Here is a 66,373-nt window from a genome sequence, read left to right as displayed (position 1 = left end):
AAATATTATTTTCAATCTAAATATGAGGGCACTTAAGTTGGAATTGTGATATGGAATAATTTTAAAGATTAAAAGTGAGAAATTTAGTAGAAATTTGATAAAATTATAAGATATAAGATAATTTTTTTTAACAACAAAGATTAAGGTTTGACAAGGAAATCAAAATAATAAAAATATATATATTAAAAGGAAATTTAAAAAATATATTGCATAAATACTAAACAAATAACATCAGTAGATAATAATAATAATAAGTCACAATCTATTATTAACGTCGAGATATATTTGTCGCACGTTTTATATTTTCAAAGACTAAATTTTGCATTTTCATCTGACGCATTTGTCAGCGGAAGACGAAAAATAAAAAAAATATTATGAAAAATATGTCCTTATACTGGCCATCCTTGTTGACATTCATTTCAGTGACAAATTTGTCCCTTTGTGCGTAGGCTATTTTATTAAGATATATTTGTCGCACTTCTAAATTTTATATTTTCATCCTTCAGGGACACATTTATCACCGAATTACACATTGATAGACTAAAATGACTATTTAGCCTTAAGATAATTATAAATCTATTAAAAACCAAAAATTATGTTCTTCCTCATCCTGTAACCTTTTTCTGCCGAAACCAACAACCCTCATTCTCTTTCTCGACCAAACCATGCAAAAATCTAAAACCCAAAAAATGAAGAACGCTACATATTCAGATTGCCGAACACAGCCAAAACACGTCAAAAAATAAAAGGCATTGAGCAGGGAAGTGGTGGATAATAGGTGGAGTTCCAATGACAATCCAAGAATTAGTTGCTGGCATAGGACGAAAGCATCATGCTTGAATTTGCAATTTTAGATCTTGTAATGAATGCTGAGAAGAAACCAATACTCCACCAATCACACAAAACTTCTAATGTAATCAAAATTAAATTAAAAGTATCAAAATCTAATCTCAACATAAGATTATAAACCAACAATTAACAACAAAAAAGCTGAGATCCGAAAACAGTTTGAAACAAAAATCGCCCGCATACTCTCAAATAAACTCGTGGGAGCTGAGGTGCGATAGGATCGGAGGGAGGAGACTCACAGGTGACCCTCGTTGGAGAAGTTATTATTAGACATATCTAGACAGTAAGTAGAGGCGGGAAACACCGTGTAGTGATGGTCAACGGAGAATCGTTACGAGACGAACTTCAGGACATGTGTACCCATGGAAGCTATAAGGTTAGCGGAAGAGGGGTTTTGGGAAGATGAATCTGATGTGCATATCCATTAAACATTTTTAGTTTTTAATTAATTTATAATTAAGTTAATAACTTTACTAATGATAATTATTTGTTAATAAACACAATATAAGTGTGCCACCACCTAAGTAATCATCCATCCACGTTTATAAACTAACGGTTAACAAATGCAATTTGACGAAATAACCAAAACTGTAACTTTTCAAAACTAGAGAAACCGAATGTCTATTAAATTTCAAGAGAATTAATATCGTTGATTTATAAAAGTTGGAAAAACAAAATTTTAATTTAACCTTTTTTATAATATAAAGTAATTTTAAATAATTGCATAATCACCTACTTGAGTCTTTGTTTTTTTTTTTCCACAGAGTCTGATTCACCATGGGTTTAATCTGAGGAACTAGGTTATAAGTGGACCAGATTAGATTTCCAAAATAACAATTTTTCTGTCCAATCTGATTTAAATATGTGGTGGATTTGGTATGGCCATATGGGTGTAGACTTGGAATTTGGGTTATCTTGTAGTGGATTGATTATAAATTGGAAGGGTGTTACTTGGTGCACCCAGCATTTTTGCTGGGGCACCCAACACCTGTGATAAAATGATAAAATTGTCCTTCACCCTAATATTATAAAAACTCCTAGTTTTTTGTCTGTACAGCGCGATTCCCTCTCCTCCTACGGTCGCTTCTTCATCTTCCTCTTCCTTTGTCATATTTGTTCTTCGTCTTCCTCTTCCTCTGTTGGTGCTTGTTGCTTGTTCCTCTTCCTCTGTTGGTGGTTGTTCCTCTTCCTTTGTCACCGTTGGTGCTTGTTCAACTTCATCTTCCTCTATCACCATTGGTGCTTTTTCAACTTTGTCTTCCATTGCGCACCTCTTCGTCTTCCAGGTAAATGGTCCCTTCTTGTTCAATGAGATTTTTGCTTGTTCCTCTTCCGCTGTTCAATGATTTTTTTGCTATTATGCTTGTTTGTAATTGGTTTTGGGTGGTTGTTGTTGTTGGTGTTTTGTTTTTTAAGCTTTGCCGGAAAAAAATCGCATTTTGCAGAAAAAAAATCCATACAGATCAATACTTTGTATGGGTCATACAGATCAGTAATCCATATGAATCATACGGATCAGTGATCCATATGGGTCATACGAATCAGTGATCCATATGGGTCATACGGAATACCAATCCGTATGACCCATACGGATTTTTATGAGTTTTTTTTTTTTGTAAAAGTTAATTGATTTTTTTAAAAAAACTATTTTATTCACCTGATCCGTGTGGTTTTTTTTAAAAAATATTTTTTAAAAAAATTTATTTTTGTTCAAATTTATTTTTTGTCGCAATTTTGTTGTAAAAGCTGTTATATATTTTAAAAAAATTTATTTTAGTTATTTATAAAAACTTAATTAGCGATACTGCCATACGGATCAGTGATCTGTATGGTTCATACGGATTGACAATCATATGAACCATATGGTATTTTTTTGGATTTTTTTTAAAATTAAAAAAATACTGAATATTTTTTTTAAAAAAAAACTTACGGTATTTTTATTTTAAAAAAAAATTTAAAAATAAATTTTTTAATTTAATTTTGTTGCATTTTCTTGTAGTTATTTTGAAATATTTTTTATTTTAGTGATTTTGTTCAAAAAATTTAGTGTAATTATTTTTTAGTGTATTGTAATCATTTGTGAAATTTAATCATTATTGAAATTTCATTATGTATGGACCTATTTGGTTACGTTTGTTGATTATTTTTCTTTAGTCTCCATTTTTTTTATATAATTTGGCTAGTTTTTTTATTTAATTATGTTTGGTAATATATATTACATTTGATTAGATTAGATTAGATTTCCCATATGAAGAGTAAGATTAGATTACATAAGATTTCCAAAACTAAGACTATATTTAAATTAATTAAAATTTTTTAGTTATAAAAATAATTGAATTGAAAATTATAAATAATTTTTATTATAAAAAATATTGAAACAAATATTTTAATTGTATAACAAATTTGTAAGTTATAAAAAATGATTGAAATCAATTATTAAAATCTAGGCCATTGAATATAAAAAATAGGATAATTATTATGCAGATAATGGTTAGAACTAGATGTCTTGGTCGGACTTTAGGCCGAGCAATAGGAAAAGTGTTGGGGAGGAGAGACGAGAGTGACGATGATGCCCCCAGCAGCGAAGGCCTACTGCATCAGCTCGTAGATAGCGACAACAACAGGTTGTTGTTGAGGACCCTCCTACGGCTGCGGAGGAATTGATCGACGACCAGACAGAAGCACCTGTTGAAAAAGGTGTTACTGATGTTGGGGGTTTTCCAGGCGGATCCCATGACACGTCAGTTCTCAAGAATTTTGAAAATCACATTGCTTTGAGAGTGTGGAATGGAAAGGTATGTAATTTTTAAAAAACATAAAGAACATAGTTTAGTAGTTAATAATTTTTTTACATCATCAATATTATTGTTTGCAGGAATGTCCTAAGTTAAAGTTATCTTCCCATGGAAGGAAGATGACTAAGTTCGAGAGACCTGCTCCAGAGATTGAAGGTCTTGTGGCGGCCAGTGGACTAAGTCCTTTGATCGCTTGTTCCTTAGATACGGGCAATCGGGGACTAATGTCTGCTTTTATGGAACACTGGCATAAGAAAACTAAAAGTTTCCATTTGTCCGTCGGAGAGGTGACTATCACCTTGGATGATGTTGCGTCGTTGCTACATTTTCCTATTGTAGAGGCATTCCATAGCTTCAAGCTACTTCATGTCGATGACGCTGTCGAAATGTTGGTGGAATTGCTCGAGGTCAGCGCTGCAGAGGTGAGAGCTGAGACGATTCAGTGTCATGGCTCTTCTGTTTGACTATCGTGGCTGCACGACATGTATGAGCTGAAGATCGAGGCATGTGATTGGATCGTAGTAGCACGAGCATATTTGTTGCATCTGCTTGGATGCACAATCTTTGTTAACAAGAGTGCCACACACGTGCACGTGGTATTCTTGGATGCACTGTGTGACTTGACGCAGAGTGGACGTTACGCTTGGGGCACTGCTGCACTTGTGCACATGTATGATAATTTAAATGACGCGTCCAAGAGCACCGTGAGGCAGCTTGCAGGATATATCACTTTATTACAGGTTAGTTAAGATGTTACGAATTTTTTTCATTGAAGTTGATTATTATATGTTATCTTGTATTTAAATGAATATGTTTGCAAAATATATTTAGTGTTGGATCTATGAACATTTTTCGTCTTTTGGTTTCGTTGTTCCTGCCGAGAATTATGATGAGAGGAGATCACGTGCATGTCGATGGACCTCTGGCAAGGCACTGCCCCCTGACACCTGATGCGGTGTGCTAGATTCCGTACGGTGACCGTTGTTCATTCAGAGAATTTGAGGTCATCTCATTATTTTCCGGCCATCTTAGATGGGGTCCCTTGACGGTTATTCACCGACCGGAAAGGGTTGTACGACAGTTCAACTACATCCAGACTATTCCACCACATCCTGCTGCGTCTTCGCTCTCTGTTGCAGAAATTGATGATAAATGGATGCAGTTTGGTGAGTACATTGCACCTGTAGGGCAATTATGTGCAGTGACTGACCACTGTTCGCCAAATTACATAGATTGGTTTTACATGATCTCGCACCCATTCATGAGTCTGGCACAGCCAGGGAATCCTCTTAGAGTTCCACCGGTTCAACAATATGAAGAATTTGTTGAACCAGATATCAACAACCAATGCCGACAGCAGTACCTAATGAGGTAGACGTTGATGTGCATAATCTTCAACATGCAGTGGTAATATTTTTTTTTGGTTTTTTTGTTTGTTGCTTTCTTTAGTATTTGATTGCTAACAATTGTTATGTTTGTTTTATTTCACTTGCTAGGATAACTTTGTAGCAATTTCTAATAAGTTGGACAGGTGACTGAACCTGAGGATCTTGACCGAAGGAACAAAAACCTATACTGTTGTTGAAGAATGTGTGGGCATCGCAAGACGCTACATTGGCCAACCAACTGTAGGTCACAGATTGAGGTGTTGGCAGCGTACGAACGATCATTGAAGTTGTTTTATTTTTGCATTGTATATTTTTGGTTTATAATTTTTGGATACTTTATTTATTTGGTATATTTATTTATGGACAGTGACAATTGCTTATTTATTTGGAATAATTTTAATTTTGTGGATAATTTATTTATTTGGTTCATTTGGTTAATTTTTAATTTTAATCATTATGTGATATAAATTGTTGTGATTCGTTTATCCTTAATTAGCCGTTAATGTTGCATTAAGAAATAAATTAATTGGTGCAACTAAAATAAATTACGCATGTATGATACATCGTTGTCAGACTTGACAACACATTGTGAAATACATGCATATTTTTAAAAGCAATACATGTCTAATGCAAGATAAAGTGTGACACGACATTGTTGTAGTTGACAACACAAACACAAATCTGCACGAGTCTCTATTTTTTTAAAAAAATTGAAGCAGTGTTAGTGATAACCATCTATATATATCACACATGCCAACAATCTAAAAAATCACACATTCTCTCCTAAACCAACTTGACAAACACATTATGTCCCAAACCAACTTGACAAACCAATTTTTACAACAAAGTATGACTTTTTTGGGAGAAACAAGCAGTCAGACGATTGTGAATTCCTGATTGGCTTTTATTTTTCCAAATGGATCAATTATTCACAACGAAACTGGTGTTTATTTCCAAAGTTCCACTCCAATACCCATTCGAGTACCTAACGCTTGTGATTTTGAAACGCTAAAAATCAGATTGCACAATAGCCTTCAGCTAACCGACAAACAATATTTGGATGAAATTTACTACCGGTAGACATTCACAGATACAGGTAACCAATTTCGCTTTCAATGTATGCAATTGAAAAATGATGATGTTAAGACAATGTTAATGTGTAATCATCAATTTTTGTGTGTTGGCCGATTGAGTTATTATGCACCATTGGTAGAACACTAGATGATATATTAAACTTACTTCAAACCAATATGACCCCTACTCATGATGCCCTACTATATTACAACAGGAGGTGGAACATGCCACGCCAACACGACTTTGTCAGTTACTCATTCACAGGAAAAAATCCAAAAAAGTTTGACATTCCTTCCGGATGTATCATCGATGAACTGAAGGATTTGATCAAACAAGTTGCACCTCAAGGGATTCCCCTTTATGGTATTCATGAATCACAAATGGTAAGATGATTATTTTTTCGACAACCAAGTCACTATGAGTATTCAGACAAAGTTATCAAATTTGAAATTATTGAGCTGAAAACTAATGATGAGGTGTTAAAGGTCTTAGTACAGTCTAACTACTGGAAACAATTTGGGCCAATAGAAATTTTAGCTGTTTTTAGAAAACAAGTAATGGAAATGGAAGACGACTTGTCTCAGTCACAACATGATTCAATGCAAAATTAGTATTACTTAATTGTACTTTTTCATGCAATTTTTATTTGTTTCCACTATGTTGAAGTTAATGTAATGTTTGAATTTGTGTCCATTAGCGAATGAAACCGTATGATTATTATTTTCAAAGCTTTTAATTATTTTCTAGCTTTTAAAAATGATGACTGAAAGCAAAATTCTGAATGTCAACAAAATAATAATTTACACAAACGTCAATGGTAATAACATTTTATGTTCATGGTTCACCTAAATCAACAAATTCGGTTTTCAGCCTAGAAAAACTTGTGTAACGCTGCATTCTAGCTATGTAAGGAGTGGGCTTTGCCTGAGAATGATAATGTGTACTCCACAGCAACGCTACTAGTGGTAAAGGACATTGGTCTCGTAACAAAACTTGTTACATAACGACAAACAAATTGAACGTTAGATACCCAACTACAGTGTTAGCAGTTTTACTAACGTCATGATATGCAATTACCTGTACAAAATGATTTCCATACACATGACCAATGCATATTACACGATGCACAGAAGAATCTGGCGGCGGCTGACTTCTAAGAGGAAAAAATATCATGCTTTGTTTTTGTGAAAGAGAAACAATGATGACGTTGTATCGTGAAGCAATGACGTATCCCATATCCGTAATATTCACCCACTTGTCCATGGTAACCTACATGTAACAGACAACAAATAGTGGCTACTTAAAATGTTATTTTAACAAAAAATGACATAATAACAAAATTACGCACCTTAGATAAGTCGTCAACAAGTAGAGAACGCTTCAATTCCTCAAATCTCTCTATGCCACCAATCAGGTTGATGTACTCTTCGGACCAGCTAGTCAGTTCTTTATGCAGATGGTTCCGCACCAATGATCACGATTCTTCACCCATACCCAATAACGCAACTATTGCATGATAACCACAATTACCATTTGCTTTGACATCAATAATGTTTTCAATAGAATCCTGTATGCAAGGATGAAATTGATTCAACATTGAAATATTTTGTCTTTGTATTGGGTCCTCAAATGATGATGCACGAGGTTTCACTAACGAATTACTATTTTTCATAGAGTGTAACGCATCAACATGCTCCTAATAGGACGAATCGTGTTTTGTATACTTTTGTTGTTTGGTTAGCGGTTTTTTTAGAGCACCTTTGGTCTTCACCTTTTCTGGATGAGGACACATGAAGTTCATATCAGGATAAGCAATTTCTCGCAGCTTTGACTTCAAATGTATTTTACCACAAACATCGAGCTGCTCAAAGCATTTTGATATAGTTTCCATCTCCTCAGTTATGGTCACATGTGTCTCACATAACCCTTGATCTGAAAAACTAAGTTTTCGTCAAAAAATGTGGATTGTCTCCAGTGGTATGGAGCTAACAACATATTTAAACAACTCACATGCACATGGAAGACCGTGGGTACTCCTCATGACACATCCACATCGTGAAGGGTTTTTGCCTGCATAAGGTACACACTCATACTCAATAATAATTTCATTTAAAGCGTACCCTGATACCATACCAAGTAGGTTTTTGTACAAGGTTACTTTAAACACATGCCCAACCACGTGTGTGCTTGTCTCAAAAGATGCTTTAATCTGGGTGTGTTGAAGTGTCATCATATTATTCATTGCTTCCCAAACACTGCATATGTCACCAACAGAGTTTTGTAGAAGTCTCTTTAGTGACCAATGAACACTCTCAACCCTACAGATGAAATATACAAAAACATGTAAACAATCACATTATTTTCATTTAAGTCAACACTTCAACAAATGAACACAAACAAAAAACCATATTGATACCTGTTAGTGGTTGTGTTTCCTAGATGCATCACTTTGTTGGTCCATGCTTTCACAAATCTTTCTTTGTGTGAAATCACCTATGTTTGACACACATAGTCTACAAACATAGGCCGCGAAGAGCAAGCCATTTCAAAGTTTTTAAGGTACTCATCAAAAGAACTCTCATTGGGATAATCAACCAAACTCTCCCAAGCCTCCATCACATAATCCCATGCATTCTTTTGAGCAATCAGGGTTTTGCACTTTGTCTTCATATTCTTGTCAATGTGGAACCGACACAGCAAGTTCGTAGCATCTGGGAATACAGTTTTCAATGCATTCATCAAAGACAAATCCCTGTCAGTGAGAATAACCCTGGGGAGTGCATCAACTCTCATGAAAAGACCCTGAAATCGCTCTAGAGCCCAAACAATATTATTAAGATGTTTTCCTTCCAAGTAAGCAAAATTGGTGGAGAATGTCATTCCTGTTGGTGTAACACCAACAATATCACGCAACGACAGTTTTTACCTATTTGTTTTGTAGGTATTGTCGATCAAAAAACTAAATTACAATAATTGGTTAACTTTACTGCATCAGGATGACTCCAGAATAAGTCACGTACAACTTTATCATCCTTCAGCCTATGCCACTGAATATATTGATCTCGATCAAGCAACATCATCAGTTGTTGCATTTCAGTGTTACTCCTTCTTATGGAAGAATGGTAAGCATGTCTCGCATTGTAAATTTGTTTGATTGTTGTATAACTGTTGTCATTGTGCTCCTTAAATGTCAACAAAATATTTCTTGGCTTCACCATAGACTTCGTCATATCAGCAACAACAATCTTCTCATCCTTTGTCAGTCGACCCGTATATGGATGCCCAACGAATGACTTTGCCATTTCGTGATTGTGAACCCCAAAAATTAACTTCACCATCCATCTGTCTCCTCTCGAAACTGGCTTCGCACGCAACTTAAACGAACATTTTCTACTGCGAGTGCATGTTCTTACCAAATTATGTTTCTTAGGCATATACTCCCCACTCCTTTCACAAGCTATCAACAGAAATGAGGTTCTTCCTCGAACACCAATATTGGTGTCTGACCTCATTATAATGGCAACAAATCCAATGTCATGGCCCAATGATCGAGCCCATTGTAAAACTTCATCACGGCTACCAAACAACTAGAACACAATTCAAATCAGGTTTGACATGAGTAAACATATATGTAATATAATTATTGCACCAACAACAACAAATTACACAAATACCTGAGAAGAATTAAAGACATAAGAGCAATCAACTTTAACGTCAACATCTTCCTCATTTTCAACATTCATTTCAACTTCTTCAGACATCATACTATCATACATCCATTGGTCTTCATCCATCTTAATAAAACATTTAACAAATTCAATTCAATAACCAAATTATACAATCACCTCATTTGTTATTCACACAATTATAGTCATTTAGAAAAAAAATATATTTTACTGGACTATTTCATTAAAATGTCATATAAATCTAGTAAATACATCCTTCAATAAAATACATAATTCAGTTAAACATGTAAATACATAATCATTTTCATATAAATTTGTTTAATTATTAATCATTAGTATATTAATTTTTAAGCAACATAATATTACTAAAACTAGTAAAAAAATTAACAAAATTATTAATAATGAAATTAACAATTATAATATAATAAATACAAAAAAAAATAATTCCGTATGACTAATACGGATCAGCAATCCGTATGTATTTTGCGTACCTCTTCTTCTCTGGCAACGAAAATCGACCAAAATTCACCGTATACTCCTCACAAACACACGTACACCACCGAAGACCAAATACGCTTCCAAACCGCCCTTAATGGAAGCAACTTACACTAAGTGATGGAAATTTTGCGAAAAAAATGATGCTGCAAAAATAAAAAAATCCTGCTGCTATTTATAACCAAAAATTTCATAAGGATATTTTCGGTATTTTAGAAAATTGTTGGGTGCCCTAGCAAAAATGCTGGGTACCTCAAACAATTCCCAAATTCGAATGTAGGTTAATCTATTCTTATAAATTACAATGCATAATTTGAAGAGTGATTTTTTTAAAATCAAATAAGAAACTAAAATAAATCAAATTTATTACTTAATTTAACATTAATTTTAATTGAAATCAAAGTTATGTATTTTAAATCTTTTTTATAAGTTTGAATTTAATGCAAACTGTGTCAAAGTTAATTTTTATCATAATTAATTTTCTATCTTTTATTTTACACTATTGATTATTTATAAGAAAAATAAAATAGAATTTATCATAAATATTTTATACTAATAATAAATTATTCTGATACATTTTTATTACTATTAATGAAAATATAGTAACAGTGTATAATTGAGTTATTATTACAAGTACTATTAATAATAAAATAAAAATAATCACAAATAATGAATAATTAGTCGCATAATGTAATTTCAAGACTATCAATAATAAAATTAGTTTTTTTTTATTATTATTGTAGATCAAGCATGTTGCTATGTCGGTTTTGTAGAATGCTACTACTGTATATTAGCTAGCAGTTTATGCTAGGGAGATGAATATGATTATGATTTTTTGTGTAAGGTCCGATTTGAGAGCTGCCTTTAGTTTTGTTGTGCTAAGACTTTTCAGACATTACCAGCTCCACTGCCAACTAATCTGCAGTAGATGCATCGTATCTTGGTATTTTCTGAGTATTTTGCCCTTGTGAGCTTTAAAACAAATGGTGCAGAAACTTTTCAGTGGAAATTGCCTCTTTTTTTCTTCTTACATTTTTAATAGGCTTAATTGGAATTTTGGTTCCCTGATTTTATAAATCAGTGAATTTGGTTTTCTTGAAATTTAATTGAGACATTTGGTCTACTTAGTTTTGAAAAATTGTGATTTTGGTTACTATGCCAAATTGCATCCGTCGTTAAAGTTTTAATGTTGACCAATTAATTGTTGAGTTGGCACATTAAGTTTTGTTTATTAACTATTAACTATAATTAATGAAGTTATTAAGATAAGGGTAAATAGTCATTTTTGTCCCTCAATGTGTAATTCACTGATAAATGCGTCCTTGAAAGATGAAAATACAAAATTTAGTCTCTGAAAGTGTAAAAAGTAAGACAAATATATCTTATCGTTAACTTTTGTTCGTCATCGTTAATAAAATAGCTTACGTGGCACAGAGGGATAAATTCGTCACTAAAATGATTGTCAATGTGGATTGCTAGCATAATGACATATTTGTCATAATATTTTTTTGATTTTTCGTCTTCCTACTCCACTGACAAATATTTCTCTGAAAGATAAAAATGCGAAATTTAGTCCCTGAAAGTATGAGAAGTGGGACAAATATATCCGGATGTTAATAATGAATTGTATCGGAGAAAAGCTATGAAAAAAAGGATTAAAAAACAGTAAATACAGCTTAAGATTTAAACTCTTATACTTTGATTATTTATCTATTTATCCATCTATCAAATTGTTAATTAGTTTTTTAATTAATCAATATAACTACTTATTTTCCAAAATAAAATAAAATTCTTTAGTTTTATGATATAAAAAAATTGAGTTACCATTTGAAAAAATGAAAGTCTTTTATTTCTTGAAATTTTTTGTTTCTTGGATTAATTATTAATCTTTATTACGTACTATGTCACAGTATGTCAAATGGAATGCAAGGTCGCCGCAGTCTCTAAATCAACGAGAGATACAACTCTACGTCCCAAAGACAAAGACTATTAGTTTTTTTTTTGTTTTATTTTAAAGTTAACCTCTGTATTAGTTTTAGCATTATTGTATTTTTTTTATTTAAATTTATTTGGATTCTTTATTTGTTAGTAACTATTTTCATTTCATTCATATTATGTATAATAAGTGTTGTAGGCACATAAGGTTTGTCTAAGGGATTTTTTCATATTTGAGGTATATATATATTTTATTGATTAAGGAAAAAGACTTATAATTCCACTTTAGCTTTATCTAGTTTAAATTTTGTGAGATTTTTTTTAAAAAAAATAGTTGATTAAATTTTTTTAAAATAAATAAATAAATAAATAAATTTGGTCCCACTGCCGGTTGTGTTTTTTCTACTCAAAACTCTCGACATATTATTTTTAATCTAAATATGAGGGCACTTAAATTGGAATTGTGATATGCAATAATTTTAAAAATTAAAAGTGAGAAATTTGATAAAATTATAAGATATAAGATAAATTTTTTTTAACAACAAAGATTAAGGTTTGACAAGGAAATCAAAATAATAAAAATATATATATTAAAAGAAAATTTAAAAAATATATTGCATAAATACTAAACGAATAAGAACAATAAATTATAAACACATAATAATAATAATAATAATAATAATAATAATAATAATAATAATAATAATAATAATAATAAGTCGCAATCTATTATTAACGTTCGGTATATTCGTCGCCATTTTTATACTTTCATGGACTAAATTTTACATTTTCATCTTTCAGAAACGCATTTGTCAGCGAAGTGAAAAGACGAAAAGTCAAAAAAATATTATGACAAATATGCCCTTATGCTGGTAATCTCCTTCGCCAATCATTTCAGGACATATTTGTCACTTCTAAATTTTGTATTTCCATCGTTCAAGGACACCTTTGTTATCGAATTAAGGGACAAAAATGACTATTTAGTCTTAAGATAATTATAAATTTATTAAAAACCAAAAATTATGTTCTTCCTCATCCTGTAACCTTTTTCTGTCGAAACCAACAACCCTCATTCTCTTTCTCAACCAAACCATGCAAAAATCTAAAACCCAAAAAATGAAGAACACTACATATTCAGATTGGCGAACACCGTCAAAACACGTCAAAAAACAAAAGGCATTGAGCAGGGAAGTGGTGGATAATAGGTGGAGTTCCAATGACAATCCAAGAATTAGTTGTTGGCATAGGACGAAAGTATCATGCTTGAATTTGCAATTTTAGATCTTGTAATGAATGTTGATAAATACTCCACCAATCACACAAAACTTCTAATGTAATCTGTTAGAACAAAGGAGAATGTGGATGCTAGTTTGAAAGAAAAAAAAAGGCTTCAAGTCCCACATCGCTCAGGATAAACACTTGAATAGTGTTTCACTCCCTATATATAGAGAGCTCTTTTCTTCTTTTTTCCTTATCCCAGTTGAGAAGCATTTCCTCAACTCTTCTTTCTCCCTCCCATATTTCAGCCGATGCATTTTCGGTAAACTTCTCCCTCTTTCTTTCTGTCGCTCTAAAATTTTGGTTGGCTATGATACTGACTTTTTAAGTCATATTTTCGGTTGACTATAAGAGTGACTTTTCAAGTCATATTTTCGGTTGGCTATAATAGTGACTTTTCAAGTCATATTTTCGGTTGACTGTTAGAGTGACTTTTCAAGTCATATTTTCAGGTGGCTTTAGAGTGACTTTTCAAGTCATACAAGAGGGTGTAATTCTAGAAAGATTTCCTCAGTGCAATGGGAATCTTATACAGTGATCTGGGCTGTTTTATCCTGGGGAGTTCATGGTTGATAGTCTGCTTGCACAATTTTTGACAGTGCCACGAAACGTCTTAAAGAAAGCGACTTTGTCCGCGACTCAGCTAGTAATTTTCTCGGTTTGCCATAAACTATTGTTACAACAATTTTAAGACGTATTCGGTTCTGCTATGGCTACCGTAGATATTACTAGATCGAACAACAATGACCTCAACAAACTTTTTAGGTTTGAAGGGTATCATTTCAAACGTTGGCAACAAAAGATGATGTTTTTTATGAGAAAAGTTGCCTATGTTTTGAACACTGATATTCCAGTGATACCTGAAGATGTTGAGAAGGAAGTGAAGGATATAATGACTATGGAATTAGCTCTCTGGAATGAAAATGATTACCTATGCAAGATTTTCATTCTGAATGGGTTAGCTGATGATCTCTATGATTATTATAGCCCATATAAGTCTGCCAAATTAGTTTGGCTGGCTCTGGAAGAGAAGTATGATACTGAGGAAGCTGGGACTAAAAAGTATGTTGTTAGCCGCTACCTCAAGTATCAAATGACTAATGATAAATCAATAGAGTCTCAATCCCATGAGATACAGAAAATTGCTCAAGAGTCATACATAGTTGTGATAACTAAGATCAATATGATTGGAGGATCAGATGGATGGTGGGTAGACACTGGCGCCTCCTGCCATGTCTGCTATGATCGTGCTATGTTTAAAACATACATGAATGTTGAAAATAAGAAAGTACTGCTGGGTGATTCCCACACCACTACTGTTGCTGGAACTGGAGATGTTGAACTGAAGTTTACCTCTGGAAAGACTTTGATCCTCAAAGATGTGATACATACTCCAGAGATGAGAAAGAATATGGTTTCTGGTTTTCTTTTAAACAAGGCTGGGTTTACTCAGACCTTAGGTGCAAATTTATTTAATTTGACCAAGAATGAGGTATTTGTAGGGAAAGGGTACGCCATTGATGGCATGTTCAAATTAAATCTTGATATTAATAAAGTTTCTCCTTCTGCTTACATGCTGTGTGATTTTAATATCTGACATTCTAGACTTTGTCATATAAATAATCGTTGCATATCTAACATGAGTAACTTAGGTTTTATTCCAAAGTTATCTTCAAATCACTTTGGAAAATGTGTTTTTTGCAGTCAATCTAAAATAACTAAGAAATCACATAAATCAGTAGTTAAAGAATCTGAGCCATTGGATTTAATACATTCTGATATATGTGAATTTGATGGAACGTTGACCAGAAATGGAAAACGATATTTTATCACTTTTATTGATGATTGCTCTGACTATACATATGTATATCTTATGAAAAATAAAAGTGAAGCGTTTGACATGTTTAAGTTATTTGTAACAGAAATTGAAAATCAATTCAATAAGAAAATTAAGAAACTTCGAAGTGATAGAGGCACAGAGTATGATTCCAGTTTGTTTAATGAGTTTTATAATTTGCATGGAATCATACATGAGACGAATGCTCCATATTCACCTGAAATGAACGGTAAAGTTGAAAGAAAGAACAAAACTTTTACAGAATTAGTTGTAGCTACTATGTTGAGTTCTAGTGTAACATCTTTTTGGTGGGGCGAAATTTTATTAATTGTTTGTTATGTGCTAAATAGAATCCCCAAATCAAAAAGCAAGACATCTCCCTATGAGATATTAAAGAGAAGACAACCAAATTTGTCTTATTTGAGAACTTGGGGATGTCTGGCCTATGTAAGGATCCCAAACCCCAAGATGGTTAAACTAGTAAGTAGAGCCTATGAATGTGTGTTCATTGGTTATGCTATTAATAGCAAAGCGTATAAGTTTTATGACCTAAGCGCAAAAGTGATCATAGAGTCAAATGATGCTAATTTTTATGAAAATAAATTTCCTTTTAAATTAAGGAATATTGGGGGTACTTCATCCAGTTATCTTCCTGCTATTAGTAGTGAAAATCTTGCACAAGCAGAACCAAATATAGAGCCTCGAAGAGGTAAGAGAGCAAGAATTGCTAAAGATTATGGGCCCAATTATATGACGTATACATTAGAGGAGGATCCATCAAACCTACAAGAAGCTTTGTCTTCTTTGGATGTTGACTTGTGGCAAGAAGCCATTAATGATGAGATGGATTCTTTAGAATCTAACAAGACCTGGCATTTAGTATACTTGCCTCCTGGTTGCAAACCAATTGGTTGTAAATGGATCTTGAAAAAGAAACTAAAACCTAATGGTACTGTGGATAAATACAAGGCTTGCCTTGTAGCCAAGGGTTTTAGGCAAAGAGAGAATGTGGATTTCTTCGACACCTTTTCACCAATTACTAGAATAACATCTATTCGGGTGCTAATATCTCTTGTTGCTATTCACAGTCTAGTGGTACACCAAATGGATGTTAAAACTGCTTTTTTAAATGGTGAATTGGAAGAGGAAATCTATATGGAGCAACCTGAAGGGTTTGTGATTCATGGACAAGAAGATAAAGTTTGCAAGTTAGATAAATCTTTTTATGGTCTAAAACAAGCACCTAAGCAGTGGCATGAAAAGTTTGATAACTTAATAGTCTCGAAAGGGTTTAAGGTGAATGAAAGTGACAAATGCATTTACTACAAATTTGTAAATAATATTTGCACTATAATATGAGTATATGTCGATGACCTTCTCATATTTGGTTCAAATATTCATGTAGTGAACAATGTGAAATCATTGTTGTGTAACAACTTTGATATGAAAGACCTCGGAGAAGCAAGTGTAATCCTTGGTATTAAGATTACTAGGTCAAAAGAGGGAATTTCTCTGGATCAATCTCACTACATTGAGAAGATCTTAAAGAAATATGATTACTTTGACTGTAAACCTGCTAGTACACCATATGATCCAAGTGTAAAACTATTTAAGAACACTGGTGAAGGTATACGACAAACTGAGTACGCAAGTATCATTGGCAGCCTTAGGTATGCCACTGATTGTACTAGACCCGACATAGCCTATGCTGTGGGATTATCATGCAGGTTTACCAGTAGACCTAGTATGGAGCACTGGCACGCTATTGAAAGGGTAATGAGGTACCTTAAAAGAACCATAAACCTTGGATTACATTATAAAAGGTTTCCCGCTGTACTTGAAGGATACAGCGATGCAGATTGGAACACTCTTTCAAATGATTCCAAAGCAACCAACGGCTATATATTTAGCATAGCTGGTGGGGCTATTTCTTGGAAGTCAAAGAAACATACTATCTTAGCTCAGTCCACTGTGGAATCTGAGATGATAGCACTAGCAACTGCTAGTGAGGAAGCAAGTTGGCTGAAAAGCTTACTTGCAGAGATTCCGTTATGGGAAAGACCGATACCAGCTGCGTTGATCCATTGCGATAGTACCGCAGCTATTGCAAAAATTGAGAACTGTTATTACAATGGTAAGAAACGACAGATACGTCGTAAGCACAACACTGTTAGAGAATTACTCTCAACAGGAGCTGTTAGAGTGGATCACGTACACACTGATGATAATTTAGTAGATCCTTTGACGAAAGGATTAGCTAGAGAGAAAGTCCATAACACTTCTAAAAGAATGGGACTATTGCCCTTACTGCGATGATAATTCATGATGGTAACCTGACCTAAATGACTGGAGATCCCAAGAACTAGGTTCAATGGGTAATAACAAGTTATGAAGTGATATGAGATGAACATGCTGTTATAAGTGAAAGCAGCATGATTCCTGAAGTAACAAGAGGATGAGTTATGGAAAAAAATCGTAATGCTTAATGAGATCTATACTCTATGTTGAGTGGAGTACCTAGGCTATAGGAGTACTTTTGATAGACTCACCTATGTGAATGTTGAAGTGGGGGCCGCTTCATATGAAATTTTGGGCAAAAATTTCTAGAGCATTCACTATACCGGGATAGACGTGCATGGCCTTTAACGCACAGGCTTTATAGAATACACCTATGAAAATGTTGTGTGTGGTTTGATGTCGGAGATAGAGTTCAAGACTTCGAGTCACTCTAGTAAAATTTGAATCTTACTCACTATGCAAAGGTTCAAGTTGTATGACACCTTTGTTTATGCACAATTTTATGAAATCCTCGAAAATCTTCTTTTCAAATTTCAAGTGAGGGATTGTTAGAACAAAGGAGAATGTGGATGAATGTTTGAAAAAGAAAAAAAGAAAAAAAAAAGGCTTCAAGTCCCACATCGCTCAAGATAAACACTTGAATAGTGTTTCACTCCTTATATATAAAGAGCCCATTTCTTCTTTTTTCTTTGTCCCAGTTGAGGAGCATTTCCTCAACTTTTCTTTCTCCCTCCCATATTTCAGCCGATGCATTTCCGGCAAACTTCTCCCTCTTTCTTTCTATCGCTCTAAAATTTCGATTGACTATGATACTGACTTTTTAAGTCATATTTTCGGTTGGCTATAAGAGTGACTTTTCAAGTCATATTTTCGGTTGGCTATAATAGTGACTTTTCAAGTCATATTTTCGGGTGGCTTTAGAGTGACTTTTCAAGTCATACAAGAGGGTGTAATTCTAGAAAGGTTCCCTCAGTGCAGTGAGAATCTTATACAGTGATCTGGGCTATTTTATCCTGGGGACTTCGTGGTTGATAGTCTGCTTGCACAATTTTTGGTAGTGCCGCGAAACGTCTTAAAGAAAGCGACATTGTCCGTGACTCAGCCAGTAATTTTCTCGGTTTGCCATAAACTATTGTTACAACATAATCAAAATTAAATTAAAAGTATCAAAATCTAATCTCAACATAACATTATAAACCAGCAATTAACAACAAAAAAGCTGAGATCGGAAAATAGTTTGAAACAAAAATCGCCCGCATACTCTCAAATAAACTTGTGGGAGTCGAGGTGCGACAGGATCGGAGGGAGGAGACCCATAGGTGACCTTCGTTGGAGAAGTTATTATTGGACATATCTAGACAGCAAGTAGAGTCGGGAAACACCGTGCATTGATGGTCAACAGAGAATCGTTACGAGATGAACTTCAAGACATGTGTAGCCATGGAAGCTGTAAGGTTAGCGGAAGAGGGGTTTTGGGAAGATGAATCTGATGTGCATATCCATTAAACATTTTTAGTTTTTAATTAATTTATAATTAAGTTAATAACTTTACTAATGATAATTATTTGTTAATAAACACAATATAAGTGTACCACCACCTAAGTAATCATCCATCCACGTTTATAAACTAACGATCAACAAATGCAATTTGACGAAATAACCAAAACTGTAATTTTCAAAACTAGAGAAACCGAATGTCTTTATTAAATTTCAAGAGAATTAATATCGTTGATTTATAAAAGTTGGAAAAACAAAATTTTAATTTAACCTTTTTAATAATATAAAGTAATTTTAAATAATTGCATAATCACCTACTTGAGTCTTTGTTTTTTTTTTTTACAGACCATGGGTTTAATCTAATGAACCAGGTTGTAAGTGGACCGGATCAGATTTCCAAAATAACAAGGGTGTTACTTAGTGCACCTGCTGGGGTGCCCAGCACCTACGGTGAAATGACAAAAATGTCCTTCACCCTAATAATATAAATATGGCTATAGTTCTGTCCATACAACGTGAATCATTCGTCTTCCTCTTCCTACGACGCTTCTTCTTGCTCTTCCTCTTCCTCTCACCTTCATTCGTCTTCGTGTTTCTTCCTCTTCTGCTTATCTTTCGTCTTCCTCTGTGCTCATGTTGTGGTTGTTGTTGTTGGTGGTTGTTGGTCTTCGTAGCAGTTCTTCTTCTTCTTCGTTGGGTAATCTTCTTCGAGTTAAGTGGTCCCTTCCCTCTCAAGTTGTTTTTGTTGAAGTGTTGAATGATTATTTGCTATTATGATGTTGTTGCATGATTGTATTGTTTTATGTAATTGGTTTTTGGTGTTGGTTTTTTTTGAAGCTTTGCCAGAAAAAATGGCCTATAGCCGGAAAAAATCCATACGGATTGTCAATCTGTATGAGTATTATTTACTTTTTAAAATTATTTCAAATTTTTTTCCTTTTATTTTTGGTAAAATTTATTTAAGTTATTATTAAAAATAATTATCGTTTTTATTGTTGGTAAATTTTTGTTAATATTTTCTTGAATTTTATTTTGTGTTGAGGCCATACGAATCAATGATCCGTATGGTATTTTTTAAAATTTTTTTTTTATTAATTCAAAATAAAAAACTGAAGTTTTTTTTGCAATTTTTTTAAAAAAATTGTTGTGAGTGTGAGTTATTTTTTAAATTTTTTTAATAGCGGTTATGTATGGTAAAAAAAATTATTTGTTATTTATTAAAATTTAATTAGTGCTATTTCCTGATCCGTATGGTATTTTTTTAAGAATGTGTTTAAATTAAAAATAATAAACTCGAAATTATGTTTAAATTTTTTTGTTGCAATTTCTTAAAAAATTCGTGTGAGTTATTTTAAATTTTTTTAAATAGTTTTTATGTATGGTAAAAATTATTTTAGTTATATATTAAAATTTAATTAGTATTATTGCCATACGGATCAGTGATTTGTATGGTTCATACGGATTGTCAATCCGTATTAACCATAATGATCTATGTGGAATTTTTTTTAAATTATTAATTAAATATAATAATTTGGAAATTATGTTAAAAAAAATTTGTTGCATTTTTTTTCAAAATTCTTGTGAGTTATTTTTAAATTTTTTTAAATGTTGTTATGTATGGTAAAAAAATTTGTTGTATTTTATTAAAATTTAATTAGTGTTTTGGCCATATGGATCTATATGGTTCATACGGATTGTCAATCCCTATGAACCATACGATCTGTATGGATTTCTTTTTAAATTTTGTGTTAATTAAAAATAATAATCTTGAAGTTATGTTTAAATTTTGTTGTTGCAATTTTTTTTAAAATTCTTGTGAGTTATTTTTTAAGAATTTTAAATGTTGTTATGTACGGTAAAAAAATTAGTTGTATTTTATTAAAATTTAATTAGTGTTTTGGCCATACAGATCTGTGATCCGTATAGTTTATATGAATTATCAATCTGTATGAATCATATGGATTCATATGGTATTTTTTAAATTCTAAAGTTTTTTTTTTAAATAGTGTTATGTTTGGAAAAAAAATTGTAGTTATTTTTTTTTATTTTAGTGATTTTGTTATAAAAAAATTAGTGTAGTTATTTTTTAGTGTATTGTAATCATTTTTGAAATTTATTCATGTATTGAAAATTTATTATGTATGGACTTATTTCGTTAGTCTTGTTGATAATTTTTTTTATTTATATGTTAGTCTTCCTTTTTATATAATTTGGCTAGTTTTGTTTATTTAATTATGTATGATAATATAAGATTACATTAGATTAGATTAGATTTCACATATTAAGAGTAAGATTAGATTATATTTCACAAATTAAGACTAAGATTAGATTAGATAAGATTTCCAAAACTAAGACTATATTTAAATTAATTAAAATTTGTTAGTTATAAAAATAATTCAATTGAAAATTATAAATAATTATTATTATAAAAAACATTGAAACAAATATTTTAATTGTATAATAAATTTGTAAGTTATAAAAAATGATTGAAATCAAATATTAAAATATATTATTTTGGTAGTTTTATTACTTAAAAAATTGACTTTTAATACTTTTAAAATAATTTTAATTTTGTTAGTTACTTTAAACATTATTGAAATAAATTTGATTTTATTACTTTAATTTTTTTTTTTGAAACAACCATTGAAAATAATTTAAATTAAGTTTAAAACAATTGTTGAAAACAAAATTTAATAAATATATTTTTCATTTAAAAATGATTTAAATAAAAATGTAAAAGATTTTAAAAAGTTAGTCAAAAAAATAAAATATTGTAACATTGTTCAAACCAAAACTGAAAAATGATTGAATGAAAAATTCAAAATATTTTGACATTTTTAGTTATTAAAAAATGATTTAAGAAAATATTCAAAATAATTAAACATGTTAAAAAATGATTGAATATAAAAAACAAATAATTATTGTGCAGATAATGGTTAGAACTAGAGAGGTCTTGGTCGGACTTTAGACCGAGCAATAGGAAAAGCCATGGGGAAGAGAGACCCGAGTGACGATGATGTCCCCCCGTGGCGAAGGCCTGCTGTATCAACCTGTAGACAGTGACAACAAGAGCGTGTTGTTGAGGACCCTCCTACGACCGTAGAGGAATTGAATGAAGAGCACCTGTTGAAGAAGTTGTTACTGATGTTGAGGGTTTTCCAGGCGGACCCCATGACACATCAGTTTTTAGAGATTTTGAAAATCGTGTTGCTTTGAGAGTGTGAAATGGAGAGGTATGTAATTTTTAAAAAACATAAAGAACATAGTTTACTAGTTAATAATTTTTTTACATGATCGATATTATTGTTTGCAGGAATGTCTTTAGCTAAAGCTATCTTCCCATGGAAGGAAGATGACTAAGTTCGGGAGGCCTGCTCCGGAGATTGAAGGCTTTGTGGCGGCCAGTGGACTAAGTCCTTTGATCATCTGTTCCCTAGATACGAGCGATCGGGGATTAATGTCTGCTTTTGTGGAACACTGGCATAAGGAAACTAACAGTTTCCATTTGCCTGTCGGAGAGGTGACTATCACCTTGGATGACGTCGCGTCGTTGCTACATCTGCCTGTTGTAGGGGCGTTCCACAACTTCGAGCTACTTCATGTCGATGACGCTGTCAATATGTTGGTGGAATTACTCGAGGTCAGCGCTGCAGAGGAGAGAGCTGAGACGATTCAATGTCATGGCTCTTATGTTCGACTATCATGGTTGCGCGACGTGTATCAGATGAAGATCGAGGCATGTGACTAGACTGTAGCAGCGTGAGCGTATTTGTTGCATCTGCTTGGATGCACACTCTTTGCTAACAAGAGTGTCACACATGTGCACGTGGTATTCTTGGATGCACTGCGTGACTTGATGTAGAGTTGGGGTTACGCTTGGGGTGTTGCTGCACGTACATAATCCGTATGACTCGTACGGATTATGTAATTCGTATGAGTTAATTCGTATGACTCATACGGATCACGTAATCCGTAAGTATTTTTTTTTAATTTCTTTTCAAAAATATGTTTTTTTAATTTATTAATATATTAAATTTTTTAATAGTAAATATTTTTTATTTATAAAAAAATACGGATTAAATAATTCGTATGAGTTATATTAAAATTAATTGTCACAAAATTTATTATTTAAATTTACATGCGCATTAAATATACATTAGAAATTTTAGTGTTATATATAGAACATTATTTATCTTATAACGTAATTAATCTATTAGCTTAGTTTGTTAGAGCATTGCATTAATAACTTGAAAGTCATAAGTTCCATTTTTGTTTGGGCTATTAATTTTAAATTAATTCGTAACACATATTTTTTAAAAAAATTAAAAAAAAAACTTTCGGTTTACGAAATCACAAAATGGAAAATTTGCGAAAGGTGCGCGTAGCAGTACCAGGATTTGGGTTATCTTATAGTGGATTGATTATAAATTCATTCGAATCGGTAAGTTAATCTATTCTTATAAATTAGAATACATAATTTGAAGAGTGATTTTTTTAAAATCAAATAAGAAACTAAAATAAATCAAATTTCTTACTTAATTTAACATTAATTTTAATTGAAATCAAAGTTATGTATTTTAAATCTTTTTTTTTTCACAAACACCTATAAACGTGTTTTTTTTTTGCCACACAGAAGTCTTAATTAACATGAGTTTTCTAATAAGAAACCTCCTATAAGCTTGAATTTAATGCAAACTATGTCAAAGTCAATTTTTATCAAAATTACTTTTCTCTCTTTTATTTTACACTATTGATTATTTATAAGAAAAATAAAATAGCATTTATCATAAATATTTTATACTAATAATAAATTATTCTGATACATTTTTATTACTATTAATGAAAATATAGTAACAGTGTATAATTGAGTTATTATTACAAGTACTATTAATAATAAAATAAAAATAATCACAAATAATGAATAATTAGTCGCATAATGTAATTTCAAGACTAAATTCACGTGTTTTCTTTAGGTTATCTTTTTCCAGCACCTCTTATCCTATATAACAGTTTTATAGGTTGTGTTAGGAATTAGGGATTAAGATTTAGGATACGGTTTTTCTGTTTCTGGAACATATTTAATGAATAGGTTCCCTCTGACGCTGCACCCAAAAAATGTTCCCTCTGACGATTACATGAACCACCCTTTGGATTTTCGACAATAAACGTCAGAAGAAATGCCCTTAGGTATAATGAAATTTCCTAGCTTCAAATGTTTTCCTTGCCGTACTGTACATGATTATAATATAAGTCAAATTTATCCTTAAGTCTTGGTGGCTTAATTTCTAGACGTTGATTGGTGTTGATAATAGAATTATTCCAGATCTTGGGAAAGTTGAAATAACACAGCTCTTTCAAAAAAATAGACGATGGTAAGTAAGGTGAAAACTGAAAAAGTGTCTCTCAATGGTTTGAGTACAAATATATAATGATTGTTAGATTTATTAATTGCAATTCATATTATTATTTTCACCTGTTAAAATTATTGGTTTAAATTTATTTTTGGTTTCTGTAAGATGTATTTTTTAATTTTAATTTCTGTATTATTTTTATTTTTAGTTTATGTAAATCTATGTTTTTTTAATTTTTAATTTACGTTTTTGACTTGAATTTATGAAAATTATAAATGAAAAATTCAAATTTTAATGGAATAAAAATTAAAAGAAATACAAATTTACAAGAATTAAAAATAAAAAAATTAAAGGAAAAAATTGAAAAAATATCGACTTACAAAATTTAAAATTAGGAAAATAAAATTATAATAATAAAAAATTAAAAAATATTAACTTATCAAATTAACAACATATTTAAATCAAAATTATTTGTCACCTTGAGAAGGGATGAATGCATGTTATTGTTTAGGGAAACTTTGCCCCCTGACTTTTTGTATTTTTTTTAAATATAGATTATATTTTAATATTATAGTAATTTATTTATTTTTCATTTAAAGGGGTTTGATTTTGGAGATATTTAAGTAACTTTGACTCCTTAACTTTGCACCTTAATATGTATCAAATACATTACAGCACGCCATTCCCCATCCACCGTACATCACCTACAAGCAAAATTTCATCTCAAATTCCCCATTTCTTCATTTTCTTAAAATTTCTTTTATTCAATTTCCATTTCATTTCCATTTTCTTTTTCAAACTCCCATTTTTCAACCCATAATACAAGTCGAACTTGCTCCCTCAACCGTGATAGTCTTTGGACCCGTCCTTTGACGTCGTACATATTGACCACTAAGCAATAGAACCATCTAGACAATATCACTATTAAAGAAGGCAACATTACACCAAAATGTTGTTGTAATCCTGATCCATTTGTGGATAATTCAGTTAGTTTTTATTTATTAGAAAGTTAGTTAATTGGTTAATAGTTTGTTGCTGAAAAAACAGAAAGTAATGTGTTGAGTTGTAATTTTCAATTTTATCTTTTCAGCCTTTGACAATGATGTATAAATATAATTGATCATTCAATAAGATAGTTGAATGAGTTTATACATTTCAGAAAGGAATACACTTGCAAAATAGAAACTCTCTCTTCTACCTCATACATTTCTCTCTTTTCCTGCAAGTGTGTGTCAAGGAACTCATATGTTCTTGACACTAACAGTGGTATCTAGAGCAAGGAAGGATCAAGAAGGGATCTTTAAGCACAGCCATGGCTTCCAATGGCCCTTTTCCAGCGAATCTCCCAGTTCTCACTGGCAAGAACTTCAGCAGGTGGCAAGTTCAGATGAAAGACTTGTTTGGCTTCCAAGATTTACCTGATATTATTGAGAATGGTGTAGAAGTTCCAAGAGACAATGCTCTTGATGCACAAAAGGCAAGATTCAAAGAATTAAAGAAGCAGGATTGCAAAGCATTGGTGATTCTTCATCAGTGTGTTGATGATACCCACTTTGAGAAGATTGTAGGTGCAACTATTGCGAAAGAAGCCTGGGACATTTTGAACTGCTGCAGATGGAAGAGAATAAAGGTATTGGAGATTTTTTTGGTAGATTACAAGTTCTTACTAATTCAATGAAAGGTTGTGGTGAGAAATTCACTGATCTAATACTGATTGAAAAAGTATTAAGATCATTGAATCCAAAATTCAACCACATTGTGGTTGCTATTGAGGAATCAAAGGATTTGGAATCCATGAGCATTGATGAATTACAAGGTTCCCTCGAAGTCGATGAGCAAAGATTGCAAGAAAGGAATAATTGTAATACAAAGCCTGTTGAAATAGCTCTTCAAGCTCAACAAAACCCGAAGAACTCTGGAAATGAATCATCTAGAGGAAAGAGAGGCAGATTCAAGAACTCAAGAGGAAGAGGCAACCATGGATCAAGAGAGCACTCAGATCAGAAAAATAATGCCAACCAAAGTTCCAACAAAGGAGGACATATTGGAAATCGAGGGAGAGGAGGAAAAAAGACCTGGGACAAGAAGAATGTAGATTGTTACAACTGTGGAAAGAAGGGACATTATGATGCTGATTGCTGGTACAAGGATAAAAATCCTGCTGATGAGGCTCAACTTGCAGAAGGAGCAGATTCAATTTCTGAACCTGTCCTGTTGATGGTGACAAACAAGACAACACCTGATGACAAGGGTCAATGGTACTTAGACACAGGATGCTCTACACACATGACTGGTCACAAAGACTGGTTCGTGTGTCTAGATGAAAGGATGAAAAACAAAGTGAGATTTGCAGATGATAGCACCATGCTTGCTGAAGGAATTGGAAATGTCTTGATTCAGAGGAAAGATGGCAGAGAAACTTGCATAGAGGATGTACTTTATGTTCCAGGCATAAGCAGCAATCTTCTAAGTCTTGGTCAGTTACTTCAAAAAGGCTTTAAGATAACTATGGAGGACATGATGATGCTGATATATGACAAAACCAGAAATCTAATCATAAAAACACCATTGACCAAAAATAGAACTTTCAAAATTGGAACGAAAGCACTTGAGCACGAATGTCTTAGTGTTGTGAGCAACAAAGAAGAATGGCTTTGGCACTATAGGCTTGGACACTTGAATTTCATAGATCTTGCTCAAATGCACAAGTTGGCACGAGGAATTCCTCAACTACACAACCACAGGAGAAATGCAGAAATTGCTTGGAATGCAAGCAGACAAAGAAGCCCTTCAAGAAGTTTATCCAAGTAAAATCAACTCAGAAGCTTGAAATCATCTATTTAGATGTTTGTGGCCCTATACAGGTAGAGTCCCTTAGAGGAAATATGTACTTTATAACCTTTATAGATGATTTCACTAGAAAGACCTGGATTTATATGATCAAAAGAAAGAGTGATGTGTTTAATATCTTTAAGAAGAACAAAGCTTATATTGAAAATCAAAGTTCTAGGAAGATTAAAGTGTTGAGAATTGATGGAGGTGGTGAATACACCTCAAAATAATTCCTAGAATTTTATGATGAAGCAGGAATTGTACATGAGTTCACACCACCCTACACTCCACAACACAATGGGGCAGCAGAAAGGAAGAATAGAACAATTATGAACATGGTCAGGAGCATGCTCAAATGCAAGGATCTGCCACAAAACTTTTGGAGTGAAGCTGCTTCCACTGCTATGTATGTGCTAAATAGAAGTCCTACAAAAAGACTAAATGGTGTGGCTCCAGAAGAAGTTTGGTTAGGCATCAAACCCAATGTGAAACATTTGAGAATTTTTGGTGCTATCTGTTACAAACACATTCCTGACCAGTTGAGACAGAAACTGGATGAAAAAGGTGAATTGATGGTATTTCTTGGATACCATGAGACAGGAGGGTACAGGTTGTTTGATCCAAGGTCCAAGCAAATTGCAATTAGCAGGGATGTGGAATTTGATGAGTTTAAAAACTGGAGGCTAGAACCTGAGTCTACAAGCAGGAATGCAAGATTCTTGGTTGAAGCAGATTACAGTGGTAATAATGTTGCTGTAACAGCTGCCATACCTGACCAAGGAATTCTGAGAAAGTCAACAAGGGTGACACAAATTCCCCAGAGTTTGAGAGATTATGAAGTCTATAAAGATTATCAAATCACTGAAGGTGGTGACCTAGTGCTTTTGGCCTTATATGCTGGTGCTGAGCCAATAGATGTAGAGGAAGCATTGCAAGAACCTCAATGGATTCAAGCAATGAAGGAGGAATTGAGCTCAATTAAGAACAACACATGGGATCTTGTGAACCTCCCAAAAGGGAAAAGACCTATTACAGTTAAGTGGGTCTTTAAAGTGAAGAAGAATCCCACAGGAGAGGTGGTTAAGCACAAGGCAAGACTAGTGGCAAAGGGTTTCCTGCAAAGAGAAGGTGTGGACTATGGTGAAATTTTTGCTCTAGTAGCAAGGATTGAGACAATAAGGCTTGTAGTTGCAATTGCAAGTATGAGAAGGTGGTTAATGCATCAATTGGATGTCAAGTCTGCTTTTCTAAATGGGCCTCTTGAAGAAGATGTGTTTGTTGATCAGCCTCCAGGTTTTCAAGTTGATGGCCAAGAAGACAAAGTGTACAAACTAAAAAAGGCCTTATATGGCTTAAAACGAGCTCCAAGAGCTTGGAACAAGAAGATTGATGGTGTTCTCAACCAGATTAGGTTTGAGAAATGTATTTCTGAACATGGTGTCTATATTAAAGGGGAGACTATTGTAGATTTAATCCTATTGTGCCTCTATGTGGATGATTTATTGATCATTGGGAGCAACACGTCAGAAATCAACAAAGTGAAGCAGCTGTTGATGAAGCAATTTGAAATGACTAACCTGGGCCAACTATCCTATTTTCTTGGCATTGAATTCAAGGAAACTGAAGCAGGTGTGGAGATGCATCAAAGTAAATATGCAGCTGATTTTCTTGTGAAATTTCACATGAGCAACTGCAATCTAGCTGCAACTCCAGTTGAAACTGGACTAATTATGAGCTTGAATGATGAAGGAGAACTAGTAGATGCTACTCTATACAGACAAATAGTTGGCTCACTCAGGTATTTGTGTAATACAAGACCTGACATAGCTTATAGTGTTGGCATTATAAGCAGGTTTATGAAGGCACCTAAGATTTCTCACGTGATGGCTGCAAAAAGGATCTTAAGGTATGTGAATGGCACAACTGATTATGGAGTGTTGTTACCTTTTGGACAGAATGAATCAAATCAAAATCTGCTTGGCTATACTGATTCATGTATGGTGGAGCTCTAATCTCCTGGAGCTCGAAGAAAGAAGATCCAGTAGCATTATCTACTTGTGAAGCTGAGTATATAGCAGCTTCCCTTGGAGCATGTCAAGGTTCGTGCTTGAGGAAAATGCTGAAAGAAATGAAGATTCAAAAGAAGGAACCAATTTGCTTACTGATTGATAATAATTCAGCAATCAGCCTTGCTAAGAACCCTGTAGATCATGGGAACAACAAGCACATTGATACTAGGTATCATTTTATCAGGGACAAAGTTGACAAAGGAAAAATCAAGCTCATCTATTGCAAATGAGAACATAATCTTACTGATTTACTAACAAAACCATTGAAGAAAGCCAAGTTTGAAGAACTGAGAAGTAAACCGATGATAAAAGCTGATTGAGGATCAAAATTAAAGGAGGGTGTTGTCGTAATCCTGATCCATTTGTGGATAAATCAGTTAGTTTTCATTTGTTAGAAAGTTAGTTAATTGGTTAGTAGTTTGTTGCTGAAAAAATAGAAAGTAATGTGTTGAGTTGTAATTTTCAGTTTTATCTTTTCAGCCTTTGACAATGATGTATAAATACAATTGATCATTCAATAAGATAGTTGAATGAGTTTATACATTTCAGAAAGGAATACACTTGCAGAATAGAAACTCTCTCTCCTACCTCATACATTTCTCTCTTTTCCTGCAAGTGTGTGTCAAGGAACTCATATGTTCTTAACACTAACACAAAACACGGTTATGATTATACCCTTTTCAATTTCAAAATTACTTCATTTGCTGTAATTATTAACACATAATATCTCTTCGCTCAGTCGAAAATCCAGACACAACCACGCCAATTTAATTACTCGCCCACATTATATAAAAAATATTTATCAATAGTATTGTATTACCAATACGAAAAAAATATCCACTGTTTCTCCCACATATAATTAGTAATTCTACCAATTTTTTTATTTATTTAGTTTAATTACACATTTTACCATCTAATTACTATTATTTCATGAATTATATAACTCAATTTTCTTTTCACCTATTTTATCACCAAATTTTTTCAAAAAAAATTAGCATATTTTTTATCCAATATTAAATTTGTAATGACATGTTAACCTGTCTCTAATACTTAATAAGTAGTTGATCTAAGTATTAGTGAATTTGGTGCTTTTAAATAAGGTATCAGGTTCAGTCTTATTGATGAAAAAAACGTGATTAAAAGGATAAATCCTACTAAAGATGACCGACTAAATTTTCTGACGAAGAATAGTCATCAATAAAAACGATGAATACTTTATACTAAAAAAAACTCTAAAATTAATTTATAAGCCAAAAGTAAAACATGGATTTGTTACTAATTTTTGCAAAACTAAAATCAAACAACATTGTTTTTTTTAAAAATTTTTTTAGAAACACATCAACAAGCTATTACACATCAATAAATATGAAAAAAATGAAAAAAATGATAAAATTAATGCTTGAAAAACTTTAATTGTAAAATTCATAAATGATTATAATTGAGTGGTAAAATATATGATTAAACCTATTATTTTTATTTATAAAGTTTATAAAATTACCAATATACTATAAATAAAGTCCATAAAAGAATTGCATATCCTTATCATATATATTTACTATACACCCATAACATCAACCATTCTTTCTTCATGCACTCCAAGTCACAATGGAGCATTTCAACAAAGCCAAAGCCATGAAGCTCCGCAGCCACCTCGGCAAGTACCTCGTCGCCGACGACGACAAACTCTGCCAAAGCAAACAAGGTGCCACCAAAAGGGCAGTATGGGAAATTGAACTAATAATCGGAAAGAGCCATTGTGTGCGGCTAAAAAGCTCCAATCGCTGATACCTAACGGCAACGGACGCAACGTTTCTCTTGGGCGTGACGGAGAACAAGGTGGTGCTGGCGAATTTCGACTACGGCATGGATTGGAAGTTGGAGTGGGAACCCATAACAGACGGTTTCCACATGAAGCTGAGAAGCTGGTGCGGGAAGTATCTCAGAGGAAACAGCGGCATGGCGTCGTGGAGAAACTCCGTTACTCATAATTGGATCCTCTGCGATTTGGAACCCGTGCACGAGTTTCCTGTGAAAATTGTTTCTTTCACGGAGAGCAAGTTTTCGTCGTTGGATTCGGAGGATGAGCTTCCGAGTTCGGAAGGAGAGTCGTTGAGGAGTCAGAACTCGCAGGTGAGTGTGTACGTTTGATTGCACTTTGTTGATTTTACTAGTCAATTTATTTTTGCATGTTTTGTGAATTTTTATTTTAATTTGGATTAGTGATTTAATTGGTACAAATTAAATTGTAATTTAACTGATTTAGCTAGGGTTTACGTTGATTATGTTGACCTGTAGTATTGTAGCTAGGTTGAACCTTTAGGACAAATTATCACATTAATAATTGTGTTTGGTGGCGACGTGTTTGGATTGAACTCGGATGGTGTTGTTGACCAAAAAAGAAAAATAAAATAGACGCGTGTTGCCATAAATGAAAATGGCTACATATTTGAGTAATTCTGAAATTGAGTAAAGTACCGAATTAGTCCCTCACTTTTGGAGGCGCTGTCAATTTGGTCCCTGAAATTTAAAAAATGTCAAAATGATCTTCGACTTTACATTCTGTTTGCCACGTTAGTCCCTGCCGTTAGTAGTCTTTTAACATCGTTAGTAAATGTGTAATGTGGCACGTTAAGTGCCACCTGGATACACACCTGAAACTTCCACATCAGTTTCTTCTACTTGCCACATAAGGAGGGAATAAATTGACATTAAAGGGACTAAAATGACATAATTTAGGTGATCATTTTTTTCCCCAAAATGTTAAAACCCTAACGGCTACTTTAACATTCACGCTTTCATTCCATTTTTCCTCCTACTCATACTCTCATCCAATTCTTATTCTTCTCCTATTCATCTTTCTTCATCTTTGTAGTTCTTCTTCTATTATTTTGTGATCTACCATGTCTGCTAATTCAAGCACAAGGGGGAATGTCACGTCAAACCGTCTTTGTTATTGTCGTAGAAGAGCTACCATTCGAACAGCAAGGACGACAAGGAATAATGGGAGACTGCTTTATGCTTGTCCATTACCACAAGTAAGTAATGTTATTGGTGTTTTTTGTATTTTAATTTTTGTGCAAGATTGAACACGGGTATTTTGTGTTGTGCAGCGAGATGCAGATCGATGTAATTTCTTTTCATGGATTGATGAAGACATTGACGTTGGTTCAACTTAAATAGGTAATTTTGAATTTATATCTTAATTAAGGATCGCCTAAATGAGGAAAAATGGAATGAAAGCGAGTTAAAGTAGTCGTTAGAGTTTTAATATTTTGGGAAAAAAGATGATCACATAAATTATGTCATTCTAGTCCATTTAATGTCAATTCAGTCTCTCCTTACGTGGCAAGTAGAAGAAACTGATGTGAAAGTTTCATGTGTGCGTCCGGGTGACACTTAACGTGCCATATCAAGTAGACTAATTTGGTACTTTACTCTTTTGGAATTAGAATACCCCATTACGTTTTTGAAATTTATATGACAATTTTTTTTTTTACTGCAAGATAGGTATTTCATTTCATTAAAATTACAGGAAAAATACAATTAGGAATGCTATGATGTAGTATGGACTAACAAAAAATTTAGACAGCCTTGCTAACGAGTAAACAATAACATATGACAAATTGTTTCTGAATCTTGGAAAGAGGTCAATTAATTTATTATGACAATTTAATAGTCATTATGACAAAAAATGCATGTTTTTTTAATTTAATTTTTGTTTTCTCAATAAAAGAGTTACACGCTTTTTTTTATTATAATACTAGATAAAAATATTATACTGTTCTTAATTTTTATTATTAATAATAATAACATGCTTTATATATTTGACTTTTTTTATGAGTATGAAAAATAAAGACAAAAACAAACAAGGAAAAAACTAAAGCCACGAATAATATCAAATCTAAAAAATAGTAATTGATGCAATCAATTGCAAGAGGGAAATGAAAAGAAATAATTGATTTTTCGTCAAGGAAATATGTTCCCATAAAGGTACAGTATAGTGCCACGTGTGTTCCTCCATTTAAGAACAGTTAAATATGGAATTTTCTACCTTCCCACCATGATAGATAGTAAATAATTTTTTCCTTGACCTGTGCTGTCAGTTGAATCTCGGAGTTAAGTGCGAAGAAAAAAACCAATTCTTAATCCTATATTTAGTTAGGTAACGAGATATCCTACAAGCGTACGAAGACATAAATATTCCATATTTTCCCAAAATATAAGTATAAAAAAATCAAGCAAGCTCACCTATACAAATCAAAATCTCATTCAAAACCAAGTCTTATTCTGGTATCCAAGAAACTTGATGTGTAGATCAACTAATACTTTAGTGATACTTAAAAATTAAACATGAAATATATGATCTAATATAAATAAACTAATACAACTTCATTCTATTTTAAAGTAGAAATTTAAGAAATTTTTTCCCTCGCTTGAATATTATTCGTTACTATAAACATATGGTTTCTAATAAAAACTGACGCCAATAACAACTTCAAGATTGTGTCTCATTGCCTCTTAAAGTAGATTTGAATATTGCACTACCTTTAAAGGAGTAGAAATAAAAGGAGCAAGTGAGCAACAAATAGCCTCATACAAAACCACTAAAACAGAAAAAAAAACTCCCAAAATGGGACAAACAAGAGCACGATAATTGTCTAAGAAAGAAGGCATATCTAGATATATATATATATATATATATATATATATATATATATATATATATATTCATTTACACAAGAGTATGAAGCGGCCTCGGATGAGTTTATTAATTTACACAAGTCAAAAATTGCTTATAGCAAAAATGTTGAGCCTACAGTGAAGTCTGTGATTACTCCTATTGTGGCAGTGAGCAAAGGAGGAGGTGGTGACAAATATTTGGGATTCTCTTTTGTTGTAGGCAAGAGTAGAAAAGTTATATTTAATTTTATAAAAGATAGAGTGTGGCAGAAGATTAATTCTTGGAGTGGTAAGGTGGTGTTTATGGTTGGAAGAGAAATTCTTATTAAGTCAGTGGTACAAGCTATCACTACATACCGTAAGAGTATTTTCTAGATACCTTAATCTTTGGGGTAGGAGTCGCAAAAGATGATGAATTCATATTAGTGTAGTTTAGGAAGGAGGGGAAGTAAAGGGGTCAATTGGATGGGCGTGGGACAAATTATGTGTTATGAAGGACAAAGGTGGATTGAATTTTGGAAATCTATTTGCTTTTAATATGGCAATGTTAAGAAAGCAAGCATGGAGGATTATTTGATTAGTCAATTATTCAACACGAGAGATTTGAATGCTATTATGAGAACTCCAATTATGCAGCTCACAGATTGATAAGTGTCATATTTTAGTTATTTTTGGGATTACTTATCTTTTGATTTTAATATTTTTCTTATAAACTTCCCTTAATTCTAGTTGTTTTATATATTTTATATTTATAAGTGTTTTTGTTTATAATATGGAAGATTTATCCATGCCTCTCTTATACTCTTATGGTCATTTGTTGGAAAACAAAATAGAGCCAAACTGAAGAGTGTCGAGGGCCATTTTGAAGAGATGAAGTCCTCTGTCACTCACTTGGGCTAATCAGAGCTTGCTTGGGCGAGCCTGCCCACAGAACATGGGAGTTTAAGGGTGATGAACTTGCCTAGGCGAGTGAAATTCCTTCAGCTTGAAGATATCTTCTTGAAACTCACCTGGGCAAGTTTTACTATCACTGACTAGATCAAAAGCTCGAACAAAAGTTAAAAGCGAGAAAGTAGCAGAAAAACCAGAGAAGAAGGTGGGGAGATAGCACGAGGAAGAGAGAAAGCAAAGAAGAAACCAAGTTGGAGTTGCAGAGATCGGCATCGAAGTGATCGTGGAATGCATCCTTTATCATTTCATCTGTTGATCTTGTACTCAATATCATGAGCAGCTAGTTTCTCCGCAGGATTGGATGTAATCTTCATACCCTAATGTAACTATTTTGATATATATGAATATTTTCTACTCATTATTGGTGATTTCATTATGTTCTTAATGCTTGATTCTATTTGATCACTAGTTTCATGAAATTGGATTTTAAGTTTGACTAGAAAGTACTCTTAGAATCTGAACTGGATGAATTCACTCTTTACGTTACCTTACTAGAAATAGAGCATAACGTTTTGATTGCTAATAGCACGAGATTATGATTGTAATGTTGGAATATTTATTTCATATGCGAGGAACCGATATTTGATAAATATTCTTAGGATTCTCAAATGCAAGGAATCGATTCGGGATGATCTAACGCGTGCATCAGGGATGTTGGAAAATGATTCTTATGTATTAATTTCATTTAGATACTGAAGATATGAATGATGAAATCCAATCCTATGATTTTCTTGAATTAATTAAATCCATTTTATTCGTTTTCTTAATTTTACATGTTTATGAATTTTATGCTATTTACCTTTCTTTCATGAAATTTCGATCGAATCCTTTGTATATATCTATTGAATTGTTTTCTTTTATCTGGAGAAACTGTGTAACTCAAGTCCCTGTGGAGACGATCTCATTTATAAAATTTGTAACCTGCGATGACATTGGTACGCTTGCCAAAAGTCTAACAAGTTTCTGGCGCTATTGTCGGGGATTTGAGTCGCTCACTTAGTTCTTTCGGATTTTATTTTTCAGTTTTATAGGTCATTTTTCTTACTTTTGTTGTTTTCTTATTTTGATTTTGTATAAATTATCTCCTTTTATATTTTGTTTTCGCTAACCTCGGTGCTTACGGTTTATTGTAGTCTGGTCTTTGTCCTTTATGCGAGGTAAAGTTCCTACAGATAAATTGCTATTTGATTCGGAAATTGCCAAGACTGAAAGGAAGAACAAGAAGAAAAAGAAACAAGCAACAACTAAGCCACCAGGTGAATCTTCTTCTATTGATTCTCCCTCAATCGAAAAGCCACTTGTAATTGATAATATGGCTGATAGAGAAGGAGAAGGCAATAAACCACCAAGGAGGACTCTTGGTGACTATGCTTATCAACAAGGACCAAAGCATTTCAACAACATAGTCATTCCTCCTTTCACCAACAAGGTTGTGGAGTTTAAGCCAACATTGCTTAGTTCGATTGGTTCACATCCTTTTGCTAGAATGGGTCATGAAGATTCATACACACATTTGTCTACCTTCATAGAGTTATGCAGTACCATGGGAGCCTTTGATGAAGATGTTGAAGCTATCTACCTTAGAGCTTTTCCATTCTCCTTGATAGGTAAAGCAAGGACATGGCTCTTATCACATCCAAACAAAAGTCTCAACACTCGGGAAGATATGGAGGAAAAGTTCATTGCAAGATTCATTCCTCCGTCCAGATTCATTAGTGCAAAGTCAGTCATTGCTACTTTTTTCCAAGGGTCTGATGAACCTCTCTGTGAGACATGGGAGTGATTCAAATCTTTACTAAGGAGATGCCTAAACCATGATTTTGATGATGTTGCACAACTACATATTTTCTACAGTGGTTTCAGACCTCAAACAAAGATGATTCCTGATGCCTCAATTGAAGGTACTATGATTTCCAAGAGCCTTGGGGAAGCAATTGTAATCATTGACTCCATAGCAACCGGTGATTATCAAAGTCACCATGATAAGGCTCCGATTCAAAGGAAAGGTATAATGGAGTTGGATACTCAGAATTCAATTCTAGCTTAAAACAAACTTTTGACTCAGCAAATAGAGGCCTTAACAAAATAGATTGGCCAACTTCCTCGATAATTTTAGCAAGATGGATCACATAAAATGCACCAAGCTCATCAAGTTCATCAAATTCTTAGATGTGATTTTTGTGGTGGTGACTGGTGACCATCAGAATGACCACTGCTTTGCACTTGGTGATTGCCAACATGGGGAGGAGGCCCATTATTTGTAGAATCAAGGCAAACCTCAACAAAGTTTTCAAGGAAATTATCAAGACTAAAGAGGTGACCAAGGTTCAAATTAGCCTTATGGCCGGAGGCAACAAAATAATAATGCATATTTTGGTCCCTCTAACCCTTCTTTTGTAGGTCCTTCTAAAAACTCTTATGCAGATCCTTCAAATAGGGGTTCACCACAACAATAACAATAAGCTCAATCTAATAAAATGTCAAAAATAGAAAGTACTCTAACTCAGGTTATGCATATGTCCATCATATATCATAAGAACATTGATACTTCTATTAAAAATCTTGAAGTTTAGGTTGGAGAGCTTGCAAAACAAGAATTTAAGAATGAAAGAAGAAAAAAGAAAAAAGAAAATTGTAAATTTAAATTATCACACTAATATTTTTAATAAAATTAACATTTATGCCAATAAAAAAATCCCACCAATTCTTCTAATCCAACAAAAAAAATCGTCATATAGATATTTTTTTCGTGTTCCAAAGTTCCTTTTCTTACATACAAATACCCCAAACCAAACTCAAGTCACTTGCTTACTTTTTAATCTCTGATCCGAACGAAGTAACGAACCAACAATAAGTCAATCACCCTGTCTCTCCTAAGCCCCCAAAACACAGTCCCAAATCGAACAAAATCAACTAACTAAACCCTCCAACGTTGTTATTATGCAGACAACAACAAGTTCCAACACCGCCGCCACCACGTTCCGTTCCGGCATGGAGCTCTTCCACCGCGCGAAGGCGGTGCGCCTCCGCAGCCACCACGACAAATACCTCCTGGCCGACGAGGACGAGGAGTCCGTCACGCAGGACCGCAACGGATCCTCCCGCAACGCCAAGTGGACGGTGGAGCTCATTCCGGAGTTCGACAACATCATCAGACTCAAGAGCTGTTACGGAAAATACCTGACGGCGTCCAACCAGCCGCTGCTCCTCGGCGTCACGGGCCGCAAGGTGGTGCAGAGCGTGCCTCGGCGGCTCGACTCCTCCGTCGAGTGGGAGCCCGTTCGCGACGGCGCGCAGGTCAAGCTCAAGACCCGTTACGGGAACTTTCTCAGAGCCAACGGGGGGGTTCCACCTTGGAGGAACTCCGTGACGCACGATATCCCGCATAGGACCACTACACAGGATTGGATCCTCTGGGATGTGGATGTTCTCGAGATTCATGTGGTGTCCCCTGCTCCGCCTCCGATTCCGCATTCCGATTCGCTTGATTTTGAGTCCAATACTCCTTCTGCTGTTAACATCAAATCTACCACCTTCTCCAGACAAGAGGTATGTATTCCTTTGTTTTTTTAAATCTTTGACGCTTTTTGTAAAAAGATGCTTCTAGTTGATCGTTTCATTTTTATTTTTTTTTGTGGAATCGTGAGTGAATTTGAGTTGGGTCGTAGAAAATAGAATTATTGGCATTGACTAACATGATTATTGTTTGAACATGGATTTACATATAATTGAAAATTGTTCATCTGACTGTAGTGTGCATTTGGGTGATGAAATGTAAAATTGATTTTAATTGAACTGATCTTGAAATCTTGATTTTGAAGGGATGCGATTTATATTTGGATGATTTTAATCTAAAAATAAGTTAATAGGAAAGCCCAATATAAATTTTTGATTCAACACATAAGTTACTAAAGTTGCTTTATGTCAAGATCAATTTTGAATTTAGAATCAAAGAATCTAGTTTAGTTGATTGAGCAAGGTGCGAAAATTATTGTAAACTCCATGTTATTTACCTGCCTTTGATTCTTATAGATAAAAGAAAAATTTGAACCTAAAATTGATTCTTTAACATAAAATCAAACATGTGAACATTTAACTAAAGTCATGTTGGTATTTCAATGTAATTTTGGATAATCCAACATGAATTTAAACTTGCACTAAAATACTGTCTCTTAATCATGAATTGTTGTATACTTAAAAATGAGAAATGCTACAAACACACTTTATAATACCCATACTCTCTTTTGAGTGTGTTAGAAAGAGTGTTACTATTACCCCTCCTTAAAAATTGTTGAACTGACATCATACATAATTTTTATAATATTATCTAATTATGGATTGATATATAGTTGAAAATTATTGACTTAAGTAATAATTACTCATTTATTAAGTTGTTGACATTTTTTTTAATAGACAAATGTTAATTGTTAGTTTGTTTGTTAGGTTCTTGACAATCTAACTTAGTGTGACAATGCATTAAAATGAAACTCTTATTCTTTTGGTTTGGTTGGGTTTGTAGTCGACAGATTCGAATGTGAGTTCGCCGCCAAAGGTGGAGGGGAGGACTATATACTACCATGTTGCAGAAGATAATGGGGATGTGGATGATGAGAATGTGCAGGGTTATTCTTTGAATTTCAAAGGGAATGGGGTTGAGCAGTTGGCTCGGAAGTTTGAGGAAGAAACGGGACTTGAGGGAGTTATTGTGTGCACTCGAAGTCCTTTGAATGGAAAACTCTACCCTCTTCGCTTGCAGCTTCCTCCAAACAATGTCACCATGCAGGTTGTTTTGGTTCTTTCCTCGTCTAAAGGTGAGTTTTTCCCCTTGTCAAATGTTTTTCTCGTCAATGCTGAGTCTACTGTTTTACACGCATCATAGTACTTGTTATGCTACAAAATTTGATGAAGTGTTAGCTGAGGTCAAAGAATGAATTTTATGGGGAATTCATTTAACCGTTTGTGCTAAAATTTAGGATATAAAAATATCAAATTGATATTCCTAGATTTTTGCCTTTGAATGTGGCAATTTTCTAGACTTGTTATCGTTTGAAACCTATATATTTGACAGCTTTTTTGTCTGAATACAGATCAAGAAGTCGAGAAATAATTTTTTGGTATTGAAATTTGTTTAAACTAGATTTTTAGCTAAGCTATTCTTCCACTACGTTTTTTTTTTTTCCAACTAAATTTGTGTGCTATAACCTATAAGATATTTCTCTAAAATAAAAAAACTACAAGATATATTGAATCCTAAAATGAGTAGGTACCAAAAGCTCCACCATTTGAGTCCGTAATCTAACTATGTTCCCTTCAGTTTCTTCCTCCTCACCTTTAGGTTAGATTTGTCTTAAAGGCTATCCCTTAAATGTTATCCTGTTGAACTAACATTTGGTTTTTGTTCTGGTTTTTCAGTGGCAAGAGAATTTGAGGAGCAAGGTATACTATGACAAGTTAGATTATTGTTGGAGTCTTGAATTGTATCTACTGAAATGCAAGGCCTATGTACCACCTTGTGATTCAAGCGTGTTTCGAATTTTATGTGATAACATTTAAGAATATGTTGCAAAGTTCCACCTGTTTCTAGTGATCCATTGCATTTATAAGGCAGAATTCATCAAGGTCCAATGGCGATACCTTAAAGTTTCCCTGGTAAGGGTCGTATCAGCAATATCCTCTATTAAGTGGCGTTGAAGGGTTGTAAATGATTCTGATGGAGATGGAAGTCTTTGTTGGACTTCCTATTTATTAGCGCTGTAGCTTTAATCCTGTATCATGTGGATTCAGATATTTGTTGTTTCTTGCTCTTTTTGGTATTTTTCTGTTTTTCATGTTTTTTTAAGATGTATCATTTGTATAGACAACTTTTATCAGAAAAGTAGAGGTATATTTTTTCAGTCATATATAACTTTAAGGAATTTGAAGCATTTTTTAATCAGATATAATTTTTGCCTCATTAGTTTGTATTTGCTGTTTGGAATGAAATTCATATTCAAATGTGGAAAAACCGCAAGTGACCTTTTCCAGTTTGCACCTTGTAGATCATCACAGTATGGTAAAATTAATATTGTATTGACGTAATAAGCTTCATGTTATTTGTCAATATGATCCAATGAGCATTAGTCATTTTGCTCTGCTGGAAACAAGAGAAAAAAAAAACCAATATATACTTTGATTCAAAGGGGTGAACAAATATATAATCCAAATGCATCGAATACATAGCATTTAGATTCGCGAGGCTGATGTTTTCAATCATTTCATGGAGATGTTATCATTTCCCGGCTGAAAAACAAAAATGTAAATAGTGATTTTCGTTTCTATAGAGTGCTGAAAAAATTTGTTCCCAAAGATGAAAATTTAAATTTTAGTTCTCGAAATTGAAAAAGTGTGATAAATATATTCATTCATTAACTTTTATCCGTTACAATTAATGAAGAGACGAATTTGTTAATGCTTTACATATTCACGAACGAAAATTATTATTTACTTAAAATATAATTTAATCTTGATATTTCTCTTTCTTTTTAATTGTTACAAGTATGACATTAGAATAAACACTTAAAAAAATAAGAACAAACATAAGTTAGAACAAACATAATAATAAGCATAATATTGATTAATAAAGATAATTTATCTATTGCTCTGAAATTTCTAATGTGACAGTACCTTATCCAAAATATGACTCTGACAAAAAATGCACAACCATTAAGTTAATTTTTACAAAAAAATGAAACTCAACTTGATTTTGTCACTACCTAATGTTATCACAATAAAAATTTTAGAGCAACATATTATGCTTATTAATCAATATTATACTTATTATTATTTTTGTTTTAATTTATGTTTGTTTTCCTATTTTTTTAAATTTTTATTGTAATGTTATGTTTGCAATGATCAAAAAAGGAGAAAGACGAAAATTAAATTATATTTTGGGTAAATAGTTGTTTTCGTTAGAGCGCTGACAAATTTGTTTCTGAATGTGTTACGATAGCTCTTTCATTTAATGATAACAGATGGAAATTGACATATGAATGAATTTGTCACACTTTTTTCACTTTTGGGGATAATAATTTGAATTTTCATTGAGTAAATAACCACTTTTGTCCCTCAATGTGTAATTCCCTGAAAAATGCATCCTTGAAAGATGAAAATATAAAATTTAATCCCTGAAAGTGTAAAAAGTGTGACAAATATATTCGGCCGTTAAATTTTGTTCGTCACCGTTAATAAAATAGCCTACGTGACACGAAGGGATAAATTTATCATTGAAATAATTGCCAACGTGGATTGCCAGCATAGAGATATATTTGTCATAATATTTTTTTGACTTTTCTTCTTTCCACTCCGCTGACAAATGCGTCCCTGAAAGATGAAAATGCAAAATTTAGTCCCCAAAAGTATAAAAAGTGCGACAAATATATCTGGACGTTAATAATGAATTGTATAGGAGAGAAGTTAGGGAAAAAAGAATTAAAAAAAAACAGTAAAATACAGCTTAAGATTTGAACTCTTATATTTTGATTACCTATCTATTTATCCATCTATAAAATTGTTAATTAGTTTTTTAATTAATCAATATAACTACTTATTTTCCAAAATAAAATAAATTTCTTTAGTTTGATGATATAAAAAAATTGAGTTACCATTTTAAAAAATAAAAGCCTTTTATTTTTTTAAATTTTTGTTTCTTTAATTAATTATTAATGTTACCATTTTAAAAAATAAAAGCCTTTTATTTTTTTGAAATTTTTGTTTCTTTAATTAATTATTAATCTCTATTACGTATTCTACCACATTATGCCAAATAAAATGCAAGGTCGCTCCAGCCCTTAAATCAGCGAGAGATGCAACTCTACGTTCCAAAGGCAAAGAATAAACCTATGTATTAGTTTTTTTTTTTTTTGAAGTTAACCTCTGTATTAGTTTGAGCATTATTGTATTTCTTTATTTAAATTTATTTGTGTTCTTTATTTGTTAGTAACTGTTTTCATTTCATTCATATTATGTATAATAAGTATTGTCTCGAGTGGAAGCACATAAGATTTATCTAAATGATTCTTTCATATTTGAGGTATATATATACATTTTATTGATTAAGGAAAAAAAATTATAATTCCGCTTTAGCTTTATCTAGTTTAAATTTTGTGAGACTTTTTTTTATAAAAAAAAATAGTTGATTAAATTCTTTTTTAAAAATAAATAAATTTGGTTCCGTGGCCGGTTGTGTTTTTTCTACTCAAAATTCTTGACATATTATTTTTAATTTAAATATAAGGGTACTTAAGTTGGAATTGGGATATAGAATAATTTTAAAGATTAAAAGCGAGAAATTTAGTAGAAATTTGATAAAATTGTAAGATATAAGATAAAGATTTTTTTAATAGCAAAGATTAATGTTTGACAAGGAATCAAAATAATAAAAATATATATATTAAAAGAAAATTTTAAAAAATATATTGCATAAGTACTAAACGAATAGAAGCAGTAAATTACAAATACATAATAATAATAATAATAATAATAATAATAATAATAATAATAATAATAATAATAATAATAGTAATTAGTCACAATCTATTATTAATGTCCGAATATATTTGTCGCACTTTTTATACTTTCGGAGACTAAATTTTGTATTTTCATCTTTCGGGGATGCATTTGTCAATGGAGTGAGAAGATGAAAAGTCCAAAAAAATATTATTACAAATATGCCCCTATGTTGGTAATCCACGTTGACAATCATTTCAGTGAAAAATTTGTCTCTCCGAGTCATGTAGGCTATTTTATTAACGGTGACAAACGAAAGTTAACGGCCGGATATATTTGTCGCACTTTTTACACTTTCAAGTACTTAAGTTTCTATTTTCATATTTCAGGGACGCATTTGTTAGCGAATTACACTTTAAGGGATAAAAGTAACACGAATTACCCAATTTTCATCTTTCGAGAACAAATTTATCTGCCTTCTATATATTCGAACAAAAATTACTATTTACACAAATAAAAATCTTGAACAAACAAGATGTGCATATAAAATAAATTTAAATAATTCTTCACTTATATTTTTGTCTAGAGGGTATATATTGCTAAGCATTTGAGATAATTTTAGGGGTTGTTGATAATTGTACTAGATTCATAAACGCTTGATATGATTAAGGTAGTTAATGCGTAATTGCCAGGATTAATACTTGTCAAGAATTTGTTGGTGTACTGCACGTAACCCGATCGCATCAAATAACTACTCATAGAATTATTAAAAAAATTGTTGTAAGAAAACAAAAGGATTGTTAAAAAAATTCGATAGTACAGAACGATTCAATTTTATAATCATGAAAGGGTAGACGGGCGTGACCAATTATCTCCGTGAACATCGTTGGCTGAGTTGGAAACCTGATACAATTCATAGGATAAATAAAATGGACAAGATGAGAAAGGGTCACAAGCCATGATATATAGGTAATTATAATGCAGTACCCTGTTAGAATTAAATTCTATGTAAAGTTCTGTTCACTTATTGAATTTGTGTCTTTAGGTGCATGTGGTTGTTGGCAGGGGATCATGTTTCACCAGTATAGTATCAGGTCGTTGGCTTAAATCATTGTGAAATGATTCCATTTCAAAGGGCATGAAAGTGGGAAGCGTCTTGGATGGGCATGCAGTTATATTAAATATTTGGAGAAATTTTTTTATCCTCAATAATAATTTTATTTGATTTTAAAAAAATTGTTTTCTTTTAAACATGGTGTGATCTCGGCAAATAAAGAAAAATAGCTACGCAATTCCGAAAGATGCGCTCGGACACTCGTGGATCTACAAACAGCATGTTCAAAATTGCACTAACATGTGACGTCGTTATATCCATTATTTCAACATGAAACAATTGATACAGTGTGTAATTATATTTACTCCCTCCATTCCCTTTTTTTTAGTTATTTTAGTCTTCTATTTTTTTCCTAAAACAATTATTGTTTAGAGTATGAAAGTCTAATTATTATCTTTTTTTCTTACTATCTTTCGTTTACTTTTCATTTGTTCCCACAACCTTTTGATTTTGGAGTATAGTTTTAGAATAGGTTTATACCAATAAAAAAGTAGGTGAGAAATAGAGATAATTATATAAGTTATCATGTACGTTTTGAATTTAACTTTTTGTATTGTATATATTCCTCTTTTAGACATCGGAATGAATTGTATCTTCCCAGTCCTAGAATGTCGTTTTGTATCCACGGTTCACATCAGATTTTTCAACTACACATGCATCATTACCTTCAACACAAGCATCTATCACCAATAATCCATACAAGAACATATTCCATCTTTAAAGTCATGGAATTGAGCACGATCTCTTACAATTATCTCCACATTGTAAATCCTGGAGATCAATTTAATAACCTCGTGGCAATCATGACACATCCTAAGGTTCTTAAACACCCTAATTGGCACGCCAGATTGAGTTTAAGATACCAAAAGCTATGGCTAGTCTCTCACTATGCACCCTCAGAGTATTCTGTTTTCCATCATTAATCTCATCAACCATAGGTGCCCCTAAGTAGTCAGGTAAATACCCTATTGATTCTAACTTCTCAATTTCATTCACAAACTTGTATACATTTTCACTTTGTGGATCAGTGGTGTAAGCACACGCCTTCAGAACAAAATGGAACGTATGGTTATCGGGAACTGCGGTTTTCTCTTCCACATTCATCATTACTTTGTAGAGCTCCATGGCCTTGTGGTGCTTGTGTTTGGTGTTGGTGCTTCTTGCATGGGCTCTGATGAGAGTGTTCCACATATAGGAATTGGGGTTAGGAAAGTGGCGAAACACGCGAGTGGCGTAGGTGAGATTGGCCTGCAAAAAGGAGTAGCGTTGAAGAATTTTGGTGTAGAGAAAGAGAGCTTTTGGGAGGTTGGTGTTAACTGTGGAAAGCATTTGAGCATGAATTTGCTTGAGATGAAGCATAGAGATAGTGGTGGGTTCGTTCAACAAGTGGATAAGGTGTGTGTGGATGAAGTGTTGTTGGCTTTGGTTGTTGGTGCTGGTGGTTGTGTAGAAAAGCAAAGGAGGGGGACTTGCGGCCATGGTGTCAGGCATATATTATGAGGGATTATGTAAAGAGATTCACAATGATTTCATACTAATCGTTATCTTCTTCACATTCTTCTCAACGGAACAAGGACAGTTATTGTGCAAAGGGTGTCTTAGTAAATAAAGTGGATAAGGTGGAAAGCATGTAAGAGAAAGAACAAATTTACATTCGCACTTGGAGAACTTTTTTTCCAATTACACAACATCTATATTTTTTTTCTTCTTCTCACTACTAGAAAAAAGGTCTTCTACAACGATTGTAACGCATATTCGAAGACGATTTTGAACTGTCTTTGAAATCAATGTTATTGAAAGTCGAAGACTTTCGACGACGGTTTCACAAAAAATCGTCTTAGAAAAAGATACTTTTCTAAGACGATTGTTAATTAAAAACCGTTTTAGAAAGTACATTTTCTAAGACGATTTTTAAAAGAACCGTCTTAGAATTATTTTTTTTTAAAATTGAAAATTAGTGAAGATTCTAAGATGGTGTTTTGAAAAATCATTTTCTAAGACAGTTTTTCAGAGAACCATCTTAGAATGTCTTTTTTAAAAATGAAAAAAATGTTAAAAATTTGAGGATTCTAAGACGATTTTCTCAAAATCTGTCTTAGAAGGGTATCCTTCTAAGACGGGGTTTTTATAACCATCTTAGAATGTATTTTTTTAAAAATAAAAATAATAAAAATATTATCATTAAAAAATTCAATTTTCATCTCAAAAAAATCTGTTAAACAAATGAAAATAAAAGGATTCAAATTTCTCTTCATAAATTAAAATGATTCAAACTATCAAACATAAGGTGTGCAAGCAACATAAATTTTGATTTATCCTACACAAAGTACACCAATCTAAATTTCTCAATTTAGAAATATAAATACACGAATATTAAGCACTTTAATTATTATTATTATTAGCAACACGAAAGAAATATAAACGAAGAAACCAAATTTTAAACCAAAAGAAGAGAACGAGAGAAATGGGTTAGTAGAAAACCTGAAAGTAGAACGAGATAGAGTTTAGGTCTTACTTTGAAGTTTGAAAGCAGTGAGTTCAGAGTTTTTGTTCAAAGCGAGGGACTTGCTGGGTTTTTTTCCCGCACAATTTGAATTTGTTGGATTTGTTACAAACTTGCAACTGTGCATACGACCTATGGTTGTGGTTATCAATGGCTTGAAGCTGCACGATGCTCTTTCTCCACTCCAACACTGTGAAACCCTACCTTTTATTCTATTTATTTATTTATAAAAGAAAAAGACACTTGTTTTAAGATGTTTTTTCTAAAACCGTCTTAGAATGGTAGTTTTTAAGGCGATTTTTACAAAACTGTCTTAGAATAATTGTATTTATTTACAAAAATGTAATCACGTTTCTTTCTAAAATGGCTTTTTATCAACCGACTTAGAATCAACATCGTAAAAACAACTTTTTCTAGTAGTGTCTATTTATACATTGACTCCTTTAATGTTTGAAAATATTATACTGTCAATCCTTTATATATTATACTAATCCCCTTAATGGTTGAAAACATTACACTATCATTCTCTTATATATTACACTTACATTCTTGGAAAGTAGTTGTAAACATTAAACAATGAGAGGTATTAAGTGTGATTCAAAAAAACTTTAGAAGATGTTAATGTAATTTGCTCTAGGAGAAAAGATACTAACGCTTGAGTGATAAACGATAATATTTGGACACCCTAATTAATAAACACATCACCAATATCTCTCATTTCTCTATCTCTCTCAAGATGCATGTGTTAACTCTTTAGTTGTCCAAAAATCATTTTACTTGCTATTTTAAGTAAATGTTAACTTGTGACTCTTTCACCTTTTGGTTTAAAAATATCTCACTCACTTCAAATTTTAGGAGAAATTATTAGATAATTATGAACAACCATTTGTTTATGGTGTCGTCTAACTTTTGTGATACGTAGTTAAGTATTTTAATTTAAGAGAACAATTAACAATATTCGATTCATATCATGTGAAGAGTAAAGATACTAAACTAGATGGTGGTTCAAGACCACTTAATAATTTCTCCAATTCTAGAGGTAGTTAGCATGCCATCTTTCTCTAATAAGCATACAATATAATAAATGTTTAACTACTCCTTGACCTCCATAGTTACAAACTTTTTCTTTTAATTTTTATATTTAAAAAGTCTTCTTTTAGTCTTTACACATACAATTTTTAATCTCTTTTAATTTTTACACATTTTTTTAATCTCTTTTAGTCCATATGGCGAGGACTAAAAAGATTAAAAGAAGATAATTTTAAAGTATATGGACTAAAATAAAAAAATTTGCGTAATTATACGAATCATGTGAGTAATTAAACCCAGAATAAAAAAAAAATGTTTAACAACACTTGGGGAGGAAGTGAAAGAGCTACCAAAGAGACAAAAATGATAAATTTGATGGTAATCTATGAGGAAGTAATGGCAAAAAAACACAAGCAGAAGGGTTAAATTGTATTTTCTAAAACTTTCCACTAACCTTTTACAATGAAAATATCATCTTATAAGATAGGGTTGAAGGATAAAAAAAGTATACAGACAAACGATAGGTTTATCAAAATCGTATAGAAAAAATTATTATTTGAAACCACAATTCAAGGTTAGATAAGCATAGATAAGGAAAAAACGATAAAAAACACAAGTTTTATATTGGTTCATCTCAACAACTGAGACTATGTGCAATTCTTGGCAAACCCATCAAATTTCACTATCTTATCACAAGATACAAGTATTCTTTTTACAAGATACTTCTAGCTTTACCCAAGTAGTCTTTATACTAGCCTTTCCAAGTATTCTTTGCTACAAAGCCACATTAGGATTCAAAAAATCAACATATTTGTTTAAGGTAGGTGCACACTAACTATTTTAATTGTCTTAACAGAAGGATATTACAACTTGAGCTTACAATCATTACTCTCGAGGCTTACAAAGTGTTTTGGGAGATCAAGAATACCTTAGAAAACTTTCATAGAGATTTGAATGTTTAAGAAAAATTGCTCGTTCAGATCTCTAACTTCAACACTTCAAAACTTTAGGTATTTATAAACTTTAGGGAGAAGTAATTGTTGTTTCTAATCGACCATTTTCTTTAGCTTCGTCTTTGTCTATTGGTGGAAATGTCCAGTGAGGTATTAAATATTACATTGAATGCATGTCACCAACTTGTCAAGGTTTCTAATAAAATATCTTGCTTATGATCCTTCAAAACTCCAAATCTTCAGGAGAAACTGATGGAGATCAAGGAAAGCCTTCAAGGGAAAAATGAAGATCTTAGGAGAGGAAGAATCTAATTGGACTAGGAGGGCCAACAACAAGGGCAAAAGCTAAGAAAGGAAATGATATGTTGCTTGAAGAAAATATCAACACCTACAAGCTCAAGCCTAAAGTGAGAAAGAAGAACCCAAGATGCAATTGATCTAAGAGGAATAACAATGTGCCAACTATGAGCTTGCAATCTAATTTGTTTTTAGATTTTGTTTAAGTATTTTGAATTTTCTAATTGTACTAAATGGGTTGTTATGATACTAAAGCCCAACTTGGTTTACTTTGTAATTTGGTTCTTAAACTTGCTTGAACCTTTGTTTATATTTCTTTAAAATTATGTTTAGCCATCAACCTTATTAAGAGGGAGGCACTAGTTGATTCCTATAAATAGTCTTGTACTCTCTTGCTTTTGGGCAGATTGGAATAAGATTTGAGTTTCACTCATTTTGTGAGTTTGAGAGTTGTGCATTTTGTGGGTTCTTGGATTGAACCTTTCTTGGTTCTTATCAAAGGTTTTCATACCTTTGTGGTGAATCTACATAGGACCTATCACTCTTTATAGAGTGTGGGCGTCTTTTGCCATCTTCCTTCTTTTCCATCTTTTGTTCTTATTTCTTTACTTCCATGTTTTCTAATTCTTGCGCAATTGCTATATAAAGTCTTTATCTTTGCGCTAATATCTGTTTGCTTCTATTTGTATTTTATTCCTCTAACATGATAACGAACTCAAGGACGATTCGTAAAAAAAATATGACTCCTTACGAGGATCATATCGTGTGGTATCAAATCCCAGATCCTAGAGTTGGTAGTGTTCGTCTTTTGTTTTTCCTTGTATTCACCATTTCTAAATTGTCATGATCATGGCATCAATTATCATAATGGTGTCATTTATCATCATTATTTTGCCATAATTGTCTTTTTCTTTTTCTGTCATCACTTTGTCCTTAATTGTCATTTTGTGTCATATTTTAGTCATAATTGTCTGTATTTTGTGTAGTTTGATTCTCTTATTTTCTGCGCAATTAATTTTTGCAATCTTGCATATACTGTCATTAAATGTTAAATAGCATCTTAGTTTGAAGAATAATAATTCCTATTTGCTTTATTGGTCATAATTATATGTCAGAAGTGCAAAACAAGTAGGGCTAAAAAAAGAGAGGATAAATTTGTTTCTTAAAAAAAGGATAAAAAAGACAAAAGAATGCATTCATGAAAAAAATAGAACAAAAAAAGAAAGAGAAAGGATTGCCCCTTGCACTTAAAGAAGTTAAAGTTTGTTCCCATTAAGGAATTCATAATATTGGTGTTGTTTTTCATTTCAAAATTATGCATTCCTTTTGTCTTTTTATTTATTCTGTTTTGTCTTTCTTGCAATTCCTTTTTGACTTTTACCTTCTTTCTAATTAGCATTTCTTGTTTGTCTCTTAAACTTATTTTTAGTTTTGTCTAGAAGTTTTCCTTTTTCTTGGCTTCTGAGTGATAACTTTGGTAAGAGTCGTTGACAAATTGTATGTGCTTTTGATAATTGATGCATGCTTAGGTTCTATTTATGAACTTATAAAACGGAACTGAATGGTAAAAGACAAATAGTGTTTTCATTAAATCATAAGCCATTTTTTGTTGGAAACATGAGTGAAATCATTTTAAAGAGAGTATATACATGAGAAGATTGGTGAGGTCCTTTTAATTTTGAAATTAATTTTACCAATTCTGCGAAAAAAATGAGTGGAGAAAGTACACTCCCATCCCTTGGACCAAAAACTTAATGTACTTCTTTACAAGGGAGATTGACACAAAGTATGAGAAAGAAAGGAGGGATTCTCAACATGAGGTCTCACATGAGGATGGGGATTCCTATTATTTTGGTAGATAAAGGAAGGGTAAGAGAAACCATGTGAGGAGAAGAAGATATGGGAGGAGTGAAATAAGTTATAAAATGAGACGTAGAAGGAATAGAAGTGATGAAAGGAGATAAGACTTAGAGGAGTAAAGACCCAAGTACCTTCTTCCCAAGGAAAGAATGATCTTAAGGCCTATCTTGAGTGGGAAACCAAACTTGAACAAATATTTTTCTACACCCGGCGTAATGAAGAGAGGAAGGTAAAGGTGGCAGCCCATGAATTTTCTGACTATGCCTTAATTTGGTGGGACCAAGTAGAAAAGGAGAGGGAAAGGAATAGGGACTACCCCATAGATACTAGGGAGGAGATGAAAAGTTTGATGAGAAGGAGATTTGTACCTTCATGCTACCATAGGGAGTTGCACAACAAACTCCAAAGGATTACCCAAGGAAGTAGGAGTTTGGATGAGTACTTCAAAGAGATGGAGGTAGCCATGATTAGGGCCAATGTTGTTGAAGAAAGGGAGGCTACCATGGCATGTTTCCTTCATGGTTAAAACCATGAAATAAGAGATGTTGTTGAGCTAGAAAACTATGATGAACCTGAAAACTTATTGCATTAAGCCATAAAGGTTGAGCAACAACTCAAAAGAAAAATTGCATGAAAGAAATTGTCTTCCAACCCTAATCCTTCCACTTGGAAGGACAAGTAACCAAAGGAAGACTCCCCTACACATCTCAAGAAAGGTATGGCTTCTAAAACCTCTAACAAGTTTCCTTCTACTAATGAATCTTCTTCTTCTAAGAGTAGGAACATCAAGTGCTTCAAGTGTTTGGGAAATGGACACATAGTGTCTCAATTCCCAAACAAGAAAATAATGGTGTTGAGGGAGAATGAAAGAATCTCTAGTGACTCATATCCAAATTCCCCAACAACAAATGAAGGAGAAGTGGAGTACAAAGCCTATGCTATGGATGGAGACTTGTTAATGGTAAGGAGACTTTTGGGAGGTCAAGCCATAACAAAGGAACAAGACAAAGAGAAAATATCTTTCATACTAGATGTGTCATTCAAGAGAAGGTTTGTTCTATCATTGATAGTGGGAGTTGCACTAATGTGGCAAGCAAAGGGATGGCTGCCAAACTTAACCTAAAGACTACTGCACATCCTAAGCCATACAAGCTTCGATGGCTAAGTGAAGAGGGAGAGTTGCTCATGGACCAAAAAGTTTTGATTAATTTCTCCATAAGGAAATATGCAGATAAAATATTATGTGATGCAATTCCCATGAAAACTTGTCACATTCTTCTTGGGAGACCATGGCAATTTGATAGATGTACTATTTATGATGGTCATTCCAATAACTTCTCCTTTGTACACAATGATAGTAAATTCACTCTTGTATCTTTAACCCCAAGAGAGGTATGTGAGGATAGAAAAAAATGAGAGCAAGAGAGAAAAGAAAAAGAAAAGGAAAATGAGGGAAACAATGAGAGAATTGGCATGAAAGAAGGAAATGCAAGTGAGCATGACGGGAGAAAAAAAGGAGGAGGAGAGATGAAAAGAAAGTTTGTTTGTAAAAGAAACTGAGGGAAAAAGATTGGTTCTAGCTAGGCAATCTATGAATTCTTAAGCACACACTAACATTGATATTTTGTCTAGTGGTTCTAACACTTTTGCAGAAAATTGGGAGTGTTAACCCAAGGAAGAAGGGCAACAATGATTCATTGAGCCTCGTTGCTGCAGCCCCTTTACTTAGAAGGCCGACTTGGGAGAGGATTAGGTTTGACCCCCCATTTTTAGCCTATAACGATAACATGGAAGGTAAGTATGAGCTTCATGGAAAATTTAAAGAGACTAACCAAATTTCTTTTAATGTAGGTATTGGAGGATTAATTTGAGGATGAATTTCCTCAAAGAAGGAATGAATGATGGAGATCAATGAAAGTCTTCAAGGGGAAAACAAAGATCTTAGGAGAGGAAGAATCTAATTGGGGTAGGAGGGCCAACAACAAGGGCAAAAGCTAAGGAAAAAAAAGTAGGTGTTGCTTGAAAGAGAAATCAACACCTATAAGTTCAAGCCTAAAGTGAGAAAGAAGAGCTCAGATGCATTTGATCTAAGGGAAATAATAATATGCCAATCATGGGCTTGCAATCTAATTTATTTTTAGATTTTATTTAAGTATTTTGAATTGTTCTAATGGTAATAAGTAAGTAATTATGATACCATAAATACAAAAATGATTTTCAAAGTCAATTTTTTTAACACCTTTTACGATAGTTTTCAATTGTCTTTGAATCCGTCGTTGTAGAAAATAAACATTTTCTACAACAATTTTTAAACTATCTTAGAATATCAATTTTACATCGGTTGTTTTAAAAATTGTCTTCAGATGTATTTTTTATTAAAAAATGTTAAAAACATGAAGCTTTAAAGATGATTTAAAAATCATCTTAAAAACACAATTTTTAAAGAAACCAATGTCATTTTTTTAACTAGTTATAACTATAACTGATTTCCATGACCAAATTCATGATCCATTATGCACAACAAAGTTGGAAATCCACTTATGAGGCACATGTGCCATAACTCAGCAATATTAATATTTTATTACTTCAACCTAACGTAAATATTATATATATATATATATATATATTCTGCAATATAATAAAGTATACAAAGGAAAAAAATTGCCCTGCTCAAAGTCATAGCAAAAGTTAAGAACATTGAAAACAAAAAGAAAAACATTAATTGCTACGTACTAAGATGGAGATATGGGATCTGACAGTAACACAAATATTCTTCACAAGAATGCCCAACTTAAAATCAAGTAAATAATTAATTAATGTGGGAATCCACCATTTTATTAAAAAGCCACTAGTACATGTGTTATAGTACATAATAATACAAAAAATGAAATGGAATTTTAGAAGTAAATGAAACGCACCAAAACTCAAACAAGGAATAGGGTGTTCCTCTTCTAGCTAACAAAAGTCAAGCAAACCAGTGTGTGCTTTCTTTTCTTTCAACATAAAAAATCTCAATTAATTTACAACCATTAAAGAAGACAACACTGAAATTTCGTATAGAACAATATACAAGTAGGGAAACTTCCTACTCACAATATAACAAATTGAATAAAAGCTTGCGAGTCAAGGACAAGAACGAGAATATGTAGAGAACAAAATTTAAATTTAGATTAAAAAATGTAAAAGGAATAAGAAAACCCCATTCTTTTATTTTCAAAGAGCGAATTTTAGAATTGCAGCCTTATTCTGCAATCATGGTCCATATACAAATTAATGGCTAATTATTTATTTAATGAATATTGAATATATATCTGAATCAAGATCAATAACTTAACAACAATTTAGTAATAGATCCTGAACAATAAGTTCGTATTTATCCATTTTTCCCAAAACTTTATTACTTTGATAAAAAAAAGAAATCACCATGGAAAATTCAATGATTGACCCGAGCACAACAGATAATAATTAGCTTAAAGCAAGCTAGAACCATTAAATCATTAATTATTACCTTTGCCTGTAGTTTCTGGTTCTGAACCTCAAGAACATCATTATCAGCCTTGACTGCTTCAAACTGCTGGTTGAGGACTTCATATATTCCTTCTACAATTGCTTGGTTTTCCATCTGGCCCTTCTATTCTGAAACCATATGGCAACTTGTCTTGGCTGCAACCCCAAAGCCTTAGCTAACTGCAGTTTCCTTTCTGGCTAAAGCTTGTTCGCCAGATCAGAACTCTTCTCAAGGGCCTTCACCTGTTCTAAATTCAACCTCTTCTTCTTCTCCCCACACTGGAAGACCCCATCATCGGATAACTCATCTTCTCCATGTACTTCATCGCACTTGTTCTCAATGCCTGAAAATGACATGGACTGCTTCACCATGAAAGGTGCACCCCCTGGGACATATAACACAAAATTACAATGTTGTGTTATCAAAACGCCAGAATAAATACACTAGAATCATGTTAACACTAATGTTATCTGCATCACGAAATTCACAGTTTAAGAATGCCTTATGCTGATTGTGCTTAATATGCATATTGTCCTCTTATAAATCTAGGAGACTCCGGAATGAAAAACAGACCCAAAAGCAATACAACAGTGGGAATGAGGCCTACAATTGCAAACACACCTAGTAAGTACTCTAGCAAAGTATCATTAAATTTCTAATTTCATAAAATTTTCTGTTCTGACTGCCTGTAAGGCTATACCCTTATTGTTGAAACTTGAAATTGGATTCAAATACGAAAGACTCACCAGTGGGATTAGGATTTAATGTTTTACAATTGTAATGAAAAATTTATTGTTTTCCAAATTCTTTTACGCGCTACATATGATTAAGAAAAGATTGATGAGAGGTTGCACACCACGTACATTTGACTTTTTTTCTCAACAAGGAATTAAGGAGTTTACAATAAATTACACCCTCCTCAATCAATTGAACTAGACTCAACTACACCTCTTTGGTATTGATGTACATTTGACTTAATCCTATTAAACTTATTTAAGTCTATTTCTATATATATACCGCGGAATCCCATCTTACGGTTGGATTGCTCTCTCTGAATCTGCAAAACATGATGCCTTTTGGCCACTAAATCCTTCATGTTTGTTGAAATTGCTACAAATTTTTAGAATATTCTTAAATATAATATGTATGAAAATAGTAGAATATCCTAGAACTATAGTGTGTATGAATATGGTAGAATAATCTAGAACTATAATGTGTATGAATATGGTAGAACAATCAAGAACTATAAGTGTATGTATAAGATAGAAGAATCTAGAACTATCATGATACTAATCTATCATGAAAACTCTAAAAAGACCTAAAGTAATGTAAAAACATTCACCACCATTGAGAGGTTGGTGACTTAAGCCTATAAATATGCAATAGGTATGTTGTAATGGATCATCCAAGAAATCAATGACATAGCCTTCTTTCTAAAACAATTCTCTAAAACTATCAACTATCAACTATCATCTAAAAAACTACCAACAGTGGTATCAGAGCTACGTTCGGTCATACATTGGGCGTAGTTATATTACCTACCTACCATTTCAAAATCCTCCCAACTACTTCAAAAATTTCCTTTGTACTATTAACCCACTTCAATAATATATTTTCTAAGCTATGGATAACACTACTCAATCGTCAACTATTTCTGTCCCTATCTTCAATGGTGAAAATTATGATTTCTGGCGTGTTAAAATGGAAACATATTTTTCATCTCAAGATTTATGGGACATAGTAGAAGAAGGCTTCACTGTTCTCGCGGATACTTCAGCTCTTAATGCATCTCAAGAAAAAGAGTTGAAGAAAAATAAACAGAATAATTCAAAGGCGTTGTTCACCTTGCAACAAGCGGTGACTGATCCAATTTTCCCAAGAATTATGGGAGCTAAGAATGCCAAAGAAGCGTGGAACACATTGCAGGAGGAGTTTCAAGGAAGTGTTAAGGTACGTGCCGTTAAACTTCAATCTCTAAGAAGAGATTTTGAACTATTGAAGATGAAGGAGTCTGAGAAAGTTAAAGATTACTATTCTAAAGTTAAAGAAATAGTTAATCAAATGAGAGCTTTTGGGGAAGATATTCTTGACAAGAAAATTGTTGAGAAAATTCTAATTACTATGCCCAAAAAGTTTCACCCAATCGTGACAACAATTGAGGAAACCAAAGATCTGTCCACTCTATCAGAGATAGAACTATTGGGCTCTCTTGAAGCATATGAGCAAAGACTGTATAGGCATAAAGAAGATACACTTGAAAATGCCTTCCAGTCAAAGTTTAAATTTCAGCCCCAAAACAAAGAAAATGAAGGAAAGAAAAATTATGGAGAAACTTTCAAAAGAAGAGAAGGTTCTAGGAATTCCCTTAAGAACAAAATAGATAAAAATCTTCCATGCAATATATGCAAAAGGCAAGGCCACGCAGAGAAAAATTGTTGGTTTTGTAATATGCCACAATGCAACCAATGCAAGAAGTTCGGGCATGTAGAGAAAAATTGTTGCAACAAAAATAGGCATCAAGCCAATATCGCAGAGGAGCATGATCAAGAAAAATGTATGTTCTATGCCACTCAAGACTCAATAAAAGAAAAGGGAGGAAGCTGGTACTTGGATAGTGGATGTAGCAATCACATGGCCAAGGATGAGACTATTTTCAAAAGCATTGATGAGTCTGTTAAAGTCAAAGTTCGACTGGGAAATGGAAGTGTGGTTGAATCAAAATGCAAAGGCACTGTCATGGTGGAGACAGATAAAGTTACGCGACTCATCCATGATGTCTTACTAGTTCCTAGCCTAAAAGAAAATCTTCTAAGCATTGGCCAAATGATGGAGAGAGGCTACACACTTCACTTTGAAGGAGGTGTATGCAAAATCTTAGACAACAAAAATAAAAAGTCTGAGATAGCCCAAGTAAAGATGAATAAGAGCAATAGAAGCTTCCCTCTAAATTTAAAATATGCAACAAACATTGCCATGAAGATACAAGTTGATGATTCATGGCTATGGCATCGAAGATTTGGCCACTTCAACACACATGCCTTAAAGTTGTTACATGAGAAGAACATGATGAGAGATCTTCCAAGCATAAAGGAGAACAATGAAGTGTGTGAAGGAAGTCTCCTTGGTAAGCAACACCGATTTCCTTTCTCAACAAGCGGAGCATGGAGAGCGAAAGATCTATTGGAACTAATACATACGGATGCCTGTGGACCAATGAGGATGCCATCACATGAGAACAACAGGTACTTCATACTCTTCATTGATGACTTTTCTAGAATGACATGGGTATATTTTCTAAAAGAAAAATTAGAAGTCTTTGGAGTATTAAAAAAGTTCAAGGCCCTTGCTGAAAAATCAAAGTGGAAAATGGATAAAAGTACTAAGAAGTGATCACGGAAAAGAGTACACCTCTCACAAGTTTGAAAGATTTTGTGAGGATGAAGGCATTGAGCGAAAACTTACAGTCGCATATTCTCCTCAACAAAATGGAGTGTCTGAGAGAAAAAATCACACAGTTATGGAAATGGCTAGATCAATGCTCAAGGAGAAGGGACTACTTAACACATTTTGGGCTGAAGTAGTCTACATTGCTGTTTACATACTCAACAGATGTCCAACTAAGTCTGTACAAGACAAGACTCCAATTGAAGCTTGGAACGGGAAGAAGCCATCAGCAAAGCACCTAAGGGTCTTTGGATCTATATGCTATTCATATTCCAGACGTGAAGAGGCACAAGCTTGAAGACAAGACTATACGAGGTATCTTCCTTGGGTATAGAAATATCTCTAAGGGCTACCGTGTCTACAACTTGCAAACTAAGAAACTCTTCATCAGTCGAGATGTTGAAGTTGATGAGTACACTTCTTGGAATTGGGATGAAGAAAAAGTGGAGAAGAACGTTCTTATACCCGCTCAACTACCTCAAGAAGAAGCTGAGGAAGAAGACCCAAGTGAACCACCTTCACCTCCACCACAACAACAAGATCAAGAACTATCATCACCAGAGTCTACTCCAAGACGAGTAAGATCTTTGGTGGACATATATGAAACCTGTAACTTGGCCATACTTGAACCTGGAAGCTTTGAAGAAGTGTCAAAGCAGGAAGTATGAGTCAAGGCAATGGAAGAAGAGATACAGATGATCGAGAAAAACAACACATGAGAGTTAGTAAATCGTTCCCATGGAAAAGATATCATTGGGGTTAAGTGGGTCTATAAGACAAAGCTCAACCTTGATGACACCATACAGAAACACAAGGCGAGGCTAGTAGCTAAGGGTTACTCACAGTAACCCGGAATTGACTACAATGAGACATTTGCACCAGTAGCTCGTCTTTATATCATAAGAGCTCTAATAGCTCTTGCGTCACAAAAAGGATGGAGTATCCATTAACTAGATATCAAATTCACCTTCCTTAATAGCGTACTTAAAGAAGAGATCTATGTGGCGCAACCACAAGGATTCGTGTCTAAAGGCAAAGAAAGCAAAGTGTTAAGACTAAGAAAAGCACTCTACAGTTTGAAGCAAGCACCTCAAGCATGGTATAGCAGAATTGATCAGTATTTCATGGATCAAGGATTTAGGAGGAGCAAGAGTGAGCCTACACTTTACATCAAGTCTCAAGGTCAGAACACTCTCTTGCTCTCTCTCTATATGTAGATGATCTTATCTACACGGGAAACAATACTAAGATGATGATGGAGTTTAAAGAAGACATGATGAAGACCTTTGAGATGACCGACCTTGGTTTGATGAGTTACTTCCTCGGCGTAGAGGTAAGTAAGAGAAATGAAGGGATATTCATCTCGCAAAAGAAATACACATAAGGCTTACTTAAGAAATTCAAGATGTACGGTTGCAAACCTGTTGCTACTCCACTCATAACAAATGAGAAACTACAGAAGAATGATGGAGCACCAGAAGCTGATGCATCCAAATACCGAAGTCTAATTGGAAGCCTCCTATATTTGACAGCTACATGGCCTGACATAATGTATACTACAAGTCTTCTATCAAGATTCATGCAAAGCCCAAGTCAAATACACTTTGAAGCAGGAAAAAGAATTTTGAGGTATCTATAAGGAACAAAAGAGTTCGGTATATGGTATACTACCAAAACCAACTCTGAATTACTTGGCTACACCGACAGTGATTGGGCAGGTTCGGCAGATGACATGAAGAGTACCTTTGACCATGCTTTCTCACTATGATCGGGAATGTTCTCTTGGGCGTCGAAGAAACATGCAACAGTAGCACAATCAACAGCAGAAGCAGAGTACGTGGCAGCTGCTGAAGCAACGAGTTAAGCTATATGACTTCGTAGGATACTTGAAGACATGAGAGAAAAACAAGATGAGCCTACTAAAATCAACTACGACAACAAATTAGCAATTGCAAGGGCGAAGAATCCAGTTCATCACAATAGAACAAAACACATAGCAATCAAGTATCACTTTATCAGAGAAGCTGAAGCAACTAAAGAGATCAAACTCGACTACTGCAGAATAGAAGATCAAATTGCAAACATATTCACGAAGGCGTTGCCAAGACCAAGATTTGAAGAATTACGAGCTATGCTCGGAGTCACAGAAATTTGCATCAAGGAGGAGTGTTGAAATTGCTACAAATTTCTAGAATATTCTTAAATATAATATATATGAAAATAGTAGAATATCCTAGAACTATAGTGTGTATAAATATGGTAGAACAATCTAGAACTATACTGTGTATGAATATGGTAGAACAATCTAAAATTATAAGTGTATGTATAAGATAGAAGAATCTAGAACTATCATGATACTAATCTATCATGAAAACTCTAGAAAGACATAAAGTAATGTAGAAACATTCACCACCATTGAGAGGTTGGTGACTTGAGCCTATAAATAGGCAATTGGTATGTTGTAATGGATCATCCAAGAAATCAATGACATAGTCTTCTTTCTAAAACAATTCTCTAAAACTATCAACTATCATCTAATAAACTATCAACAATGTCTTTGGTATTAAATGCTCGCATTAACTTGTCCTGTTTAAGCTGCAATACACGCTCGTAGGTGGCCATAAGGTCATTCCAAACGCTTGAATCATCTGTTGGCATGGCCTTCTCCAATTTCAACTCCCCAAGTTGGTGCAGTGTTGTGATCAAGTCTTTCATGTCCCTCATATTACCCGTCCTAAGTGACTTTTCTAGCTTCTGCTGAACTTTTTTCTTTTCTTCTATTGAAAGGTTGACTTGAAACATATATTACTAGTAGCATGAATCAAATAAACACATCTTTGTAATAAAACAAATATTCGAATAACATGGTAAGATAAAACATTAATAAATTGTTTTCTAAATTGTACTTAGTTTAGTTCAACGTGTCAAAAAGAATTCTATCTATTTATCTAAAGATCAGAGCTTTAAAATAAACTTTAGACGCTTTAATTTGATTCAAACGCACATTGGACGCATTGCCTAAAAAACGAGTTGGATGCATAGTTCAGAAACATGTATTGGAAGCTAATGATTAAATATTTTATCTGAAGTCCTTTTTAATAAACAAGTGTTTTAATTTTATTAAGCTCAAGCAACATTCTTTTATACCAAAACATATATAAATGCACATGAAACACACTGTTAGCACCACAAATTTTAATAGTGTTTGTTATCATCAAACATTAAGTGGCTTATGAACTTCTACCTCTTTGGTTCCAACAATTTCCCCCAAGAGCAATAATTTTTTAAAACCATCATATTTCCATGTATCTAAGGGAATTCCACTATATATCACCCATGCCAACCTATGTCTTAAAACTTCTCTTCACTTCCAAGGATTAATTTGATTCTGACATTTTGACTATGTACATTGCACTACAAAAAGATTAGGATAGGAAATAGATACAAGGAACCGAATTATATGTTAGTCAATACGCTTAAACTTGAAAAGGTAAATGAATATATAATTTAATACATAATAAAAAAAACTTAATAATATAATAACAACATATTAAAATTTGTATTTACTTAAATTGATACGTCTATTAAGTTCAAAGACTCTTTGAACTATCTAAGTTTGACTTTTTTAATTAACCAAATAAATTGACTTTTTTTAAGAAAATCTTGTTAAATCTAGGTCTGATGTATGTTAGGTCATAAGCCTCAATCGTGCATTAAACAAATGGAATTTGAAAAGAAAAAAATTAATTATTCTTTTTTCAAGAATTTTTACTTTATTCACACTGCAATGTTTCATAAATATTGTCCAAACACACGTCAAATTCAAATATGCATCATCAACAATGAAACATGCAAAAAAGATTTAAGAGAAGCGTCGGAGGACGAAATTTTCCAGTTCCTTGCAATTAAGCTCGTTAATTTTATTGTATGCAGCAGTAAGCTCCTCAAAATCTCTTGGTTCAGGCACGTTGGACAGTTTCTTCGCCTTTATTTCAACAAACTTCTCAAATGTTTCTTTTTGTCTATGTATCGTTGAATGTTGCAGACAACACAATTTTCGCAGTATATCCTCAGCTATGCATCCTCGACTAGTTGAGATTCAGTCCTGCACATGCAAAGAACGGTGCATATTATCCTTTGTGATTCTAAAATTGTTGGCATATTTTTCTCATCAAGCAATATCTGTTCGATGAAATGATAAGGGAGTGTTTTTTTCAAGACATACAGTAGAGTTTAATTCTGATAAAGTCATTATAGAAGATTTTTACACTAACCAAAGATAATTTAAGGAGGGGTGTTCTGAGAAACGAAGAAGTGTTGTGCTGTGAATGCAAAACTGAAACTGAAACAACTGGACAACTGAAGGAGGTTTGGAATTTATGTTTTCGATGGTCGGGTTTTATCACAGTATGGCATGATTTGAAAACAAATATGAAGCAATTTCAAGGTATTCCGGAGAAATACCAAGTGGATATGAAGAGAGCTGGAATGTGGTTATTTGGGCAACTTGGATGGAAAGAAATGAAAATAAGAAGCTTGGTGAATCAGATTTCGTATAATTTTGTTTAAATTTATTTGTGAAAATAAATGTCTATTTTAATAAAATAAATAATTTTTTATTTTTTTAATATGTTTGTTTAAACTTTTCTGCTTAAAAAAATATTTTTTTTACTTATAATAAGCAAATATTATCTGTTTATTAAAAAATAATTTTTTAAAAAAATTACTTATTTTTTTAAAAAATTAAACAAATCTTATTTGCTTACTGTGGATTACATGCAGGTTAATTTTATATTAGAAGTGGCTGAGGTATCGTAAAGAAGGATTTGTTTATCCTTTGACATCTTGGATTTCTAATCCTCTAGTATATAAGCATTGCTCGTGCTAGGAATAATTAGATTTCTGGGAAGGAAATAGGAATTGCAGATGTATGGTGTTTTTATGTTATTTTTACTGGTTCCAGGGTGATGATGCAGGGCAGTAGACATCTGTGGCAATTTTTTAGATATATGTCTTGATACGATGGATATTAGCAGTGATGATGGTTCTTTTTGTACATTTTTTATGGACATCTTGTGTGGTATTTTGTGGACATCATCAGATCTGAAGATTCATTTAGGGGAGTTTGAAGGAAATATGAAATTAACGGCATTCTTATTCATATTGGTTTCCTTGCGTTATTTCATATGTAAGTTTGACAAGATTTTGTTTTGCTGGGGGTGCTGTTTTCTATCAGAAACATTTAATGTGACTGTTCAATTGGGATGGTCACGTCTTGTGGACATTCCAATTTGTTCTTAATGAATTGTTTCGGCTTTTAAAATAAATTAATAATCATCATCGTATATATGAATTTTTACATAACTAATACAAAAATTAACAATTTTTAATTTTCAGATATATGGGAATCATTAACAAATATAAAAAATCTTTAAAATGTCATTGTATTGTTATTAAATCCAGACTAATAATATGCTGTGCAATTATTGTAAATTTTATGAAATGTAAAAAAAATTAGTTGCAAAGTTTACAATAAATGGATCCTTCTTTTCATGGCTATAAATAAATGAAAAAAAATGAGGATAATGTTTAATTTGTAGTAACTGTTGTGTGTAAATGTGCGTGTGCATGTGAGTATATACTGCACAATATTGCTGTAGTTAATTATATTATTAATTAATTAATGATCTAATTATATTTTTAGTCTATTAAATATAAGGTGTGTTTTTTTTCATTCTTTCAAATTAAAATGTGCTAATTTTTTTTAACAAAAATAGTACTTTTTAGTTCATCAAATTCACTAAATATTTTCCTTAGTCTTTACTGTGGCCAAAAAATGGCCAGTTTAATTTAAGAACTTTAAAAGATAAACAAAAAATTTAAAGGACCAGCAACTTAATTAAACGTTAATTAATCAAAGAACTACCTGTTGACCAAGCAATCCCATCCAGAGAGGTTGGCTACTTCTCTCAAACTAGCTCTCCACAGTTCCACCTTCTGCACGTTGTCTTTGAATCGTTGCTCATGATTCGCAAAAGCATCTGCATAACTTCCTGTCTGGTTCCGCACATCTGATGGATCTACATGATAGAAGACCGGTATCGCGATTTGACCCTTTGTTCTTCTGCATTCCATAATTTTCACGAGCTCTTCCAAGCACCACTTCGACGTGGCATAGTTTTTGGACAAAACAATCACCGAAACCTTGGACTCCTCAATAGCCCTTATGAGAGTTGGTGATATTTCATCCCCTCTCCCAAGTTTGTAGTCAACGTAGGTTCTTATTTTTAGCCTGTAGAATGCGGCAAGAAGATGAGCAGTGAAAGTGTGGCGAGTATCCTCGCCTCTAAAGCTTATGAACACATCGTCGGTTTCTTGAGGAATGAATGAAAAAGATGATGCTGACGCCATTTGGATTTTGGAAGGTTATGAGAAGGATGAGAGGATTTATAGAAGGGGTAAACTCTTGATGTGGGCTTGCAAATATGATCTTGTTCTCTCTATATGTAGGGTTGTGCAGTGACATTGTCCTAATATATAGCATTGGGAAATGACGAAAACAGAAAAGAAAAAAAAATTTAAAGTCGTTAGTTAGTCTCCGCAAAGTTTAAGTATCAAAATCATAAATATTAAAAAATTAAAGAACTAAAAATATAACTTATCTTAATTTAAATATTTACTTTTTTATGAAAAATCTAATTAAAGGATTGACTTTATTGGAACTTAACGCAAGGAGGACACTATCTAGGTTGTTAGAGTATGCCTTTCAAATGAGATTTTGGGATTACAAGCAATTTTTTTTAATAAGCCAACAGAATATATTAATAGGAATATAAGTGAAAGTCCAACCCATAAAATCATATAGAGAATCAATAAATTTGCTAACAAATTAGTTGCTTAATAGTATAGTTTAATGGATTGAAAAGTCAATAAAAGATTAACAAATAAGAATGATCCCTCCAACAAATTAAAAAAAGAAGAAGAATGATTCAATTTAGCATAAACAATGATCGCAGGTCCACCTATCTACACATTTAATCCAATAACCTGGCTAGATCAGAGGACTCCTAGCTAAAACCGATTAATTATATTTCATTTCATAACAGTCAAAGTAATAGAATTAGGGCATGCCAAAGCATTTGTCTTTGTTCAAAACTGTTCTGACTTATTTCGAGCAACCAACCCTCAATAATGTAGAATGTAGTAGCTAGATAATACTTCTGAACAGTTGAAGGCAGAATAACCTAACATTAACATGACCAGGCCTGTTATTTAAACCCACAACTTGGCATGATAAGACAAATTTTCGAGATCCAACCATTGTCTTGAATGTGATGCAATTTTCTTTACTTCTTACAAGTTAGTGTATAATATACTTTATTTTTAAAATGGTGAAAATTGTAGAAATTTTTTCCCATGACTTTGTAGCATATGCTATTATAATAAATTCATGAACTTCAAACACGTCTTATAATTAACTTTAACCTTCTTCTAATATTAAAACATGTCATTGCTGTCACACAATTTAGTGAAATTCTTTTTTTTTTTTTAATTTTATCATTTATTCAGGACAACAATTCAGTTTTTTTTTTTTTTATAGATTTAAATACCTTTGTAAGACTTAGCTACATGTCACTCTCTTGATTTGACATCTTCAAAATATTCTCTATTTTATCTTTTTTTAATGCGCATTTTGTACATTACTCCCAGAAGTACTAGCCAAGCTTTTGCAAGAAATGCAACACAGCGAGTAGTAAGAAAATTCATCAAATTTGAATGCTATTTGTTTGGAGTGGATGAGGAAGACCAAGTGTTGGTGTTAACTTACAAAATTTTCTAAGTTTTGGAAGATATTTTGTCTCTTAAATTTGGATTTGTTGAGACTTTGAGATCATACATATTTGAATGTGTAGCCGGAACTCGAGTTGACATGTTCTGTTGAAAAGGATTCCCATGGTGGGAGATATGTTTAAGTCTCCCACTCTAGCCTCTGCCTATCTTCATTATATATTGAGAGTGGTATAGAGCTTTTAACTTGCTTCTTTGTAATCCAAGGGTGGGTGCTTTTGGTGGTTCTAGCCTTCTATAGGAAAGGTTTTTTCTTGGTTTTAGGAGTGGGTTCTCTCAGATTTGCAGGGTAGATTCCCTGTGTTATTTTGGGATGTG

The 66,373-nt window shown here is 33.0% G+C and overlaps 4 protein-coding genes, 1 non-coding gene and 2 pseudogenes across 5 annotated transcripts; 3 read left to right on the top strand and 4 right to left on the bottom strand.

Moving 5' to 3' along the window:
• Positions 1-8,143: 8,143 nt before the first annotated feature.
• LOC114397023 lies at positions 8,144-9,867 on the bottom strand. The gene is made up of 5 exons (XM_028359160.1): positions 9,781-9,867; positions 9,094-9,693; positions 8,628-8,908; positions 8,265-8,424; positions 8,144-8,176 (listed from the first exon to the last, which is right to left on the bottom strand). The coding sequence occupies exons 1-5, from the start codon at positions 9,865-9,867 to the stop codon at positions 8,144-8,146; spliced, it is 1,161 nt and encodes a 386-aa protein (XP_028214961.1).
• A 12,617-nt stretch (positions 9,868-22,484) lies between these two features.
• Positions 22,485-22,880, top strand: LOC114397022 (protein MAIN-LIKE 1-like). Its single transcript, XM_028359159.1, has one exon. The coding sequence runs from the start codon at positions 22,485-22,487 to the stop codon at positions 22,878-22,880; it is 396 nt and encodes a 131-aa protein (XP_028214960.1).
• An 8,367-nt stretch (positions 22,881-31,247) lies between these two features.
• On the top strand, positions 31,248-32,560 carry LOC114397021. Its single transcript, XM_028359158.1, has 2 exons — positions 31,248-31,514; positions 32,495-32,560. The coding sequence occupies exons 1-2, from the start codon at positions 31,248-31,250 to the stop codon at positions 32,558-32,560; spliced, it is 333 nt and encodes a 110-aa protein (XP_028214959.1).
• A 4,174-nt stretch (positions 32,561-36,734) lies between these two features.
• LOC114397790 lies at positions 36,735-36,836 on the bottom strand. The gene has a single exon (XR_003663414.1). It is a non-coding gene; the product is annotated as a small nucleolar RNA R71 (small nucleolar RNA).
• A 959-nt stretch (positions 36,837-37,795) lies between these two features.
• On the top strand, positions 37,796-40,968 carry LOC114397665. The gene is made up of 3 exons (XM_028359823.1): positions 37,796-38,564; positions 39,535-39,826; positions 40,428-40,968. The coding sequence occupies exons 1-3, from the start codon at positions 37,956-37,958 to the stop codon at positions 40,460-40,462; spliced, it is 936 nt and encodes a 311-aa protein (XP_028215624.1). The 5' UTR covers positions 37,796-37,955; the 3' UTR covers positions 40,463-40,968.
• A 13,431-nt stretch (positions 40,969-54,399) lies between these two features.
• Positions 54,400-55,859, bottom strand: LOC114397020 (annotated as a pseudogene).
• A 6,069-nt stretch (positions 55,860-61,928) lies between these two features.
• Positions 61,929-64,698, bottom strand: LOC114396041 (annotated as a pseudogene).
• Between the last annotated feature and the right edge of the window lie 1,675 nt (positions 64,699-66,373).

This window comes from Glycine soja, chromosome 18 (genome assembly GCF_004193775.1).
Source record: "Glycine soja cultivar W05 chromosome 18, ASM419377v2, whole genome shotgun sequence".
Classification (NCBI taxonomy): domain Eukaryota; kingdom Viridiplantae; phylum Streptophyta; class Magnoliopsida; order Fabales; family Fabaceae; genus Glycine; species Glycine soja.
This window is presented reverse-complemented; position numbering and strand designations above follow the sequence as displayed.

Excerpts from the sequence above, each read along its gene's own strand:
- LOC114397022 (XM_028359159.1), top strand. The coding sequence starts at position 22,485 with ATGACTAAGTTCGGGAGGCCTGCTCCGGAGATTGAAGGCTTTGTGGCG.
- LOC114397021 (XM_028359158.1), top strand. The coding sequence starts at position 31,248 with ATGGATTGGAAGTTGGAGTGGGAACCCATAACAGACGGTTTCCACATG. Across the intron at positions 31,515-32,494 it reads TGAGGAGTCAGAACTCGCAG|CGAGATGCAGATCGATGTAA; the intron begins GTGAGTGTGTAC and ends TGTGTTGTGCAG.
- LOC114397023 (XM_028359160.1), bottom strand. The coding sequence starts at position 9,867 with ATGTCTGAAGAAGTTGAAATGAATGTTGAAAATGAGGAAGATGTTGAC. Across the intron at positions 9,694-9,780 it reads ATGTCTTTAATTCTTCTCAG|TTGTTTGGTAGCCGTGATGA; the intron begins GTATTTGTGTAA and ends ATTGTGTTCTAG. Across the intron at positions 8,425-8,627 it reads GCTTGCTCTTCGCGGCCTAT|GGTTGAGAGTGTTCATTGGT; the intron begins GTTTGTAGACTA and ends TTTCATCTGTAG.
- LOC114397665 (XM_028359823.1), top strand. The coding sequence starts at position 37,956 with ATGCAGACAACAACAAGTTCCAACACCGCCGCCACCACGTTCCGTTCC. Across the intron at positions 38,565-39,534 it reads CCACCTTCTCCAGACAAGAG|TCGACAGATTCGAATGTGAG; the intron begins GTATGTATTCCT and ends TTGGGTTTGTAG. Across the intron at positions 39,827-40,427 it reads GGTTCTTTCCTCGTCTAAAG|TGGCAAGAGAATTTGAGGAG; the intron begins GTGAGTTTTTCC and ends CTGGTTTTTCAG.